This window comes from Miscanthus floridulus, chromosome 13 (assembly GCF_019320115.1).
Source record: "Miscanthus floridulus cultivar M001 chromosome 13, ASM1932011v1, whole genome shotgun sequence".
Lineage (NCBI taxonomy): Eukaryota > Viridiplantae > Streptophyta > Magnoliopsida > Poales > Poaceae > Miscanthus > Miscanthus floridulus.
Window position 1 is genome coordinate 1,498,643 of NC_089592.1, and position 52,652 is coordinate 1,551,294.

Sequence of the window (52,652 nt, forward strand, 5' to 3'; positions counted from 1 at the left end):
CCGGAGGGCCCAGCCTCTAACTGGACCACCGCCAGCTCCCGCAACAACACCGGTGGCTCCGCCATATCATCCGCCTCGTCATCAGATGAAATGTCCACCACCTCGGTTGTGCGGACTGCCACTGGGCATTCTGACTCCATCCTAGACACGCTTTCCCCCGGCGCCTTCGGCTCCGACCGCGAGGGCGAACTGTGCCCCCCTCGGCCCAGTGAGGCAGGGAGCTCAGTCTCTCTCTCCTCTTCTGCCACGGCCGGTGGAGGAAGGTCCATGAGGGTTACTTTCGGCACAACCTCCGCTAGAATCGCTGCCAATATCGAGGCTGCCACCATTACTAGAGCAGCAACAGCCCCCAAAAGGGAAGGGCTCGCCGCCGCCACCCTATTCCCCCCGCCGCTCGTCGCGACACACTGCAGGGTGGGCCTCCATGCCTCCTGCACGGGAGTTGGGGCAATGCTCAACCCCGTCATCGTCCAGCCACTAACAGAGGGTGTAGGTAAGTCACACTCCAAAAAAACTCAACATCAAAAGATTGAAAAGAAACAAAAGAGAACATACCAGGTGGTGAGCGGTACGACTCTAAATGCAAGACCCAGCGTCGACGAGCATGTAGGGCACGGGCCGCTCCCGGGCTGTGACCCATGCCCCCTCGCTTTGGCCAGGGGTGGAGTCGTCCCAACCGGCTCCTTCTCGACCTGCGGGTCACCTCGATCCAAGTCTCGGGACTCCCCGACCGGAGCAGGGGGTGGCGCATCCTCCGGCCGCGAGTCGCGTGATGTGCGGGTGCCAGTCTGCTCCTCAGACCACCCGGCTTGCTCGACCATGTGGACGATAGGCGGGGCCACCCCTGGCTGTGAGTCGCGCGGCGTCGCCGGTCCCGGCGACGCACAAGTGCCAGTCCGCTCCGCGGACCGCCCGGCATGCTCGGCCACGTCCGCCACAGGCGGCGACAGGACCGACGATGCCACCAAAGGGTGCGGTGACCACATCCGTTTTACTACCCGTTCACCGACAGTGTCTGCACTCGCCGCGTGCTTCCTCAGCGCGGAAACGGCCGCGCGCCGCGCGGCCTCCCACTCATCCTCAATGGACATCGCCGCGGGGCCGTGACGTTCCGTCGAGGTCACAGCAACCTCCCGACTTTCATCCTCCTCAGAGAAAACCATGTCGTCCACATCCGTGGGATCCTCCGACTTGAGCTCAGACTCGACATCGCTCTTTATCTCCCCGGCCTTCACACGCCGGGTATCCTCCTTCTACTTCTTGTACTTCTGGTGGGCCACCTCGGCCTTCTTCTTCTTCCTCACGTCTGCTGCCTCCTTCTGAGCAGCCTGTCGGGCCACGCCCTCTGGACCCTTGGGGAGGTGTGGCCAGGACTTGTAGTTTCCAAGCCCCTACGGAACGCATGGCTCCCAATCAAAAAATAGGAAAAGCAGAGGAAGAAGTGTGGACTAAAGAGAAGGGAGCATACCAGGCTGGACACAATCGAGGAGTTGAAAGGCAAGGGCTTCCCTTCGACCCTCTCTTTGGGCTTCAGCTGCAGCACCCAGCCAAGGTGACTCTAGACCTCGTCATCCGGCAGATCCTCCAGCGATGCATGGTCTGGGTCCGACGGGCCGCTATACAACCACATCGGTCGCGTCCTCTTCGCCAACGGCGCGACCCGGCGATGGTACAAGGTGTGGAACACCTGCACCCCATCAAGGCCGCACTTCATGAGCTTCTGGAGCTCCTCCTCGATGACCCCCACCTTATGCTTCTCCTTATGGGCATAACCCCATGACCAGCTATCCTGCTTCTCTAGCCTCCCACCGATGAACGCCGGGAAAGGCGCTGCCACTGGATTCCTAATATAAAACCACTCCCCATGCCACCCCCGGTTGGAGTCATAGGGGAGGTACGTGGGATACGAGCCTCCCACGCTCGGCTTCCTCTGCAGGGCGAAACCCCCCACCGGTGCGATCTCGGCCGGGTTCCCCACCATCAGGGCTCTCCTGGAGAAGAGCCACTGGAAGAAATCCGCGTGCAGCTCCATCCCGAGGAAAGCCTCGTAGACGGTAACGAAACCGGCAATGTGCAGCACCCCCATCGGATTAAGGTGCTGCAGCTCTAGACCCCACTCATTGAGGAGCCCACGCAGGAACCAGTGCGCGGGGTACCCTAACCCGCTCTCGTGGAAGGTGAGAAATGAAACCACCTCATCGGGCCAGGGTTGCGGGAACTCCTCCCTCCTAGGAACCCTCTAGTGCACCACCTCCTTCGGCGGCAGAAGCCCCTTCTCGACGAAGGCCTTCAACACCGACTCCCTCACGGTGGACGACATCTAGTCCAACATTTCACTCCAGGATCAAAGAAGGATCGGTGAGTTCTTCTTCTCCCTCGCTCTCTCCCCTTTCTTTCCTAGAAACCACCGTGGCTCTCAGGAACGCTCACGACAAGAAGGAAGAGGAAAGACGATGGCAGATGAGGAACAGGCAAAAGAATGGGTCGAAAACCCTTTCCCCTCTCCTACTTAAGGAAAAGGGAACAGCAGTTAGGGAAGGGCGCGCCAATCAGGAGAAGGCAAAATGGCGGAGCAAGGAACTCTCTCTCTCTCTCTCTCTCTCTCTCTCTCTTTCCCATTTAATGTAGATGAGACACACCCTGACCGATGAGACATGCCCTGCCCAACAGAATGGCTCCTAATCAGATAGGACATGGCCTGGGCATGGCCCACCACTACCGCATGACCAACCACTACCGTACGCCGAGCACAGGAACCAAAGCGCCACCGCACACGGGTGGCCCCCCGCTTCCCCAGGCTAGACCTGGAAAGACCCAAAACGAGATCTCCGCCGGGAGAGACCATCGGGCCCCCTAAGTCGATCGAATCACTTAGGATAGACACCAAGAGATAGGTAAGGAGCAAAGGGACACCCCATATAGGCCACGCCGACTCCGTCATGAACGACGAGCACGGGTCCGGTTGGACATTTCCGACTGAAGCTCTCCAAACCCTGTCACTCAAGCCATCAAGGTGAGAACAACCAACCCCCTCTATTTCCTTACAATCATTTCATACATCCATACGCGCATTCATTCCATACGCCCAAACCTCCCGGACGATTCAGGCCCTGAACCACCCGGGGGCTCGGGAACTAAGCATCGCATGTGCAGCAAAATGCATCACAACATTCCGTGTTGCGTCACGAAGCGGTGGTTGCCTCATTTGACATGAGCAACCAACAGAGCTAGGGGAGAAGAACATAGATGAGCCCCGTGCGGCCCTCACCTGGTCTGGCAGACCAGGTCATCTCAACCTTCTAGTTCGATCCTGAACCTCTTGCCAAACCCACAGAATCTCCATCGAGGGGAGGCCGTTAGGCCACCTGAGTCGGTCTCTGGAACGACCTAGGCATCTGCCGGGTTGTAGGTAAAGGAGTAGTGGAATGTCACAAGAGGGCTATGCTGACCCTGTCATGAATGACGGACCCAGATTCCACTCGATCACACTCGTTAGCGAACTCACCTAGCATGTCACTCGAGCCCGAGCGATCGGGACAAGCGACAAAACTCAGCCCCTCTGGTTGTGAGGAACCGAGGATGGGGTAACGCACACAACTCACACCGACCCCTACTAAGGCCCAACAGGGATCAGGGACTCAAGACAAAAAGCCTGGGACTGTGACCCTGAACTCGCCCCTTCTGACTATGCTCCAAAAACCTAGGTATGCGACCCCGATCTCGCCCCATCCGGCTACGCTTCCGACTGCGCTCCAAAAACCTGGGTCTGCGACCCCGATCTCACCCCATCCGGCTACGCTTCCGACTTCGCTCCAAAAACAACCGGGTCTATGACCTCGATCTCACCCCATCTGGCTACGCTTCTGACTGCGCACCAAACACCCGGGTCTACGACCCCGATCTTGTCCCACAACTCTGACTCACCCAATCCCACGGCGCGCATCGACGCCAGGATCAGTGAGCTTTGTCTCGTCCAAATCCCTTGACTAACTCCCTCGCTCGATCCCACGGCGCATCGACGCCAGGATTAGCGAGCCCTGTCTCATCCAAAACTAACTGCCTCACATGACCCCATGGCGCACATCGACGCCAGGATCAGTAAGCTCTGTCTCATCCAAAACTAACTGCCTCACCCGATCCCACGGCGTGCATCGATGCTAGGATCAGTGAGCTCTGTCTCGTCCAAAACCAACTGCCTCACCTGATCCCATGGCATGCATCAACGCCAGGATCAGTGAGCTCTGTCTCATCCAAAACTAACTGCCTCACCCAATCCCATGGCACGAATTGATGCCAGGATCAATGAGCTCTATCTCATCCAAAACCCTTGACTGACTCCCTCGCTCGATCCATGGCGTGCACCGACGCCAAGATCCACGAGCTCCCTCTCACCCAATCTCTCAAAACGACTAAAAACCGCCTCGGCTGCACAACGACGCCTTGGTCGACAAAACTCTGTCTCAAACAAAAAAACTCCCCCACTGACAACATAGGAAACCCCCTAGACGGTTCTACCCTGAACCGCCTGGGGGCTTGGGGGCTACACCTATGGGTGCACCCGCCGGCAAGACAAAAATCCCCCGGACGATTCAACCCGAATCACCCGGGGGCTCCTGTCGGGTTCATAAAACCCGAGGTCCCTCGAGGACCGGCTTCCACGCCAAGGCTTGGCCCAAGCAGATAGCACGTAACTCATGGGCTGGCCTAAGAGTCTAAACGATAGGCCAGAAGGGCGGCCCAATCACCAACCAGAAGGTCTGGCCGAAGAGGAACAGCGCCTGCTCGTCGGCTACTTCATCCCACCTCTTCGACCGGAGCGTTCGCTTCGACTCCAGCCGCCTTCGTACGGCCTCTCCGATCGGAAGGCCTGGCCCAAAACACTACTTCCGACTCCGACCCCGCGTCTCCGACCTAGGTTCGTAGGAACCCTGCTCACCGCTCTTCTCTGACCGGCGCACTTAGAGCCGACTGGAGCCATCCGACCAGGGACGCCCGCTCGGTAGGAACCAGGAGACGTGCGGAGAAAAGCAAGGCAAGGCTCATAAGTCAAAACCACTGTACCAGGGACCATACCCTGCACAAAACAGTACTCTGCAGCCACCCTGACACAAATAGTATTGTAGGCGCCGACATCTCCCTCTACAGTATTGTAGGCGCCGCTAAACTCTCATACGGTATGCCCCCCCCCCCCACGTGCCTCTGGGCATCGATAGCGTTATGGGCGCCGGGATGTACCATACCGGGTGAACGTGGTGAGACTCCTCACATGCCTCTAGGCATCAAACAGTATTTGCAGGTACCGACGTCTACCATCCCTGAAGAAGGCAGCACGACCTGCCATATGCATCTGACATTCTACAGTGACATCAACAGTGCTGTAGGCGCCTACCATTATTTTGTACCCGCCGGCGTGGGTAACAAGGCTCAGTAGGCGTGGGCAACAAGGCTCGGTAGCATACGTACCCTCACCCTCTCACTCTCACTTGTAAAGCCATCTCCTTTATCTATAAAAGGGGATGCGGCCCCTCCAACAAAACAAAGCCCTTCTTGAAGATAACAAGCACCGATCAAGTTCACTAGCTCACAACCACAGAGCCGTCGGGCTCGAACTCCAAGCACACGCTTGAACATTTACTCATAGCGCAGCTCCTGTCGCTCTCCGCCCTTCCGACCGGAGCCGACCGGACCTCTTGTACACCCCTTCTTCCTCCTTCTCGTTTGTAACCCCACTGCAAACTTCGAGCACCTGGGCTCAGGAATAAAGTCACTAACCGACTCAAACTGGACGTAGGGCACGTTGCCTGAACCAGTATAAATCATGTGTCATCGAGTGCTAGGCCACCTCCGATCACAACGTACAACAAAACTACAAATATTCATCAGTTGGTCACTTTCTGCACCGACAAGTAGGAACGTTAAACTTGATAGTAACGTTTGCCTATTTAAAACATAATTAATAAAACCAAAAATTGAAAAGAAAACTTTGAAAAAGTATATAGTTTGATCACCAACTGAGATAATTTACGATATTTCCTATGCGGAACCGATTTACTACCGACATAAATACGGTACTAAAAACTAACCATATTTTCATTTGAACTATTTACTAACGGCATAAATATGGTACTAAAAGAAATTAAAAATCAAAAGTTGAAATACGGTAATGGTCAGAAACGGCCATAAACGATATCATTATTACGGAAACGAGCGCCGGTAAATGGAATCTTCCATTCTCACTTTCATCCCTACCGATAATTTAAAGTTAGTAGCTATTGACCTATTGAATTTGTAGCTAGTTTGTTTTGTTAGATTCCTTTTGATTCTCTAGTAATAAATATGATGGCTTAGTTGGTTCCTTTAGTTTCTCGATTTTAGTTAGTGTAGCATAGAATAGAATTGTTCATAAGGTCTACTACTTTTTATGAACCCATGTGATACTGGTACTTTGAGGTTGTTATTACCTAGCAACCCATTTGATTTTGTGATAGTTTGGGTTATTCTCTAGTAAATGTGATGGTCTAATTGGATCACGCTACGTAATCATAGTATAATCTTGATGGCAGTGATATATATCAATGTGATACATTAATAATATCAAATGTAAAAATATTAGACACTAAACTCTATTTAAATGTAATAATAAAATATATCAACAAACAATGGGATGATGATGGCCAGATTGAAGCCACTAAACTGGCAGTGAGTACAATACATTCACTATCTTATATATTGGCTTCACCTAGCAGATACCCTCGTCAAATCACTGCTAGGTGGAGGCAAGACCCGATAGTGACAGGTAAGCCCCATTATTATTGATTACCCTGTCGGCTCCTATTCGTCGAGTGATGCCGGATTTAGACCCGTTAGTGATCCATGAATCTGAGGTAGCAATCGGTTTCACTACTGGATTCAGGTTCTTTGCCGAGTGCCTGAGGCACTCGGGAAAGGCCAAATTGCACTCGGCAAAGCCTTTGCCGAGTGCGGCACTCGGCAAAGAACACACGGCAAAAAATTGATCGGCATAGCCCTCTTTGCCTAGTGTCTTTTATCGAGCACTCGGCAAAGGCTTTGCCGAGAGCCCCGGGGGCACTCGGCAAAGAAAAGCGACCGTCACGGCGCCGGTCCCGTTGACGGTCGCTTTGCCGAGTGCCAACCCTGCAGACACTCGGCAAAGATTTTTTATTTTTTTTAAAAAAAATCTTTGCCGAGTGCTCTCTATCCGGCCCTTGGCAAAGATGTTTTATTTTTTTTCCTAAAAAATCTTTGCTGAGTGCCCCCTGGCCGGCGCTCGGCAAAGTTTGAATTTTTTTTAAAAAAATTCTTTGCCGAGTACCATGGTCATAGCACTCGGCAAAGCTGGAAAATGGTTTTCCGAGCTCCCATTTTTCCAGCTTTGCTGAGTGCTGTGACCATGGCACTCGGCAAAGGGGTCCTTTGCCGAGTGCAACACTCGGCAAAGTGACCCAAAACGGTAATTTTTAATTTTTTTTTACATTCCATCATGACAAATAAATTCATACAAACATATATCACATATATATCTCATCCATCACATATATATCTCATTCATCACATATATATCTCATCCATCCACACATCCATCCGCACATATCACATCCATCACAATATATATCACATATATAATAATAAGTGCTCAAGTCCATCCAATTAAATCCACAAGTCCATCAAAGTCCACAAGTGCATCACAAGTATATCACAAGTCCATCACCAAGTGAACAACAAATGAAAAAATATAACGTGCACTCATCTCGGCCACTGCGACGAGCAATGTCAAAACCTGTTAGATGAGCTGAGGCAGCCCTGAATGTGAATCAATCCATGTGAAGCTGGGCCCATGTCGACGATGCCCAGGTCTTAACGTCCTGTCAGATAAGAGGTATCATCGATCAACCACCTGTTGCCCTGGGAAAATTCAGGCAAAATAAAACAGATGCACTCACGTATGGAATATGGTGGTGAAAATTTAAATTATACTTAAATAAGGACCACATTCTAATGAAGATTATAAGAAATTGCGATCAACTGTACGTGCAGGCACACCCCCAAGTCCAGTAATCACCTTCCATGCACTACCAAAAAATTAAACTGAAATAAAGACCACATTCTAATGAAAACTGTAAATTGTGGTTAAAAGAAGCACGAGGTATTGCAGAGACAGACTGTGATACTTCACTCAGCCTCTAACCACCACAGATTATGAAGCATAAGAATTAAGACAATCAACAAACACTTATCTACATCTCACCTATTAAATACATAAGAGTAGGAGCAAATAGCAAACTCTATGGAACTGAATAATCTCTTGCGAATAGTTGTACAAGATGATGGAATTAGCAGGCCCCTTTTGCAGATGTATCAACAATTATTAGTCCCCTGAACTGTATCATTCTTTTGGCTATAATAATATTTAGGGACTGCTAATAGATTGGAAGCTAATATTAAAAGATCTGGTCGATGTACTGATCATTTATATAGGGATGTAGCAATGCAGTCCACAGGTTATTTCTACAAGAAATTTATTTTTTGTGGATATGCAAAAGTTGTAGTACCTCTGTTCTTAGTCTGGCATTCATTGTTCCTGTTTCTAATTGTGTTTCGATTTTATCTCAGAGCTCTGCTGCAGTGCACTAAAAATTCTAATAAGAAAACATACTGATATTTGTTCAGATAGACTTGCACTAAAAATTCTAAATCAAACTGGATTTTGATTTAGACTAAGGCCCCGTTTAGTTCCAAATTTTTTTGGCTTTTAGCTACTGTAGCACTTTCGTTTTTATTTGACAAAAATTATCCAATTATGCACTAATTAGGCTTAAAAGATTCGTCTCACGATTTCTCGGCTAACTGTGCAATTAGTTTTTTTTTCGTCTACATTTAGTACTCCATGCATGTGCCGCAAGATTTGATGTGACGGATACTATGCAAAAAATTTTGGTTTTTGGCTTCAACTAAACGGGGCCTAAGAAGAATGCAAAAGAGGGCTCCTGAAATTTGCACCTGAAAGAGTGATCGGATGCCCTCACAGCAGCACCTGGATTACTTTGTTATCCACATCCTTCATCCTGTCATCTCCCTGTGCATGCAAATTCATCAAACAGTAGCAGGTTAGATTGTAGTTGGAGTTCTTCAGTTGAGAAAGCAACGACGCAATGATTTTCCCCACCGTCGGCCGTCGCGGTGCCTCCTCTCCCCGATGCGCCCGCCGACCCCTCTCCACTTCTCCCTCGCGCGGGATCTAGGGACGCGGCCTCCACTGTCGACGCCCCCCGCTCCGGATGCGCGCCCGCGACGGAGTCGACGGGTTCCGAGGCTGCCGATGCTGGGGAAGAGAGGGAGGGGCCGGCGACGGCGGCGCTGGCGCGGTCTGCCTGCGTGCGTGTGTGCGTTGTGTGTGCATGTGTGCGCGGGCAACTGGGCCGGTGGGGTTAAATCCCCCTTTGCCGAGTGCCCCCGATCTGGCACTCGGCAAAGTATTTTTTTAAATTTTTTTTAATTCTCTGCCGAGTGTCACCTGGCCTGGCACTCGGCAAAGAGGGTTTTTTCAAAAAAAATAATCTTTGCCGAGTGCCCCAGATTTGGCACTCGGCAAAGTATTTTTTTAATTTTTTTAAATTCTTTGCCGAGTGCCACCCGGACTGGCACTCGGCAAAGAGGGTTTTTTAAAAAAAATCCGTTGCCGAGTGCCCCAGATCTAGCACTCGGCAAAGTATTTTTTTTTAATTTTTTTAAATTCTTTGCCGAGTGCCACCCGGCCTCGCACTCGGCAAAGAGGGGGTTTTTTAAATTTTTCTTTAAAATTCTTTGCCGAGTGGCATACGTCTTGGCACTCGGCAAAAAGGCTCCTTTGCTGAGTGTCTTCTCCTGACACTCGGCAAAGCGGATGTTTACCGAGTGTCAACAGATGACACTCGGCAAACCAATTTTTTTTGTATTTTCACCTCGAAACTTTTTCTGTAGTCCTCTTACAGTACTTGGTACTCCATGTCGAAATTTTGTATATTTCTCGAACTGTTTGCTATATTTAGTTAATTTATTTTATTTAATTGAATTTTTTCGGAAAATGCAAATTTGAACTGCACGTGCATCGAATAATGGAATTTAATGATTCAAAAAATGATATTCATGGTATTGAGTGTAGTGTGAGGCCGTATCTAGGAACAGACCCGAAGTTTCTAACATCTTGTTCACGAAACATGACCACGAACTTGCAGACGAATTGTTTTTAAATTCTATAAAATGCAAACGAAGTCCAAAAATCATAAAACTTGTCGAGATGTCATGATATCGTATGTGGAGGATGTGATAAAAATTGAGAAGGTTTAGTGCACGTTATCACGTACGATACTTACAAACCAGAACATCTCCACTTGTGATATCAGATATCACATGTAGAGATGTCTTGGTTTATAAGCATCGTACATGACAACGCGCACGAAATCATCTGAAATTTTTATCATAGCCTCCACATATGATATCACAACATCTCAACAAGTTTCATGATTTTCGGACTTCGTTTGCTTTTTATAGAATTTAAAAACACTTCGCACGCAAGTTTGCGGTCATGTTTTGTGAACAAGATGTCCGAAATTTCAGGTCCGTTCCTGGATACAGCCTCACACTACACTCAGTAACATGACTATCATTTTTTGAATCATTAAATTCCATTATTCGTACAACGTGCAGTTCAAATTTATATTTTTCGAAAAAAATTCAAGTAAACGAAATAAAGTAACTAAATATATCAAAAAGCCACAAAAAATCCTCAAATTCTAACGAGGAGTTCCTGGTACTTTAAAAGGGTTGCACAAAAAATTTGGAGGCCAAAAACAAAAAAAACTTTGCCGAGCGCCGGGGCATGGCACTCGGCAAAGGGGGTCTTTGCCGAGTGCCAAGAATAAGGCGCTCGGCAAAGAGGTTTTTTGAATTTTTTTAAAAAATTTCCTCTTTGCCGAGTGTCTTCACAAGGGCACTCGGCAAAGGTATTTCAAAAAAAATGTATTTTTTTTAATTCCTCCCTTTGCCGAGTGCCGAAGCTGTTAGGCACTCGGCAAAGATATTTCAAAAAAAATATTGAATCTTTGCCGAGCGCCGTCTCAGGGGCACTCGGCAAAGTATTTTCCAAAAAAAAATCTTTGCCGAGCGCCTAACAGCAGGAACTCGGCAAAGAAGGACGTAGCCGAACACCGTTACGCGGGGCAGCCTATGCCGAGTGCCGTGCTTTTGCCGAGAGCCTGGCACTCAGCAAAGAGGTCCTTTGCCGAGTGCCCTTTTTTGCTGAGTGCAATTCTTTGCCGAGTGCGGCACTCGGCAAAGAAGGTCTTTGCCGAGTGCGGCACTCGGCAAAGAAGGTCTTTGCCGAGTGCCCGATTTTTGACACTCGGCAAAGGACCCATTTCCCGTAGTGTTTTGGCATCACCGTCGACGAGCTTAGTGGCAATGACCTAAGTGAGCGAGGAATAGGTTTCGGCAGTCAGAGATTGTTATAAAACCACAAACGAGCAAATTGCCCTTTTTACCATACTTGCAATTGATCTCGATTCCTCGTTAAGCATGCATGGTAAATGAAAATATGTACACGTTGTCTCATTAATTTTGACAGGATATAAACTTTAAGCTTGCATGGTTACATTGTATTTGTATTTTAAAACAAATTCTATGGATTAAACTTTTGTTACTAGGAATTATATATTATAAGCAAAATTAGTTAAAGTGTGATGTTGAAGACCGAACATATCTTAAAGTTTATATTATATAAGCAAATATAAACTATGGACAAAAAAGATGCCTAATTCTTGGTGCGCTCACCAGGTTTCTGGCTATATAAAAAGCCACCTGGGCAAAGAAGCGCAGCTATATCATCATTCAGTTCAGTAAACTGAACAAGCAAGCTGGATAGCCAGGGGACTACGCTGCTGTGATGGCTCACGCTCATGGCCACCATGAGCTGCAGCTGCTGCAGCAGGCCAAGTCTCCTCCACATATGTGGCCCTATTGGTCTCTGTCCTGCTCGTGTGTCCTCTGCTCGTGTGTCCTCTTCTCGTCCTCCTCCGGGTGCGCCGCTGCTTTAGAACCACGCCGTCGACGGCCACCGCAAGAGCCAGAGGAGAGCTGCTGAACAAGCTGCCTTCGCCTCCCCGCAGGCTCCCCATCATTGGCCACCTGCACCTCGTTGGCCGCCTCCCGCACGTCTCCCTCCGTGACCTCTCCGCCAAGCATGGCCGCGAAGGCCTCTTGCTCCTCCATCTCGGTGCCATCCACTACGGGAGAGGCAAAATTCCCCGAGTGTCTCTGGCTTCCCCGAGTGCCAAAAATCGGGCACTCGGGGAAGAGAATCTTCCCCGAGTGTTGCACTCGGGGAAGAGAGGCTTTCCCGAGTGCCGCAGAGATCCTGGCACTCGGTAAAGAGCAGCACTCGGCAAAGGCCCTCTTCCCCGAGTGCAATACTCGGGGAAGATCGACACTCGGCAAAGAAACATGTTACTTGACGGTCCACCCCGCCCACGCCGTTAAAGCTTTTTAAAAAAAAAATTCTTCCCCGAGTGCCTTCCATGGCACTCGGCGAAGAGGCCCTTTCCCGAGTGCTAGAACAGGGCACTCGGGGAAGAGGCTGCCTTCCCCGAGTGTCCTGTCCTGGCACTCGGGAAAAGGGCCTCTTCCCAGAGTGCCAGGGAAGGCACTCGGGGAAGAATTTTTGTTTTTTTGTTTTTTCTGCCTCATTTATTTTGTGAGGCCTTCCCACATTATTTAAAACTCCCTGTTCAAATTTGGGACAATTTTGACTTTTTTTGTTATATTTCGTTAGTTTTTTTTCGTTTCGTTGAATTTTTTGCATACTTCGAATTTGAACTACAGGTGCATGAAATAATGGAATTTGATGATTCAAAAAATTATATTAATGATATTTGGTGTATGTTGAGGCCTTATCCAGGAACTCGCATGAAATTTCGAGCATCTTGTTGACGTAACATGACGAGCAACTTGCGGGAAAAGTGTTTTTAAATTATATAAAATCCGAACGAAGTCCGAAAATCACGAAACTTGTCTGGGCGTCGTGTTATCGCATGTAGAGGCTATGATAAAAAATCGAGAAGGTTTCGAGCAAGTTGCGACGTCATATACCTAAAACCCAGACATCTCTGCATGTGATCACTCGCAGAGGCATGCAGAGATGTCTAGGTTTTAGGCATCCGACGTCGCAACTTGCTCGAAACCTTCTCAATTTTTTATCATAGCCTCTACATGCGATAACACGACGCCCAGACAAGTTTTGTGATTTCCGGACTTCGTTCGGATTTTATATAATTTAAATACACTTTTCCCGCAAGTTGTTTGTCATGTTACGTCAACAAGATGCTCGAAATTTCATGCGAGTTCCTGGACAAGGCCTCAACATACACCAAATATCATTAATATAATTTTTTGAATCACCAAATTCCATTATTTCATGCACCCGCAGTTCAAATTCGAAGTATGAAAAAAATTCAACGAAACGAAAAAACCTAACGAAATATAACAAAAAAAGTCAAAATTGTCCCAAATTTGAACAGGGAGTTTTAAATAATGTGGGAAGGCCTCACAAAATAAATTAGGTAGAAAAAATAAAAAAAAAACAAAATTTCTTCCCCGAGTGTCTTCCCTGGCACTCGGGGAAGAGGCCCTTTCCCGAGTGCCAGGACAGGACACTCGGGGAAGACAAAAAAAAAGGCCCAGCAGGCCTTATCTAAACCTAACCGGCCACCCCACACCCGCACGCCGCCCGCTCGCCCGTACGCGCTACCCCGCCGCCGCCGCAGCAAGCCCCCCGCGCCGCGTGCCCCGGCAGCCCCCGCGCTGCGCGCCCCCGCAGGCCCCGCGCCGCGCGCCCCCGCAGGCCCTCGCCGGCGCCGCCGGCGCGACGGTCCCGACCTGTCGCTGTCACAGGTCGTCTCATTGGAGCAAAGTGTGCCAGGTTGTGGGTGCCTACTTCTGATTTATGATTCTAGATGCCCAAAAACTTTTCCTTTTATTTTGATTTAATTTTTGTTTTGACTGCACATTGATTTTGTTTCCAGGGATCTAATGGAGATGTATTGTCTATTTTTGGTGTGCCAACTAATGTGTCTTCGTGTCTTTGTGATGATGCTGGCTCCCCCTTCCTTCTCTAGAAATTGCTACACTGGTAATTGCTACTTTATCCATCTGTTCGGTGTCTTCCCTTCCTTGATTATGTCCAGAGACAGCAGAATGTAATAGTGGATTGTGGTGGAGGTACATACTGATCGCTTTTTGTAAATTGGTTGACACGGATGTATTGCTTTTGAGGAAAAAACATTAGTTTACACGTCAGCTTCAAAGGCAAGGCATGTTAGTGTTAGCATTATATATCTTTGTTATGGCTACCAAAATGATTCAGGATCAACATAGAATTAAAATTTCTTTTGGGCATAGTCCATTTTTTTCCCTAGCTGTTATTGATCATGTGTAGCATAGGTAAATAGACCTGATTATCTTCATAACTGATTACTACTCAGGTAGGCTTGGTGAGTTAGTTTTAGTTTCTCTTATTAATCTGTCGACACATATCTTAATTAGTACATGTCAGTTGTTTTTGAAGCTGTCATGTTATCAGAGTATCAGATTGGTCTTTATATATGGGTGCTCCATTGATAACATGCTAATACTATGACCATGTGACCACTTCTCTGTAGTTACGATGTCCTACAAAGTGCCCTCATGATTTTTGACGAAATGTCTACATGGATATATTGGACAAAGATCTCAGGTACTGAGGTGTAGCATCTTTGCTCTGCTTATGCTATTAGTTTTAGTGTCAGTTTCAAAGGCAAGACATATTAGTGTTAGCATTATATACTTTTTTATGGCTACAAAAAAGATTCAGGGACAACGTAGAATTAAAATTTCTTTTGGGCATACTTCATGTTTTTCCCTACCTGTTACTGATCATGTGTAGCATAGTTAAATAGAGCTTCTTATCTTCATAACTGATCAAGGTTAGACAGCTCTGCATTCAGTTTACCATATGTTCCTTCCAGTTTGACCTCTTTAGTCCTTTGTCATAATTTGTCTGCAGCAGGTTGTTCTGAGTCTTTTTTGTGTCTAATAACAAAGTTAGTTACCTGTCTAATCAACTGTCTTGGCTCCATACGTAATAAGAATGATGTTGTTTTGGTTCTCCACCAAAAATAAAAGTTTGGGTTCACTGAATAAAGATACAAATATTATTGGACTAATTAGCGCTCTTTCAGGATCCTATGTTCACTTATTGAGATGGTAGGTCTATACTGCTTGTTTTAAGTTTTTTTATGTAGATACTCTTGCCGTCATTTCTAAGTGTGATGTTATTCTTCCTGAATGCAGAGGCTACACATGCATATGCAGGTGTTGGTTTTCATAATAAAGATCTTTCTTATTTTTAGATTTAGATTAGACTTATATACTTTGTTTACGTTTTCACTGCACATTGTTTCATATAATTCCTCACACCGCATTTTTCTGTGTTGCTAACAATTGCTTTGTATTGCAAAAACTTTTTATTCACTTCTCAGCCTCCATATGTACAACGCAGCTACAGGTACTTCCTATGTTGGTAAGTTGTCATTCTTTTCTCTCTTTTTTTAAGAAAATTCTGCAAACTATATTATGCCTGTGCATTTTTCTATGCTTTGCAATGCTATGATTTGTTTTCCTTTGGAATGGAACTCAAATTTGCTTAAATGTATGATCTGGAAATGCCATGTCTATGATTACCACGCACAAAAAACTGATTATCCTCCCAAAGGTCATCTAAAACAATTATAATCTTCTTACCAGGAAGTAGCTTTGTGAGGGAACTATGTACCACATGTCTTTCATTAGCCTGATTCTCTTTTTCAGATAGTTGTGAAATAATAGGCTCGTGAATTTTATTCAAGTCAAATCTTTGTGACACATGGACCCATGCTTTAGAGTAACATTTGAACTTTGGATCATTATGAATCAATCTTGCAAAAGTTGTCTTGCCAATGCCTCCAATACCATGTATGGGAAGGATGGAAATCTTTTTTGATGAGCTCTCAAGTAAAGAAGTTATTATTTTCCCTTTTTCTTGTTCCCTCCCCACTATGAGTTCTTCTACTACATCTGTTGATGTTTCTCGTGCATCAATAAGTTCTAGCTTAGTGCAACTTGGGCTTGACAATAGATCAGTATTCTGGTGCTGAACTGTGATATCCTTTGATTCCTTTTTCATCTCTATACTGTTATTCTGCACTGTCATTTCAGAAAAACTTATGCTGCATCCTTTCTCGGCAAGCTGCAAAATTTCAATTAGTTTGAAGTTAGAGGAACAGGAATCAAATCCTAGAGTACAGCAAGCAGTGTTAAACTAGTATGCAAAGTTTAGCTTTTCTGTCTGTGCACACAAAGTAAGTGATAAACCAATTTCCATCTAACAGAAACCACTTCGTAAAAGAAATAGTGCAGTGCATTGTTTGTTCTCCCAACATGCAGAAGAGCTTCATCTTTAATGCATTGCAGAAGAGCTTTCTCCTTATCTATCAATATGGTTCAAACAATGAATATCAGTTCTAGAGGCTCAAGAAACTTTATTAGGCTCTTGAATCATGTAGTGATCAACACTTTTTGAAAGAAATTACTAATATGCTAGGAGAACAAAACAAAGTGAACTGATTACATCATTGGACATATAGTAAGACTATGTCCCTGACATAGATACCCAGTATATATGCCTTTACAAATGATATTAATTACCTTGTCAATACCAATTTCAATCTCATTAAGCTTCTCGGTGATCTTCACTATGTCAGGCCTTTTCTGACTTTCTTTGTCCAAACATTTCAATGCTATCTGAGTGCATGCCTCAACTTGGCTGTAGTATGCTTCAAGCAGGGAATCACTACTACTGCAACTTTCCTGCAACTTGTTCGTCCAGATCTCTCGGACCTGATAAATCAAATTGTCAAGCAGGTAGATACTATTTCAATGTAAATATGACGTAGATTTAGATAAAAAAAAATGGTCCTGATTTTAAGACGTATCATTTCTCACTTGATCAATGAACTCATTTGAAGACATGTCCGAACATTCAAGGTAGCCCAAATGAACTCATTTGAAGACATTTCTCACTTGATCAATGACTCATTTGAAGACATTTCTCACTTTATCGAAACCTTACATTTTTATCTTGTCACTCACGTGCAATCTCCTCTCTTTTTTGCAGCATTAATCGGGGGCGGCGTCGAACCATGTCGAAGGGTCGCTGGCATCGCACGTTGGGCCATCCCCACCTGGACCGTCGCCGGGATCGCACGCTGGGGCGTCCCACCCCTCACAGTCGCCGTGAGCCGCCTTCGGAGTCGTTTTTATGTATTGAACTTGTGAAATTGGAATAGTGTGTACTTTTGAACGTGTGGTTTGTAATATATTGTGGATTTTGGACAAATTTGGTCATTTGTGATATATAAATGTGGTTTGTGACATATTGGTGTTGATTTGTGGTTTGTGATATATATATATGCTTTGTTGTTTACATGAAAAAGCAAAAAACAAAAAAAAAATTAGAGGTGGCTTCCCCGAGTGCCTGTGCTGTGGCACTCGGGAAAGAGGGATTTTTTTTAAAAAAAATAAATTTCTTTGCCGAGTGCCTGAGCTGCGGCACTCGGCAAAGAGTATTTAAAAAAAAATCTTTCCCGAGTGTTGCACTCGGGGAAGAAAATAAAAAAAAACAAACAGCGTCGGCCGTCGGCCAACGGCATCAAGTCTTCCCCGAGTGTTAGCACGGCACTCGGCAAAGCCTTCCCCGAGTGCACGATTTTCGACACTCGGGGAAGGCGCCTTTCCCGTGAGAGGATTAGCCGGAGGCTCTTCTCCGAGTGTTGCACTCGGGGAAGGCTTCCCCGAGTGCAACTGGGCCTTCCCCGAGTGCAACTGGCACTCGGGGAAGCCAGCAGTTCCTGTAGTGATCCCCACGCTCATCGTCTCCTCACCGAGCGCCGCTCAGGCTGTGCTGTGCACGCAAGACCACATCTTCGCATCAAGGACCTACTCTCCTGTCACCGACATCCTCTTCTACGGATCCACTGACGTTGCCTTCTCGCCCTACAGCGAGCACTGGCGCCAGGTCAAGAAGATCGTCACCACGCACCTCCAAGGTTTTCATTATCGGAAATAAAAATTTATCGAAATAGGATAAGCAAGATATATCAAAAATATCGGACCAAATTCAAAAAAAATTCAAATTGTTTTGAAAAAATTCCGTAGAATTTGACTTGAAACTATTCCTAAGCTATTAAACATCACTTGTTCACAGATAAAAACAAGAATAAAACATTATAGTGTGGGATTATCGCACAGCTGAATTTGGGTTGTCTGTGTAGAAGCAGGAAAAAAGGGAAAATTTTGGCCGATGTCAAATTTTATCGGACCCTGTGGATAGAAAGGAAATTTTGAAAATTTTGGTGAATTTCGGCCGATAAAAAAAACCTACACCAACAAGAAGGTCTGGTCCTACCGCTACGCACGCGAGCATGAGGTAATAACCTTGCGTCAATTTCAACAATCACTAATATATTGTTCCATGGACCAAGATGATTGCCTGAAAATAATTCACAACAACAGGTGAGGCTGGTGGTCGCTAAGATTCACGAGGCAGCCACTGCAGGCACTGCTATCGACCTAAGCGGACTGCTCAAATCCTTCGCCAACGATGTCATGTGTCAAGCCGTATCTGGCAAGTTCTTCAGGGAGAAAGGCCATAATAAACTTTTCCAGGAACTCGTGGAGGCGAACTCGTCCCTCCTGGGGGGGGGGGGGGGGGGGGGGGGGGGGGTCAACCTAGAGGACTACTTCCCGGTGCTGGCGAAGCTGGACATCATCAAGAGGATGGTGTGTGCAAAGGCTCATAAGGTAAACAAGATGTGGGATGACTTGCTCAATACGCTCATCGATGTCTTGTTGTCTCTTCAACAAGAGTACAACCTCACGAGAGATCATATCAAGGCACAGCTGGTGGTAAATATGGATGTGGCCTCACCCACAACTTCTATATAATTATACATAATTATATATATATGCTGATTCTTATATATGTGTATCCATATGTATGTAGATCATGTTTGAAGCTGGCATAGATTCGGCATACATAGTGCTGGAATATGCGATGGCTCAGCTAATGCAAAACCCCTGCCTCATGAACAAGCTACAAACCGAGGTGAGAAGCACTATAACAAAGGGAAAAGAGATGGTTACCGAAGACGAGCTTAACAGTTTAGTGTACCTAAAGGCAGTCATCAAAGAGACACTCCGACTCCATATGCCAGCACCGCTCCTTGTGCCCCACCTCTCCTTGGCTGACTGCAACATAGAAGGATATACGATACCATCAGGAACACGTGCCATTGTCAATAGCTGGGCTCTTGCAAGGGATCCTAGCTATTGGGAGAAAGCAGAGGAGTTCATGCCTGAGCGGTTCATGGAAGGCGCTAGCACCAAAGCTATGGACAATAAGGGAAACGATTTCCAATACTTACCATTTGGAGCAGGGCGAAGGATATGCCCTGGTATAAACTTTGCAAGTTCCACTATCGAAGTCATGCTAACAAACCTTGTCTACCGCTTCAATTGGGAGCTACCTATGGAATTAATGAAGAAAGGCATAGATATGACTGAATCATTTGGGCTAACAGTGCATTGTACGAAGAAACTCCTCCTTGTCCCTATAGTTCCACAAGATTAATGCATTAGTCTATAGAGCCCTTTATGTACGCAATAGATCAAGGACTTGACTATGCAGTACCTATGGTAATTGCATCATACTTGTGGGTTTGGACTTGTTGTTAAGCACGTATACTAAATAAAAAAAACATGCATTGCACATTACTAAAGGAAGCATTTTCGGATACTGGCATTTTCTATTAATAGAGGTGAACAGTGCGTCCGCCTCAGGTAATTGGTCAAGGTTAATCGGCCACTTCCAGAGGCGGTCCACCTCTGTAAATTGATTAACAGATGTCCCGCCTCTGTTAATGTCATTTAACACCTACTACTTAGCCAAAACACATCTCTAGCACTACACACTCACTCATTTATGACTATATATAGGATGCTATATTTTTATATTAACAGTTCGTAATCTTATATTAAATATTTTGGCTACTAAATAAACTTAAATGAAAAAAGATTCAACTAGAAAGTATTAAATCTTTCCAAGCATTACAACTTGGTACAGGATTTGTCTCCATTAAAGATTGTTTGAAAAAATAAAAAATTTTGACTCTCAAAATATGTAACTTAAAATAAATATTTGAGACACTAAAAAACTTTAAATCAAAACCCTATGAACATCAAACATGTAGATCAAGTTAGCCACTACAACGCTGGTAGTCCATTCTAAAGTGTAAGCTGTTTTGCCTTTTTTAGATACATAGCTTTTCCAATGCACTTAGATATGCACTATGATGGATACAAAGTAAAAAGCAATGTATCTAAAAACAAAAACATCTTATAAGTTGAAATAGATGGAGTATTAATTGTGTGAACATTCAAGATCGTTTAGAAATTCTAAATTTTGAACTTTAAAATATGTGAATTTAAAAGATATATTTGGGACTCTAAACGACTTTAAATAAAAAAATCGTCTACAAAGTTGTAGATTATATTGAAAACTCGAACTTTGGTCTAGACCATATCAACGTCTGAGGTTGTTTAAAAATTTTAAATTTTAAAATTTGTGAACTTAAAATAATACTTTGGGACTCCAAACAATTTCAATCAAAAACTTCTCAACTATAAAGTTGTAGATCGTGTCAAAAGGGTTACAATTTTGTTACAAAACTTGGCTTTATCTAAGTTCAAATGAAAAGGTTATGAATTATTTTTGGATAAAACTATTTTAGAGACGCACATCTTAAGACGTTTACCTCAGAAATTTGACGCTGGTAATAGAGATTTTCAGAGATGGACACCTTTAGATGGTCGTCTCTGAAAATTGATTTGCAGAGACAAGCATTTGGCGACCACCTTTGTTAATCGATGATTAACAGAGGTGGTCACTTGAGGATGTCCGCCTCTATAAATGATTTTCAGAGATAGGAATTAGCCTGGAGACCACATGGCCATTTACGGAGGCGGTCTCTAAATGTGCCCGTCTCTATTAATCAGAGAGGTCGTCTTCAAAAATTGTTTTTGTGGTAGTGGCAACCTTACACCATGCATCAAATTGTTCATCGTATAAGCACTCAGGGGTGGGCCCAGCAGGTAGACCATATTGGCTGAGGACTATTCTGAAACGTACATGTCCCAAAAAACTACTCAGAGTTATCATTTTTAAGGCCTTGATTGAAAAAAGCCCAACAAATCCTATCTGGTGTCCCTCATCCATGTACGTTCTTTTGCTTGGGCAATTCTTCTGCATGTGACCAAGTCCATGGCAGCGATGGCACTGAATGGATTAAGTGCGTCCTGTGGAAGCTAAAGATGATGCACTCTTGGTTGGTTATGGCGTACGAGTTTTACCATATTTCATAGTGCATGAGCTAGACGGTGTGGGAGCTAAAGAATGCGTGCTCAGTGGTGGTGGTGGACGGGGGTGACTTCATTCCCATTATTGTCATCTTGGGCGTGAAGGAGTTGTTGAAACTGCTCCTACTCCATTGTTGGCATTCCTATAATTCTTTTTTTGCAATTACACCAAGGTGAAACAAACGATTGATAGTAGTAAATCTTTATAATCAATGATGTCCTAAATTCGCGCCTAAATCCGCCATAGAAGCAAAAAAAAAACTTGATTCTCTGCATCTTCTACTACCCCACTGCGTATCAGCCCTTTTGGTGTTCTACATAATATTCCTGGACAGGCAAATTTCGCTGGTCTAATCGCTGCAATTTCTTACATAAATCGTTTGTAGGAAGGTGGAATAAAATGATCACAGATTGTCTCTTTTATTCTTTCCCATGACTTAGGTTGTAGATGCAAATTACCTAGCTCTTGCCACCAGATTATTGTGAAATATTTAAACTCACTGGCAACTTATCTAACTTTATGATGGTTAGAAACTTGGTGGCAAGAAAATTTTTGTTCTACGGTCATCTCCCAATTAAGATATTCCTCAGCATTGTATTTACCACGGAAAGGTGGGACGGTGAATTTAATTTTAGAGTATGGATCACCATTACCACGAGCGTTAGTATTATTGCATTGATTGTTATGGTTATTACCTATCAACATATGTACGATTGTGTTGAAGATGTCGATGCAGGGTCTACTCGCCACTACGACAAAAATGATTTTAGGAGACAGGCTCCTTGATTAACGGAAGAGGGCATATTTAGGGGCCGCCTTCGTAAATGGCCGGGCGGCCTCCACAAAAACGTCCACGTCCAAAAAATCATTTACAGATGCGACCATCCTAAAGCGACTACCTCTAAAAATCATCGATTAACAGAGATGGACGTCTTGGACGCGACGCCCGTCTCTGTAAATCGATTTTTAGTGACAGGTCTCTGAAAATCACTATTTCGTTGTATCCAAATTTATTTCATAACTTTTCCATATAAGCTCGAATGAAGACAAATTTTATATCAAAATTGTACCTCTCTACTCGATCTACTACTTTGTAGTTGACAAATTTTTATTTAAAACTATTTAAGTTCATGGATTTTTTAATTTAAAAATTTTCAAACAACCTCAAATGTTGAGGTGGTCTATACCAAAGTTGTAGTTCTCAATGCAATCTACAACTTTGTAGTTTAAAATATTTTGATTTGGGATCATTTAGTCCTAAATATACTTTCTAAGTTCATAAATTTTAAAATTCAAATTTAAAAATTTTAAGCGACCTTGAATGTTTACATAGTTAATACCAAAGTTGTAGTGGCTGACCTGATTTACATGTTTGCTTTGGATAAGTTTTTTATTTGAAGTTGTTTAGTGTCTCAAATATTTATTTTTAAATTCACATATTTTGAGATTCAATTTTTTGAAATTTTTAAACAATCTCGGATGCAGACACGTCTTATATTGTAGTATTTCACAAGATTTAAAACTTTTTAGTTGAAACTTTTTCTTTTGAGTTCATTTAGTAGTCAAAATATTCAATACAAGATTATGAGTATTTGTAAAAAAAGATATAATCTCACAAGTGATTGAGTAGTGTACTGGTAAGGAGGTGTTAGTGTTGAGTGATAGGTCGCGGGTTTGACCCTTGAAAAAAGAACATAATTTTTTTTGGTTTTTTTTTTTTTTTGTTCTCTAGAAACCATTAACGAAGGCAGACACTTTAAGACGCACACCTCCGTTAATAGATTTTTGGAGGCGGACATTCTGATTGACTCTATAGATAGCAATTAATGGTGACCTTCTCGCCTCTGGGAAAAAAACATCTCTGAAAATGTTGTGTACTAGTGCACGTGTTGCCCTTTCATCAACCTCGTCGTCGTCTCTATACACGATGACTTATGAAGGAATCGTCATCTGGGATCTCGTCATCCTCCTTGTCTTTGTTATATATAACCCTTGTTTTTATCTTTGTTCGGTGGACGGTTGGCCTCCAACTGGTCAATCCTATCGGTCAATATTGATATATGCCTATCCACTCTCAATCGAATGGTTCACACTTGCCGAGGCCTCTTTCATCCTGTTCGTTTCAGCCAGGGTTTATCAGTCAGCCAATAATATTTTCCTATCACAACAAACCAGCACCAGTCGGGCTTATTAGCCCAGAAACCAACCAGCGAACAGGCTCTTTGACCATCTTAGCCATGGCCTCAAATAAGGGTACTGCAGGTGTAAATGCTATATTTTCACTAGCCGGTGACTTAATGATTTTGCTATATAGGTATATCTACATTGCCAGTTCATAGTCATGGGCCCACGGATATGTTTGTACTAGCGTCTACTCTTTATGGACCCCACGTATATGTTTGTGTTGGGCTATTTGGAGATGCCGTAATGATGTTGTTTTTAATAAAATAAAATCTAACTCTATTATGCAGGTCATTTTCAGGGGAGCGTACTGGTTACGCTTCTGGGCCCAGCTGCAGCGTGAAGAGCAAGCTAAGGACGCGCTCTCGACAATAAGCAAGAAATTAGAAGTTATTGCTCTAGAGATATCCAATAACGGATGGAAACAATTTTATTGTTTAAGTTAGCGTCTTGGTCATGTTATAAGACCTTGGCTTTCTTTTTGGTTTTATCATTATCTGTAATTTTGGGCTGTGTACATCTACGGATGTAGAGGCCCGGATGTTTATCCATTATCTAAAAAAAACGTATATGTTTGTATTAGCGTCTACTCTTTGTGAACCGCCTGTGAAAAAAAAAAACTCAGGTGTCAGCAAAAACCATTTGCCCGTAGGTGTAAAGTGTGTATGTGCGTTCGCAGAGGATAGGAATGAGTGTGGTCGTTTACAGTGTGATTAATTAGAAAGAGAGAGAAAAATAGACCACCACCTTTTTTTATCCGAAGCACTAGCGTGCAAGCGCGATGCGATTAGATTCTAAGCGCCAGCAGCTAGCAAACAGCATGCCCCGATGTGATTGATGAGTAACTCACTGAATTACGGCCGTCATTTCAATTTGTGCAAAGACGCACGTTCTATACAACAATATAGGTCCCGTTCGCTGATCTAAAATTCGGCTAAAACTAGCTGAAAAACATTGTTCTGACTGAATTGTTGTGAGAGAAAAACACTGTTCCAACTGGAAAAAAACCGAACAACCGAATATGGGGTAAGCCGAACAGGGCCATAAACTTACTGCTCCCTCAGTCTCAAAATATCTATCACTTTCGCTTCCCGAGAAACAACTTTGATAAAATATATATTAAAAATACTAATATTTATGGTACATAATTAGTATCATTGGAAAGATCTTTGATTCTAGTTTTTTAATAAATTTATTTGGAGATACAAATATTACACGTATTTTCTACAAATCGAGTTAAACTTGCGGCACGAAAACCAAAAGCGACAGTTAATTTGGGACAGATGGAGTACTCTCTTGGTCCCCTAATAAGTGACGTTTTAGCTCTAGGCACGGAGATTAAGAAAAATTGTAAAAGGTGTAGTTCACAGGAAATGAGAAGGACAGAAGAAAAAAATATTTTGAAAAGTGAGAATGACATTTATTTTGGGATAAGTATAAAAGGCTAGAGTAACACTTATTTTTTAGATAGAGATATAGGTCCGGCTGCTTCAACTTTCTCCATCGGTCCAATTAATCGCAATGTCGTTTGATTGCTGCTTTTTCGTCGTCACTGATATGACGAAGTTCCAGGTACAAGCATGCATGCGCATATATGGTACATGCATTATACTGATCGGTCGATATATATGATGATACATTTTTGTCTATATTTGTGAAACGATAGGGATCGGTCGATATGATGATACCTTCTTAATTATCCATTTGCGAAATGATATGGGTGGATGGATGACAACGAGTATACAAAGTCAAGAGAGAACACTGGCGCTTTGGAAAACTTAATAGTAACATCAATTATTACCTTAGTAAACGTCAATATCATCCTTTTGTCAGAGAAGAATGATATGCTGCCTTTGTAATATATATACCTATGGTTAATAATTCTTGGCTACTGCTCCCTCCATCCCAAATTATAAGTCATTCTAACTTTCTTCGAGAGTCAAATCATCTCAAGTTTGATCAAATTTATAATTTTTAATACAGAGTCTTGCATTTCCTTAAACTTTGACCGCAGGTATTATAATTTGGGTCCATGAACTTTCGGAGTGCATATTTGGATCTCTTAACTTTATTTCAAGTGGTTTGTTCAAAGTGTGAATTCAGGTCCATGATTGGACCAAGCTAAGAGTGAACTTAGAATGAACCACTTTTAAAGTTGAAGAAGCCATATGATTACTTCGAGAGTTCATGGACTCAGATAAGAATATGGCAAAAGATTAGCACTTAACTCTACAAAAAACCATTAGCAAGTTCCCTCTATCTATTACTGCTTATAAAAAGTTTAGATAATTCAAACAGAATCTAACATTATTCAACCTTCTTCTCACCCCCCCCCCCCCCCCCCCCCCCCACCCACCAAAAAAAAAGAAAAAGAAAGAAATAGCAATAATTTCTCTTTTTTGTTGAATTGAGAAAAATGTACAATTGATCACACAAGGCCATCATGGGCCCACATGAAGAGGGCTTGGGTTCATTGGCGGTAGCGCAGTGGGGTTGAAAAGTGCATGGTGAAGGCCGTGGGTGACTCAGCATGCTGACCTTACGATAATCTTCGACCTGAAGATCTTCTCAAATTCCTCCTTTTTTGAGCGTTTTCCTAAATCCGAGAAATTCATGGTGAAGGATTAATCCTTTTGAGGATATTATTGTGAACACACTCACCATGTATGTTCCGAGAAATTCCTCCTTTTGTCCATTACAAATATGTTAAACAGTTTGATGCATGGTGAAAGGATGCAACGCATGCTTTCTTTATTTAGTATATATGCGTGCTTGACAACAAGTCCAAAACCCACATGTATGATGCAATTACAATAGGTAGTGCACATCCGAGTCCTTGATCTATTGCATACATAAGGACTCCATATCTATAGACTAATAATGCATTAATCTTGTGGAACTATAGGGACAAGGATGAGTTTCTCTGCACGATGCACTGTCACCCCGAACGATTCAGTCATATCGATGCCTTTCTTTGCTAATTCCACAGGTAGCTCCCAATTGAAGTGGTAAACAAGGTTTGCGAGCATGACTTCGATAGTTGAACTTGCAAAGTTTATACCTGGGCATATCCTTCGCCCTGCCCCAAATGGCAAGTATTGGAAATCGTTTCCCTTATTGTCCATAGCTGCGGCGCTACCTCCTTCCATGAACCGCTCAGGCATGAACTCATCTGCTTTCTCCCAATAGCTAGGATCCCTCGCTAGAGCCCAGCTATTAACAATGGCACGTGTTCCTGATGGTATTGTATATCCTTCTATGTTGCAATCGGCCATGGAGAGGTGGGGCACGAGGAGCGGCCCCGGCATATGGAGTCGGAGTGTCTCTTTGATGACTGCCTTTAGGTAGGCTAAACTGTTAAGCTCGTCTTCGGTAACGATCTCTTTTCCCTTGGCTATAGTGCTTCTCACCTCGGTTTGTAGCTTGTTCATGAGGCAGGGGTTTTGCATGAGCTGAGCCATCGCATATTCTAGCACAATGAATGATGTATCTGTGCCAGCTTGAAACATTACCTACATACATATGGATACAAATATATAAGAATCAACAACATATATATAATATAATGTATGTAATAGTTGGGTTATGTCATATCCATATATACCACTAGCTGCGCCTTAATATGATCTCTTGTGAGGTTGTACTCTTGTTGAAGGGAGAGTAAGACATCAATGAAGTCACTCTCCTCCCCGTCACGTTCTGACGCTGGCTTACTTGCATGGTCATCAATGAGCATATCGAGCAAGATGTCCCACATCTTGTTCACCTTTTGTGCCTTTGCACACACCATCCTCTTGATGATGTCTAGCTTCACCAGCACCGGGAAGTAGTCCTCTACGTTGAAACCCCCAATGAGTGACGAGTTCGCCTCAAGGAGCTCCCGAAAAAGTGTATTCCGGCCTTCCTCCCTGAAGAACTTGCCAGACACGGCGTGACACACGATGTCGTTGGCGAAGGAGTTGAGCAGTTCGCTCAGGTCGATAGCGGTGCCTGCGGTGGCCGCCTCGTGGATCTTACCCACCACCAACCTCACCTGTTGTGAATTATTTTAAGGCAATCATCTTCGTTCATGGAACGATATACCAGTGATTGTTCAAACAGACGCATGGTTATTACCTCATGTTCACGTGCATGGCGGTAGGACCGGACCTTCTTGTTGGTGAGGAGGTGCGTGGTGACGATCTTCTTGACCTGGCGCCAATGCTCGCCGTAGGGCGAGAAGGCGATGCCCGTGGAGCCATAGAAGAGGATGTCAATGGCGGGGGAGTAGGCCCTGGACGCGAAGATGTGGTCTTGCGTGCGGAGCACGGCCTGCGCGGCGCTCGGTGAGGAGACGATGAGCGTTGGTACGGCGCCGAGGTGGAGGAGCATGAGGCCATCGCGGCCATGCCTGGCGGCGAGGTCACGGAGGGAGACGTGCGGGAGGGAGCCGATGAGGTGCAGGTGGCCGATGATGGGGAGCCTGCTGGGAGGCGAAGGCAGCTTGCTTAGCAGCTGTTCTCTGGCTCTTGCGCTGGCGGTCGACAGCGTTGTTCCAAAGCGACGGCGCACTAGAAGGAGGACGAGAAGAGGACAGACGACGAGCAATACAGAGACCACTAGGGCCGCGTGTGGAGGAGACTTGGCCTGCAGCAGAGGCTCATGGTGGCCATGAACGTGAGCCATCACTGCAGCGCAGCGCTTCCTACAGCTGGCTGGGTAAGGTTGTTCAGTTTACTGAATGATGATAGCTGGGTTTCTTTGCCCAGGTGGCTTTTTATAGAGCCGAAACCTGGTGATTGCACCAGGAACGAGGCATCTTTTTAGTCCATATAGTTTTCATTCAGAACAAGCTGCCGACAGACGTAGAGAGCCACGACCATAAAATGCTATTGTACAAATATAAACAGCACGGTGGCCTCCTTCGCAGATACCATGGTTAACTAGCTTTTTTAATTAGTGAAATTTTACGGTGCTCAAAAAAAATTAGAGCCATCTGTTTGAATAAATCACGTGGCTATAAAATTTGAAGAACCAATATAGAGCAACTTAAGTTTTGGGATTGAACCAGAAGTGTGTGGGCTCGGAACGGAGTAAAGAATTATTTTCAAAATAAATTTAAAGGATAGAATAGTACTTCGCGTAGCTGCCCTTTATCTCCCAGGCGAGCTCATTTCACTCCTTTAGGGGCATGTTTGGAACCTTTGCCACAGCTCTCCTGGGCGGGCAAGATTTTTCTCGCGCGCCTCTCCTTTGCGCCGGAGTCATCGGACCAGGCGGCTGCCTGCCGCTGGTGGTGTTCCTGCCCCGTTCGTGACGCCATCGTCGGGACGACGGACTCAAAGTGGTGCGTGGGCGAGCCGTCGATGCCTATCATGAGACTACGCTTGCAGCCTGGAGGCGGACTGCGACTCAATCCAGCCGTGGAGCCGTGCTTCCGGCCGGATGTGAGCCCGTTCGGTTGGCTGGTTCGTATCGTTGCTGGTTCGTGAAGAAGTATTGCTGGTCGGTTTGTGTGAGAGAAAAATACTGTTCCGGCTAAAAATTTACGATCGTTTACGAGAAGCCACAGCCAAACGAACAGGCTGACAATATGCCGGCGCACGCCCCTTCGCCTTCAACAGCTACTGGTGTGTGGTGTGTGTGGATGCCCGACGATGTGAGTGAAGACCTTGCAAACTGAATCGATGGCGCAAGTGAGTTGAATCGATGGCATGCAGGTGATGTGGATCAGTGCCATCAGGCGCAAATAGATCTCTATCACCCTATGGTAATTAAAGATTGTGTACCGGAGAGGAAAAATACTAAACTACCCTTAAGCACAATTAATTAACTTTTTAATTAATAGCTGCGGCAAATAATTTCATGGGATGACCCTAAGCACCGTAACAAACCTCTTTTAATCCTATCATACTTAGGTTTTTGTTTATTTATTTGTTCTATAGTTATTATTCTCTCTTCATGCATCCCCGTTGTATCTACTGGCATGAATTGTTCTATATTAATCATCATCTATCAATTCCTTGGTTTAGCGTCGTCCTCTTGTTTTCACCCCTATATTTTTTAATAAGGAAACAAAGTTTCAACCTTTATCATCCGGGAATGGTATATATAAGTGATATCTAATTAGTTTATTTTCAAGCCTCTCACAAATCTTAGGCTTTGTACTCACGGTACTCTATAACACTGTAGCACAGACTCCTACTCACCTCCCGCATAGTCCGTGGCCGCACGCCACCGCCGCCGCTGTTGCTCGTGCGCGCCCCAGCCGCTCACGCCTCGCATCCGCAACAGCTACACCGCGCCACCGGCCCCCGCGTCCTGGCCGCCGCCCGGCTGCATCCTCCTCTGGTTTTCTGAACTGGAGCAGAGTTTTGGGAGAGCAGGAGATCCGACTCCCATTCCAGCGTACCGAGGCAGCGGCGCCGGACCGTTGACACTCCGGCGAGCCGGCGGCGGCGGATCCGCGCTACTCCGGGGCTGTGGGCTGCGGGTGGTGTCCATTGCCTTCTTCTATCGCCGACTTCGTCAGATCTGCGGCCGGTGACACACCACCGGGAGCAAGCAAAAGAAGCAGATCTTGGGGCCCTTGAAGGGCACCTCGGGCCGCCGGCCAACACAACAATCGTCATTGCTGGCCCCATCGTCTTCTTGATGTGAGGAGCCTCGATTCAAGCGCCGCCGTCGCTACCTCCGACAAGTCAACGCCACCTTCGCCCTTGTTCCCGGTTACGCTACGCTTCACGACCGAGGAGCTCCTCCTTCGTCAACAGCTCTTCAATCGACTACATCTCTTCTCGGCGGACCTGACCTGAAGCTTGTTGAGACCGTGAGGTGCCATCTTCACTTCATCACCAGCCACCATTTTCTCATTGTGCGTCGCTATCAGAGTTCATCTGCTGCGTCAGTCAGACACTTGGACGGAATAAATTATTTGCCGAGTGCCAAACGGGGGGCACTCGGCAAAGAGGACGCCGCTGGATGCCGTTAAACCCTATCAATCTTTGCCGAGTGTTTGCCTTTGCCGAGTGCAGAGTGCGGCGCTCAGCAAAGCAGGTCTTTGCCGAGTGCCCGAAATTTGGCACTCGGCAAAGATTTTTGCACTCGGCAAATCACGTGTTTCCCGTAGTGACTGTAGCGTGAAGCCGTTTTGTAAGCCAGGGTTAAAATGAACTAGAAGTCGGGAAAAACCAGTTTTTCTGGCTTCACCGGTGAAGCCGTTTTGGATGAGCCGTGCCAAAGGGGGCCTAATACACGCGCAAGAACGCTGCCGCCGCCGCCTAGCTCGCTCCGCTAGCACGAGTTGGCTGCGCTGCCGACGCTCCCTGAGTGGACGGTTCCTGATCTGTCGAGCTATGTGAGCGAGGACTGCACAGAAAGGTCACCAAGGGGCGTCGCAAGGTGCTACAGCTGGTCCTGCGTCGTGGCCGCTGCCACCGCCATCGCCGCCGCTCCTTGTACCGCCGGTTGCCAATTTCTGTGATGCAAAAGAGATCCATCTGTAATGCATTTTGGAATGACAGATTATCGGTATTTTTTTTCTTGAAAATACATAAGGATGCTTCTTGCTTGACCATATCCCATCTCGTCGCTTTCCACATAAATAGTTCTTGCATACTATCCAACTTATGTGCCTGTTTGGGCCGAATTCCTGTGTCATCATCTATCTCAATTTCAAAACCTTGTAACTCCAAAATTTTCCCTTGAGACACCAACAGGTGCAAAGTTAGTGGCAACTGAATGGTGTGATTAGTATTCCAAAACTAGATCAGACACTTTATAATGTCCCTTCTCTTATGACAACACCCATGCGAACTTGACAATCGGTTCTAGTTTCAGCACTTGGATACTTTGTTAGATAATCCCTTTTCTGAAAGATCTATTACCGGCTTTCATCGATAAGAGGAGAGCAATTTTATGTACAAGGCCACCAAACGTGGCGTCAAGCACCACGAAAGGCGAAGCCCACCCATGCAAACACGACAGAGTACACACTACCGTGAGTCATTGTTGCTGAGCATGGCTACAAAGCAGCCAGTAGCTTCGACTTCCCATGGCAGCTCACAGATGACCCAACTAAGATGTGAGACCGACGACCCGAAGCAGGAGGTCGTGGTTGGTCATCGTGGAAGAGCTCAAGCGCGCCGCGAAGAGCAGCTCCGACTTCCATCCTCGACCTCACGCCCCGCCCGCGGCGATTGTCGTGCATCCGAAGCAAACCCAGCCATCGAAGAAGGGGTGGACCGGGCGCCGAGAAGCAAAGGGCATCCGCCACAGGAGGCATCGTGGCCGAGTAGAAATTCCACAGCGACGCCTTCAGGAAGGGTACGACGTCGAATGCGCCGCCGTCGCTCATCCAGGAATGGACCGGGTTTTCACCCGCGGAAGATTGCTATGGGGACACGACGCCCCCAATAGGGAAAGCGACGCCCACAGGCATCGCCGTCGCTAGGCTTTCGCTCGAGGTGCCCTCCCAGCATAGACGCCGGCTAAGATACCGGACCCCAGCCTATCAGCACCGTCGTCACTGCCAGCCATCCTGCAGAAGCCTCGCCAGAGGGGCATCAACGCGTCGGTTGCACGCAGCAGCCGCACAGCTGCGTCGGCCACCCCTACCGACCAGACAACATGCCGAAACCCGGTCTCACTCTACCGCGCATCCCCCTGCCCCTGCAGCATGTTGAAGCCATTGCCGGCTGCCGCCGCCGGCTGAAGCACCCTCCGTGGACGCTGTCGACCTTCGCCAGGCATCGTTAGGCGCATGCTCCACCACGGGCGCCGCCCCTGCCCTGGGGGAGCCGGATCTTGCCAACAAGGCACCAGACCCGGGTTCCCTTGCCGCCGCCGCCACCACCACCATAGATCCATGGTCGAGTGCGCGCCCCGCCGGCCCACTGCTACGCACGTCGCCACCACCACCGAGCGTGGGGAAGAGGAAGAGGCCCGCCCCTGGTGCCCCAGGCAGGCACAGCCGCACCGCGCGTGTCCCGGCCGCCGAACCGGCGTCTAGGGCTGCAGCCGCCGCCGCCGTTGCCCAACCACCCGAGCTCGGCACGGATCTGACCCAAGGCTCACCGAATGCGGACGCCTAGGAGAGCAAGCAGTCGCGAACCGGCGGCGCCGCCGGCGCCGCTGCACGCTCCATGCCGCGCCTCAGGACGCCACACATGAGCTCTTCCTTGACCACCACACCCACCACCGCGAAGAAGGGCTCCACTGCCGCCCTCACGGCAAGCCGCACGGCCATGCCAGCGGCCTACTCCGGCGGCGGCACGGTGGGAGGGAGGGAGGAAGGGGAGTGGCGGCGAGGGTTCAAGTCGCCTCCTGTATCGCTCACGTGGGAGCGACGTGGGGGCCTCCCGTAGCCACCACAATGCAGATAGATAATCCCTTTTACCTTGCACTCTATGACCTTTACTTGAACAAATGTATCTGCAAAATCTAACCTTCCCATCAGACTTTCTTTTTTTTTACCTTTTTGTAACCTCAAAACCCTTTTGACTTCCAAAGGTTAACCAAAACATCCAAGCCTTTTCTATTGTACTGAATTCCATGTCAAATTGAGGTAACAAACTAAGAAGCGAACCCTCCCTACAAGAAAAAAAATGGTTTGGTGCTAAACTGAACAACTATAAAATGGAGCATCTGTGCTCAACTGAACAACATCCGGTATGCCGGCGTGTGCGATGCATCATGCATGGGACGCAGAATCTGTAGGCCTTTGTATTTTCAAAGCATTCGCTGCCGTGGATGGGGATCGAATTGGACAAGAAGGCATGCAGGCATTGTCCATAATATATCAAAAGGATCGGAGAAGACGACGAAGCTTATGTTGCTGCAGCAGCAAGGGGCTGTCGGGTGGGGCCATGCACGTCACGGCTGGTGGAAATAAAGGCAAGCAGCACTCGCTGTCACTAGCGCCCTTGCCTGCTTTCTTCGAGCATTATTTTTTCGAGAACATATTTAGCACATGTTTCATGAAGAAGTTGTCATACACACCTATCATCACATCACAGCGAAATACTATTAGTGATGGGGTTGAACACAAACAAAAGGCACCACTAGACGGTGGAACGCTCGCTGGTTTGACTAACTAAGAAACTGATTGTGCGACCTAATAGAGCAGTGATCCTAGTCGAAGATGGACCGAGCCACCCCCCTGCGCTCTTTCCTGGCGGGGAAGAGATCCCACATTGCCTCATGAATGGTACAATGCGGCGGGACTTTTCCATGACCTGTGGGACGTTTTTTGTGGAGACAACAATGACATGAAAGTGGAGCCTAACCTTTTTAATACAGAGTCTTGCATTTCCTTAAACTTTGACCGCAGGTATTATAATTTGGGTCCATGAACTTTCGGAGTGCATATTTGGATCTCTTAACTTTATTTCTAGTGGTTTGTTCAAAGTGTGAATTCAGGTCCATGATTGGACCAAGCTAAGAGTGAACTTAGAATGAACCACTTTTAAAGTTGAAGAAGCCATATGATTACTTCGAGAGTTCACGGACTCAGATAAGAATATGGCAAAAGATTAGCACTTAACTCTATAAAAAGCTATTAGCAAATTCCCTCTAGCTATTACTGCTTATAAAAAGTTTAGATAATCCAAACAGGATCTAACATTATTCAACCTTCTCCACCCCCCCCCCCCCCCCCCCCCCCCCCCACCCCCAAAAAAAATGAAATAGCAATAATTTGTCTTTTTTTGTTGAATTGAGAAAAAATGTACAATTGATCACACAATATATTAAAAATACTAATATTTATGGTACATAATTAGTATCATTGGAAAGATCTTTAAATCTAGTTTTTTTAATAAATTTATTTAGAGATACAAATGTTGCACGCATTTTCTACAAATCGAGTCAAACTTGTGGCACGGAAACAAAAAAACGACAGTTAATTTGGGACAGAGGGAGTACTCTCTTGGTCCCCTAATAAGTGACGTTTTAGCTGTAGGCACGGAGATTAAGAAAAAATGTAAAAGGTGTAGTTCATAGGAAATGAGAAGGAGAAGAAAAAATTGATTTGAAAAGTGAGAATGACATTTATTTTGGGATAAGTATAAAAGGCTAGATAACACTTATTTTTTAGATAGAGGTATAGGTCCGGCTGCTTCAACTTTCTCCATCGGTCCAATTAATCGCAATGTCGTTTGATTGCTGCTTTTTCGTCGTCACTGATACGACGAAGTTCCAGGTACAAGCATGCATGCGCATATATGGTACATGCATTATACTGATCGGTCGATATATATGATGATACATTTTTGTCTATATTTGTGAAACGATAGGGATCGGTCGATATGATGATACCTTCTTATCCATTTGCGAAATGATATGGGTGGATGGATGACAACGAGTATACAAAGTCAAGAGAGAACACTGGCGCTTTGGAAAACTTAATAGTAACATCAATTATTACCTTAGTAAACGTCAATCACCTTGTTCGCTTATTGGTTTCAGCCAGCCCAAACCAGCCAACCAACAGTGTTTTCTTCTCACAACAAACCAGCACCAGCCAGCTCAAACCAGTCCAGAAACCAACCAGCGATCAGGCCGAATATCATCCTTTTGTCAGAGAAGAATGATATGCTGCCTTTGTAATATATATGCCTATTTACTATCATTAAGCCGGCGAGCTTTGGCCGCCACCCAGGCTGTCCACGTCGCCTGAAATCCTTCAGCCGTCCGATTCTGCTATCGACGATCGGTATTGACTTCACCGAACGCTACAGTGCAGAACGCCTCCACCAAAACATTCCCGATAGCTATTTCTCCTTCTCGACCGCGACGCCCTCCCACACCGTGCCACCTCCACCGCTCCCGCCGCCGCCGCCCCTTCCTCCCTCCTTCTCCCTCTCCCTCTCCCTCTCCCTCTCTCCCAGCGTCGCTGCGTGCCTCCCAGGTCTCGGCGCCGCCGCCTCACCGCGCGATGCGCTGCCTAGGCGACGGCGCCGCCGGTTTGGTGCGCAGCGGCACGCGTGCGCCCCAGTGGCAGACCTCCACCGCAACGGCGTGGTGCCAGCAACCACCGGCGGTGCCCTCCTTCGTGCCTGCCCACAGCGCTGGCTGCTCCCGCGGGTTCGCGTGTGCTCCACAAAACCCTAACTCCATGGGCTTGACGCCCGCCACTGCACCACGAACTGCTCCCTCTCTTCTGAGCTGCGCTAGAGTTTGATGGATTCGTTCCATTCGTACAAGAAGAGACAAGAAGACAGGTGCTTCCTCCTGATCTCCGTCCCCATCTCTCTATCTATCATGCACTGATGAACATATCAATACATTCGTTCCTTTTGTTGCAAGGGGAACACGTGTGGTGCTCTGTTCAGGTGTGTGCGTAGGGTTTGGGAAGCGGACATTGTGGGAATTTCCCCCTTTTTTGATATCTTTTTTAGATTGGCACTAATCTGGGTTTGGCACTGATCTAGGTGTTCGCCAGGTATTGACTCGGATGTTTTAAGTTACAAATGTTTACAAATGTAAAAAAGCATTGTGTCGGGTACCATAAAACGGGGTACCCCGGGCGTACACCAAAAGAGTCACTTAAGTCCCATCAACAACGAGGCCAGAAGGTAAACCATGGGTTCATCACCGGCCCCGTCCGAGCCCACCGGCTCTCTGCCTCGCCCGAGGCCACGCACGGGAGGTCTCGACGCCCTGACGAAATCTCTGCCTCGCGCGAGGCCTCTCGCGGGAGGCCTCGGCAAGGAGCCCAATCTCTGTCTCGCCCGAGGCCCCGTGCGTACAACCTCGAATGAGATAGCTATTCTCCATACCGCTCGAGGCTGGCTTGTCAATAACCCGTCGCTCCCGCCTCGACCAGTCTTCCTGACAGCATGTCACGTCCTATTAATGCGTCAACCACTCCCGCAATCTCAGTCGGACGACGGCTCGACACCACGGAGTGGCCGACGGGACAAGAAGTCGCATCAGCGCCATACCGGCTGAGACAGGGCGTGGCGGGGATTACCGGCCACTGTATTCTGGCGCTGTGCCCACGACCAGCGCCCGCACTACACTATGCCCCGCAATCCCCGCCCCGAAGACAACGCGACATGGGAAGTCTAGCCCGGGTCATCATCGCCTCTGAACCAGCGTACCAGAACGACCGCTCCCTCCGAGCGTCGGCACCCTACGTCAGGGCCTCGGCCATCTCGAGATTCACGTCTACCGAGACCCCCAACATGGTTTGGCCTCGGCGCCAATCGAGCCCCGGCCTCGCGCGCAGTCAACCCACAGCGACCGCACGCTGACCGCCGCGCCCGCTTCGAGGCAGCCCTGGAGCTCCCATGACGCACAGGATCGGATGTGACCAGCATGTCACCCTAGCGCTTCAAAGACAGACCACTCCGACAACCACGCCGCTACAGGAACAGGCTACAGGGCTCGGACATGCCGCCTCCGTTCGCACGACGCCGTATAGTTAGCACACGTACTACCCTTGTCTTCCCTTCAACTATAAAAGGAAAGGACTTGGGCCATTTCTAGGGAGGAGGAGACACGCACTCACAAAAACAACACCATGTAACACGCATACTCCCCTGCCGCCTGAGAGCGACGTCTCAAGCAGCCTGCACCACTCCACACCGAGACCTGGGACTAGCTCCCTCTCTCACCCAGCTTGTAACCCCCTACTACAAGCACTTCGGTGTAAAGAATACAAGATCGATCTCTCAGACTGGATGTAGGGCACTGATTGCCTGAACCAGTATAAGCTTTGTGTCTCTTTGCATCACCATCCGGGATTGGGAACACGCAGTACAAATTCACTAGTGGGTTGAGGATCCACCGGTCCAAAACACCGACAGTTGGCGCGCCAGGTAGGGGCCTCTGCGTGTCAGCTTCGTCATCCCAACAAGTTCTGGATGGCAGACCCCATACGACCACTGCGTCTCGGCATGGTGGTCTGGTTTGGGAGCCTAGAGTTCATGTCTCTAGGGCACGAGTATGACATGGTACTCCTCACACCCCGAGCCCCGCCTGCCGACGACGACGTCATGCACCGGCAACCCAGGCGTAGGCGGCACCTGGGTGGCCGCTCTCGCCACGCTCGCCGGGCACGACGCGAGCAGGATCACCCCGATGCTACGCGAACACAGGACGACACGCCGCACTCTGCTAATATCCTGTGCCCAGCTATTGGCATAGGGCCCCTGGTTGGGGACCTGTCTGGCCTAAGCCTGGACAAGGGAGAGACGCCGGTGGCATGCGACAGCGCCCTGTTACCGAGCCCTACTCTGCCACCCCCTGAGGCGTCGGCTCTGGCAAAGCGGAATCCGGCGATAGCACTATCTCCGTACCCCTTCGGGTTGAGAAATGCCGCCGCCTCCTACGCTTATGCCTATGCTTCCATTCACGTGAAGCCCTCAGGACACCACCAACGCTTCGCCCTCGACTTCGATACCGTGACTTCAACTCACTCTCACGCCGACTCCTCAGAGGAGAACGAGGCGTGGGCCGGAGCGGATTTCTCTGGACTTCGTGACCTCGAAGCCATGCGTCGCTTCCTGGCCACGAGTGACTATTGCTTTGGCTATTCCGACTCTGACGACAAAGGTACTTACGATCCCGCTCGTGAGTGCTTCCACATCGGACTTGGGATGCCAAGCACAGGCGATGAGGATGAGGGGGCAGGCAACCGTACTCCGCTTCATCAGGGAACGGGCGATGCCACGCCCTTGCGCATTGTCCCACCGGCAGCACGGAGCGAGAACCTTGCCCTCGGACAATTTCGACGACCAGACCTGGAGCAGCTCCGCGAACTTTAGGCCAAGGTCGAGCAAGATCGACTCCTTCTGCAACAGCTTCGAAACACTCTCGAGCAGGAGCAGCAGGGCCGTGGTGATGGCGGAGGAGCCCAGCGACGGGCTCGCGACATGCACCACCGCATCAACGACGACGAAGGGGACGATCGTCCCCCAATCTTCAATCATGCTAGCCAGAATGTCATGGCTGTGGCGATGCTAGTGCGCGCGATGCCCGAGCCCTCCACCACGGAAGGGCGACGGGTTCACGGCAAGCTCTAGGATCTCCTCGACACCGCCACGGTGCAGCAGGCCGAGAGTTCCGCCTCCCAGCGGCGTGGTACCGTCTCGGACCTCCCCTCAGCACCGCATCGGCAGGATAGGGAGGCCTCGGTTCGTCCCGAGCCCGCTCAAGCACCGACGATCAATAGGGTCCCCTCGGTCCACGACCACCTCGACAACCGACGCGAGGCGTAGGGCGACCACGAAGTGGTCGGCCGACGACGGCGCCACGACAGTGAGGGGCCCGCTCGAGGCTACCATCCGCATCGGGGCAGCCGTTATGACAGTGAGGAAGACCATAGTCCTTCTCCTAAACCACCTGGCCCTCGGGTCTTCAGCAGAGCCATCCGCAACGCTCAGTTTCTAGCCCAGTTCCGCCAGCCAGCCAACCTCACAAAGTATAGCGGCGAGACCAACCCCGAGCTCTGGCTTGCCGATTACCGTCTGGCTTGTCAGCTAGGTGGCGCAGACGATGACCAACTCATCATCCGCAACCTCCCCTTACTCTTGTCAGACTCGACGTGAGCCTGGCTCGAGCACCTTCCTCCCTCTTAGATCCACGACTGGCGCGACTTGGTTAGGATCTTCATCGGGAATTTCCAGGGCACATACGTGCGCCCTAGAAACTCCTGGGACCTTAAGAGCTGTCGCCAGAAATCAGATGAGTCTCTCCGAGACTTCATCCGGCGCTTCTCTAAACAGTGCACCGAGTTGCCTAGCGTCGGCGACTCAGAGATCGTCCAGGTTTTCCTCTCCGGCACCACCTGTCGAGACTTGGTCCGAGAGTTAGGCCGGAATGTGCCGCGCTCAGCTGCCGTGCTCCTCGACATCGCCACCAACTTTGCCTCGAGCGAAGAGGCTGTAGGGGCCATCTTCCCCGACAACGACGCCAAGGGGAAGCGGAGGGATGAGGCCCCCGAGGCCTCGGTTCCCCACCTCCCCAAAAGAAAGAAAAAGGGTCGCCAAGGGAAGCAGGCCATCCTCGAGGCCGATCTGGTCGCGGTCGCAGAACGCATGAATCCCCGAGGCCCCAGGGGCCCCAGGCCCTTCGACGACATGCTTAAGAAACCCTGCCCTTACCACCAAGGCTCGGTAAAGCACGCCCTCGAGGATTGCTCCATGCTGCGGCATTACTATGCCAGGCTCGGACTCCCCAACGACGACGCCAAGCAGAAGGGCATCGGCGACTGGGACGATGACAAGGACAATGGGTTCCCCGAGGTGCACAACGCCTTCATGATCTTTGGCGGACCCTCGGCGTGCCTTACGGCATGGTAGCGAAAGAGGGAACGCCGAGAGGTCTTCTCGGTCAAGGTGGCCACTCCCTGGTACCTCGACTGGTCTTGGGAGGCGATCACCTTTGATCGAGATGACCACCCGAACCATGTCCCGAATCCTGAGCAGTACCCGCTCGTCGTTGACCCATTTGTGGGCAACACCCGGCTCACTAAGGTGTTGATGGACGGAGGCAGCGGCCTCAACATCCTCTACACCAGCACCCTAGAGCTCTTGGAGATCGACCGGTCGAGGCTCCGAGGCGACGCCGCACCTTTCCACGGCATCGTGCCAGGGAAACGCACGCGACCCCTCAGGCGCATCGACCTTCCCGTTTGCTTCGGCACCCCCTCCAACTACCGCAATGAGGTCCTTACCTTCGAGGTGGTCGGGTTCAGGGGAACCTACCACGTCATCCTGGGGCGACCGTGCTACGCCAAGTTCATGGCAGTCCCCAACTATACCTACCTCAAGCTCAAGTTGCCGGGTCCCAACGGTGTCATCACGATTGAGTCCACGTACGAACATGCATACGACTGCGACGTCGAGTGCATCGAGTACGTCGAGGCTCTCGTGGAGGCCGAGACCCTCATCGCCAACCTCGACCAACTCGGTGGTGAGGCGCCTGACTCCAAGCGTCGTGCAGGGGCGTTCGAGCCCGCGGAGGCCATCAAGCTCGTCCCGGCCGACCCCGCCTACCTCGACGACCGGGCGCTAAGGATCAGCACCACCCTCGACATCAAATAGGAGGCCGTGCTCGTCGACTTCCTCCGTGCAAATGCTGACATGTTCACATGGAGTCCCTCGGACATGCCGGGCATACCAAGGGAGGTCGCCGAGCACGCCTTGGACATCCAGGCCGGCTCTAGACCGGTGAAGCAACGCCTACGCCGATTCGACGAGGAAAAGCGTAGGGCCATCGGCGAGGAGGTGCAGAAACTCTTGGCGGCCAGGTTCATCAAGGAAGTGTCCCACCCGAAGTGGTTGGCTAACCCCATGTTAGTCAAGAAGAAAAATGGGAAATGGAGGATGTGTGTAGACTACATCGGTTTGAATAAAGTCTATCCAAAAGTCCCCTTCCCATTACCTCAAATCGATCAGATCGTTGACTCCACTGCGGGGTGGGAGACCCTGTCTTTCCTTGATACATATTCTGATTACCATCAAATCAAGATGAAAAAGTCCGACCAGCTTGCGACTTCTTTCATCACCCCCATTCGGCATGTACTGCTACGTGACTATGCCTTTTGGCCTCATAAACGCAGGGGCCACGTACCAGCGGTGCATGACCCAGGTCTTTGGCGACCACATTAGGCGAACCATTGAGGCCTATGTGGACGACATCGTGGTCAAGACCAGAAAGGCCGAGGATCTCGTCGACGACTTAAAGATAGCCTTCAAATGCCTTAGAGAGAAGGGCATCAAGCTCAATCACGAGAAGTGTGTTCGGGGTCCCCCGAGGCATGCTCTTGGGATTCATAGTCTCGGAACATGGCATCGAAGCCAACCCAGAGAAGGTCTTGGCCGTAACTAGCATGGGACCAATCAAAGACCTCAAGGGAGTGCAGAGGGTCATGGGATGCCTTGCGGCCTTGAGTCGCTTCATCTCGCGCCTCGGCGAAAAAGGCTTGCCTCTGTACCGCCTCTTGAGAAAATCCGAACGCTTTTCCTGGACCCCCAAGGCCAAAGAAGCCCTCGCCAAGCTCAAAGCACTGCTCACCAATCCTCCTGTCCTAGTACCACTGGCCAGAGACAAGGCCCTCTTACTCTACGGCACCGCAACGACCCAAGTGGCCAGCGCTGCTGTAGTAGTAGAGAGGCAGGAAGAGGGGCATGCTCTACCCATCCAACGACCTGTCTACTTCATCAGCGAAGTACTCTTCGAGACCAAAACATGATACCCCCACATCCAGAAGTTGATCTACGCCATAGTCTTGGCTCGACGCAAGCTGCGTCACTACTTCGAGTCTCACCCAGTAATTGTGGTGTCATCTTTCCCCCTAGGAGAGATAATCCATAATCGGGAGGCTTCGGGTAGGATAGCCAAGTGGGCCGTCGAACTCATGGGGGAAGCCCTGACCTTTGCGCCTCGAAAAGCAATAAAGTTTCAGGTCTTGGCTGATTTTGTGGCTGAGTGGACCGACACCCAATTGCCACCTGCTCAAGTCCAGACAGAATGCTGGACCATGTACTTCGATGGGTCTCTGACCAAGACCGAGGCAGGCGTGGGTCTGCTCTTCATCTCACCCCTCAGAGTACACATGCGCTACATGGTTCGGCTCCATTTTGCCACCTCCAACAACGCAGCTGAATATGAGGCCCTCGTCAATGGCCTACTGATCGCCATCGAACTTGGAGTATGGCGTCTCGACATCCGGGGCGACTCGCAGCTCGTCGTCGATCAAGTCATGAAGGAGTCAAACTGCCTCGACCCCAAAATGGAGGCGTACTGCAAGCTGGTACGCCGCCTGGAAGACAAGTTCGACAGTCTCGAGCTCAACCACATCACACAGAAATACAACGAGGCCGCGGACGAACTGGCAAAGATGGCCTTGGCACGGGCTCCGGTCCCCCCGAACGTCTTTGCCAGGGACTTTTGATGAGCTCTCAAGTAAAGAAGTTATTATTTTCCCTTTTTCTTGTTCCCTCCCCACTATGAGTTCTTCTACTACATCTGTTGATGTTTCTCGTGCATCAATAAGTTCTAGCTTAGTGCAACTTGGGCTTGACAATAGATCAGTATTCTGGTGCTGAACTGTGATATCCTTTGATTCCTTTTTCATCTCTATACTGTTATTCTGCACTGTCATTTCAGAAAAACTTATGCTGCATCCTTTCTCGGCAAGCTGCAAAATTTCAATTAGTTTGAAGTTAGAGGAACAGGAATCAAATCCTAGAGTACAGCAAGCAGTGTTAAACTAGTATGCAAAGTTTAGCTTTTCTGTCTGTGCACACAAAGTAAGTGATAAACCAATTTCCATCTAACAGAAACCACTTCGTAAAAGAAATAGTGCAGTGCATTGTTTGTTCTCCCAACATGCAGAAGAGCTTCATCTTTAATGCATTGCAGAAGAGCTTTCTCCTTATCTATCAATATGGTTCAAACAATGAATATCAGTTCTAGAGGCTCAAGAAACTTTATTAGGCTCTTGAATCATGTAGTGATCAACACTTTTTGAAAGAAATTACTAATATGCTAGGAGAACAAAACAAAGTGAACTGATTACATCATTGGACATATAGTAAGACTATGTCCCTGACATAGATACCCAGTATATATGCCTTTACAAATGATATTAATTACCTTGTCAATACCAATTTCAATCTCATTAAGCTTCTCGGTGATCTTCACTATGTCAGGCCTTTTCTGACTTTCTTTGTCCAAACATTTCAATGCTATCTGAGTGCATGCCTCAACTTGGCTGTAGTATGCTTCAAGCAGGGAATCACTACTACTGCAACTTTCCTGCAACTTGTTCGTCCAGATCTCTCGGACCTGATAAATCAAATTGTCAAGCAGGTAGATACTATTTCAATGTAAATATGACGTAGATTTAGATAAAAAAAAATGGTCCTGATTTTAAGACGTATCATTTCTCACTTGATCAATGAACTCATTTGAAGACATGTCCGAACATTCAAGGTAGCCCAAATGAACTCATTTGAAGACATTTCTCACTTGATCAATGACTCATTTGAAGACATTTCTCACTTTATCGAAACCTTACATTTTTATCTTGTCACTCACGTGCAATCTCCTCTCTTTTTTGCAGCATTAATCGGGGGCGGCGTCGAACCATGTCGAAGGGTCGCTGGCATCGCACGTTGGGCCATCCCCACCTGGACCGTCGCCGGGATCGCACGCTGGGGCGTCCCACCCCTCACAGTCGCCGTGAGCCGCCTTCGGAGTCGTTTTTATGTATTGAACTTGTGAAATTGGAATAGTGTGTACTTTTGAACGTGTGGTTTGTAATATATTGTGGATTTTGGACAAATTTGGTCATTTGTGATATATAAATGTGGTTTGTGACATATTGGTGTTGATTTGTGGTTTGTGATATATATATATGCTTTGTTGTTTACATGAAAAAGCAAAAAACAAAAAAAAAATTAGAGGTGGCTTCCCCGAGTGCCTGTGCTGTGGCACTCGGGAAAGAGGGATTTTTTTTAAAAAAAATAAATTTCTTTGCCGAGTGCCTGAGCTGCGGCACTCGGCAAAGAGTATTTAAAAAAAAATCTTTCCCGAGTGTTGCACTCGGGGAAGAAAATAAAAAAAAACAAACAGCGTCGGCCGTCGGCCAACGGCATCAAGTCTTCCCCGAGTGTTAGCACGGCACTCGGCAAAGCCTTCCCCGAGTGCACGATTTTCGACACTCGGGGAAGGCGCCTTTCCCGTGAGAGGATTAGCCGGAGGCTCTTCTCCGAGTGTTGCACTCGGGGAAGGCTTCCCCGAGTGCAACTGGGCCTTCCCCGAGTGCAACTGGCACTCGGGGAAGCCAGCAGTTCCTGTAGTGATCCCCACGCTCATCGTCTCCTCACCGAGCGCCGCTCAGGCTGTGCTGTGCACGCAAGACCACATCTTCGCATCAAGGACCTACTCTCCTGTCACCGACATCCTCTTCTACGGATCCACTGACGTTGCCTTCTCGCCCTACAGCGAGCACTGGCGCCAGGTCAAGAAGATCGTCACCACGCACCTCCAAGGTTTTCATTATCGGAAATAAAAATTTATCGAAATAGGATAAGCAAGATATATCAAAAATATCGGACCAAATTCAAAAAAAATTCAAATTGTTTTGAAAAAATTCCGTAGAATTTGACTTGAAACTATTCCTAAGCTATTAAACATCACTTGTTCACAGATAAAAACAAGAATAAAACATTATAGTGTGGGATTATCGCACAGCTGAATTTGGGTTGTCTGTGTAGAAGCAGGAAAAAAGGGAAAATTTTGGCCGATGTCAAATTTTATCGGACCCTGTGGATAGAAAGGAAATTTTGAAAATTTTGGTGAATTTCGGCCGATAAAAAAAACCTACACCAACAAGAAGGTCTGGTCCTACCGCTACGCACGCGAGCATGAGGTAATAACCTTGCGTCAATTTCAACAATCACTAATATATTGTTCCATGGACCAAGATGATTGCCTGAAAATAATTCACAACAACAGGTGAGGCTGGTGGTCGCTAAGATTCACGAGGCAGCCACTGCAGGCACTGCTATCGACCTAAGCGGACTGCTCAAATCCTTCGCCAACGATGTCATGTGTCAAGCCGTATCTGGCAAGTTCTTCAGGGAGAAAGGCCATAATAAACTTTTCCAGGAACTCGTGGAGGCGAACTCGTCCCTCCTGGGGGGGGGGGGGGGGGGGGGGGGGGGGGTCAACCTAGAGGACTACTTCCCGGTGCTGGCGAAGCTGGACATCATCAAGAGGATGGTGTGTGCAAAGGCTCATAAGGTAAACAAGATGTGGGATGACTTGCTCAATACGCTCATCGATGTCTTGTTGTCTCTTCAACAAGAGTACAACCTCACGAGAGATCATATCAAGGCACAGCTGGTGGTAAATATGGATGTGGCCTCACCCACAACTTCTATATAATTATACATAATTATATATATATGCTGATTCTTATATATGTGTATCCATATGTATGTAGATCATGTTTGAAGCTGGCATAGATTCGGCATACATAGTGCTGGAATATGCGATGGCTCAGCTAATGCAAAACCCCTGCCTCATGAACAAGCTACAAACCGAGGTGAGAAGCACTATAACAAAGGGAAAAGAGATGGTTACCGAAGACGAGCTTAACAGTTTAGTGTACCTAAAGGCAGTCATCAAAGAGACACTCCGACTCCATATGCCAGCACCGCTCCTTGTGCCCCACCTCTCCTTGGCTGACTGCAACATAGAAGGATATACGATACCATCAGGAACACGTGCCATTGTCAATAGCTGGGCTCTTGCAAGGGATCCTAGCTATTGGGAGAAAGCAGAGGAGTTCATGCCTGAGCGGTTCATGGAAGGCGCTAGCACCAAAGCTATGGACAATAAGGGAAACGATTTCCAATACTTACCATTTGGAGCAGGGCGAAGGATATGCCCTGGTATAAACTTTGCAAGTTCCACTATCGAAGTCATGCTAACAAACCTTGTCTACCGCTTCAATTGGGAGCTACCTATGGAATTAATGAAGAAAGGCATAGATATGACTGAATCATTTGGGCTAACAGTGCATTGTACGAAGAAACTCCTCCTTGTCCCTATAGTTCCACAAGATTAATGCATTAGTCTATAGAGCCCTTTATGTACGCAATAGATCAAGGACTTGACTATGCAGTACCTATGGTAATTGCATCATACTTGTGGGTTTGGACTTGTTGTTAAGCACGTATACTAAATAAAAAAAACATGCATTGCACATTACTAAAGGAAGCATTTTCGGATACTGGCATTTTCTATTAATAGAGGTGAACAGTGCGTCCGCCTCAGGTAATTGGTCAAGGTTAATCGGCCACTTCCAGAGGCGGTCCACCTCTGTAAATTGATTAACAGATGTCCCGCCTCTGTTAATGTCATTTAACACCTACTACTTAGCCAAAACACATCTCTAGCACTACACACTCACTCATTTATGACTATATATAGGATGCTATATTTTTATATTAACAGTTCGTAATCTTATATTAAATATTTTGGCTACTAAATAAACTTAAATGAAAAAAGATTCAACTAGAAAGTATTAAATCTTTCCAAGCATTACAACTTGGTACAGGATTTGTCTCCATTAAAGATTGTTTGAAAAAATAAAAAATTTTGACTCTCAAAATATGTAACTTAAAATAAATATTTGAGACACTAAAAAACTTTAAATCAAAACCCTATGAACATCAAACATGTAGATCAAGTTAGCCACTACAACGCTGGTAGTCCATTCTAAAGTGTAAGCTGTTTTGCCTTTTTTAGATACATAGCTTTTCCAATGCACTTAGATATGCACTATGATGGATACAAAGTAAAAAGCAATGTATCTAAAAACAAAAACATCTTATAAGTTGAAATAGATGGAGTATTAATTGTGTGAACATTCAAGATCGTTTAGAAATTCTAAATTTTGAACTTTAAAATATGTGAATTTAAAAGATATATTTGGGACTCTAAACGACTTTAAATAAAAAAATCGTCTACAAAGTTGTAGATTATATTGAAAACTCGAACTTTGGTCTAGACCATATCAACGTCTGAGGTTGTTTAAAAATTTTAAATTTTAAAATTTGTGAACTTAAAATAATACTTTGGGACTCCAAACAATTTCAATCAAAAACTTCTCAACTATAAAGTTGTAGATCGTGTCAAAAGGGTTACAATTTTGTTACAAAACTTGGCTTTATCTAAGTTCAAATGAAAAGGTTATGAATTATTTTTGGATAAAACTATTTTAGAGACGCACATCTTAAGACGTTTACCTCAGAAATTTGACGCTGGTAATAGAGATTTTCAGAGATGGACACCTTTAGATGGTCGTCTCTGAAAATTGATTTGCAGAGACAAGCATTTGGCGACCACCTTTGTTAATCGATGATTAACAGAGGTGGTCACTTGAGGATGTCCGCCTCTATAAATGATTTTCAGAGATAGGAATTAGCCTGGAGACCACATGGCCATTTACGGAGGCGGTCTCTAAATGTGCCCGTCTCTATTAATCAGAGAGGTCGTCTTCAAAAATTGTTTTTGTGGTAGTGGCAACCTTACACCATGCATCAAATTGTTCATCGTATAAGCACTCAGGGGTGGGCCCAGCAGGTAGACCATATTGGCTGAGGACTATTCTGAAACGTACATGTCCCAAAAAACTACTCAGAGTTATCATTTTTAAGGCCTTGATTGAAAAAAGCCCAACAAATCCTATCTGGTGTCCCTCATCCATGTACGTTCTTTTGCTTGGGCAATTCTTCTGCATGTGACCAAGTCCATGGCAGCGATGGCACTGAATGGATTAAGTGCGTCCTGTGGAAGCTAAAGATGATGCACTCTTGGTTGGTTATGGCGTACGAGTTTTACCATATTTCATAGTGCATGAGCTAGACGGTGTGGGAGCTAAAGAATGCGTGCTCAGTGGTGGTGGTGGACGGGGGTGACTTCATTCCCATTATTGTCATCTTGGGCGTGAAGGAGTTGTTGAAACTGCTCCTACTCCATTGTTGGCATTCCTATAATTCTTTTTTTGCAATTACACCAAGGTGAAACAAACGATTGATAGTAGTAAATCTTTATAATCAATGATGTCCTAAATTCGCGCCTAAATCCGCCATAGAAGCAAAAAAAAAACTTGATTCTCTGCATCTTCTACTACCCCACTGCGTATCAGCCCTTTTGGTGTTCTACATAATATTCCTGGACAGGCAAATTTCGCTGGTCTAATCGCTGCAATTTCTTACATAAATCGTTTGTAGGAAGGTGGAATAAAATGATCACAGATTGTCTCTTTTATTCTTTCCCATGACTTAGGTTGTAGATGCAAATTACCTAGCTCTTGCCACCAGATTATTGTGAAATATTTAAACTCACTGGCAACTTATCTAACTTTATGATGGTTAGAAACTTGGTGGCAAGAAAATTTTTGTTCTACGGTCATCTCCCAATTAAGATATTCCTCAGCATTGTATTTACCACGGAAAGGTGGGACGGTGAATTTAATTTTAGAGTATGGATCACCATTACCACGAGCGTTAGTATTATTGCATTGATTGTTATGGTTATTACCTATCAACATATGTACGATTGTGTTGAAGATGTCGATGCAGGGTCTACTCGCCACTACGACAAAAATGATTTTAGGAGACAGGCTCCTTGATTAACGGAAGAGGGCATATTTAGGGGCCGCCTTCGTAAATGGCCGGGCGGCCTCCACAAAAACGTCCACGTCCAAAAAATCATTTACAGATGCGACCATCCTAAAGCGACTACCTCTAAAAATCATCGATTAACAGAGATGGACGTCTTGGACGCGACGCCCGTCTCTGTAAATCGATTTTTAGTGACAGGTCTCTGAAAATCACTATTTCGTTGTATCCAAATTTATTTCATAACTTTTCCATATAAGCTCGAATGAAGACAAATTTTATATCAAAATTGTACCTCTCTACTCGATCTACTACTTTGTAGTTGACAAATTTTTATTTAAAACTATTTAAGTTCATGGATTTTTTAATTTAAAAATTTTCAAACAACCTCAAATGTTGAGGTGGTCTATACCAAAGTTGTAGTTCTCAATGCAATCTACAACTTTGTAGTTTAAAATATTTTGATTTGGGATCATTTAGTCCTAAATATACTTTCTAAGTTCATAAATTTTAAAATTCAAATTTAAAAATTTTAAGCGACCTTGAATGTTTACATAGTTAATACCAAAGTTGTAGTGGCTGACCTGATTTACATGTTTGCTTTGGATAAGTTTTTTATTTGAAGTTGTTTAGTGTCTCAAATATTTATTTTTAAATTCACATATTTTGAGATTCAATTTTTTGAAATTTTTAAACAATCTCGGATGCAGACACGTCTTATATTGTAGTATTTCACAAGATTTAAAACTTTTTAGTTGAAACTTTTTCTTTTGAGTTCATTTAGTAGTCAAAATATTCAATACAAGATTATGAGTATTTGTAAAAAAAGATATAATCTCACAAGTGATTGAGTAGTGTACTGGTAAGGAGGTGTTAGTGTTGAGTGATAGGTCGCGGGTTTGACCCTTGAAAAAAGAACATAATTTTTTTTGGTTTTTTTTTTTTTTTGTTCTCTAGAAACCATTAACGAAGGCAGACACTTTAAGACGCACACCTCCGTTAATAGATTTTTGGAGGCGGACATTCTGATTGACTCTATAGATAGCAATTAATGGTGACCTTCTCGCCTCTGGGAAAAAAACATCTCTGAAAATGTTGTGTACTAGTGCACGTGTTGCCCTTTCATCAACCTCGTCGTCGTCTCTATACACGATGACTTATGAAGGAATCGTCATCTGGGATCTCGTCATCCTCCTTGTCTTTGTTATATATAACCCTTGTTTTTATCTTTGTTCGGTGGACGGTTGGCCTCCAACTGGTCAATCCTATCGGTCAATATTGATATATGCCTATCCACTCTCAATCGAATGGTTCACACTTGCCGAGGCCTCTTTCATCCTGTTCGTTTCAGCCAGGGTTTATCAGTCAGCCAATAATATTTTCCTATCACAACAAACCAGCACCAGTCGGGCTTATTAGCCCAGAAACCAACCAGCGAACAGGCTCTTTGACCATCTTAGCCATGGCCTCAAATAAGGGTACTGCAGGTGTAAATGCTATATTTTCACTAGCCGGTGACTTAATGATTTTGCTATATAGGTATATCTACATTGCCAGTTCATAGTCATGGGCCCACGGATATGTTTGTACTAGCGTCTACTCTTTATGGACCCCACGTATATGTTTGTGTTGGGCTATTTGGAGATGCCGTAATGATGTTGTTTTTAATAAAATAAAATCTAACTCTATTATGCAGGTCATTTTCAGGGGAGCGTACTGGTTACGCTTCTGGGCCCAGCTGCAGCGTGAAGAGCAAGCTAAGGACGCGCTCTCGACAATAAGCAAGAAATTAGAAGTTATTGCTCTAGAGATATCCAATAACGGATGGAAACAATTTTATTGTTTAAGTTAGCGTCTTGGTCATGTTATAAGACCTTGGCTTTCTTTTTGGTTTTATCATTATCTGTAATTTTGGGCTGTGTACATCTACGGATGTAGAGGCCCGGATGTTTATCCATTATCTAAAAAAAACGTATATGTTTGTATTAGCGTCTACTCTTTGTGAACCGCCTGTGAAAAAAAAAAACTCAGGTGTCAGCAAAAACCATTTGCCCGTAGGTGTAAAGTGTGTATGTGCGTTCGCAGAGGATAGGAATGAGTGTGGTCGTTTACAGTGTGATTAATTAGAAAGAGAGAGAAAAATAGACCACCACCTTTTTTTATCCGAAGCACTAGCGTGCAAGCGCGATGCGATTAGATTCTAAGCGCCAGCAGCTAGCAAACAGCATGCCCCGATGTGATTGATGAGTAACTCACTGAATTACGGCCGTCATTTCAATTTGTGCAAAGACGCACGTTCTATACAACAATATAGGTCCCGTTCGCTGATCTAAAATTCGGCTAAAACTAGCTGAAAAACATTGTTCTGACTGAATTGTTGTGAGAGAAAAACACTGTTCCAACTGGAAAAAAACCGAACAACCGAATATGGGGTAAGCCGAACAGGGCCATAAACTTACTGCTCCCTCAGTCTCAAAATATCTATCACTTTCGCTTCCCGAGAAACAACTTTGATAAAATATATATTAAAAATACTAATATTTATGGTACATAATTAGTATCATTGGAAAGATCTTTGATTCTAGTTTTTTAATAAATTTATTTGGAGATACAAATATTACACGTATTTTCTACAAATCGAGTTAAACTTGCGGCACGAAAACCAAAAGCGACAGTTAATTTGGGACAGATGGAGTACTCTCTTGGTCCCCTAATAAGTGACGTTTTAGCTCTAGGCACGGAGATTAAGAAAAATTGTAAAAGGTGTAGTTCACAGGAAATGAGAAGGACAGAAGAAAAAAATATTTTGAAAAGTGAGAATGACATTTATTTTGGGATAAGTATAAAAGGCTAGAGTAACACTTATTTTTTAGATAGAGATATAGGTCCGGCTGCTTCAACTTTCTCCATCGGTCCAATTAATCGCAATGTCGTTTGATTGCTGCTTTTTCGTCGTCACTGATATGACGAAGTTCCAGGTACAAGCATGCATGCGCATATATGGTACATGCATTATACTGATCGGTCGATATATATGATGATACATTTTTGTCTATATTTGTGAAACGATAGGGATCGGTCGATATGATGATACCTTCTTAATTATCCATTTGCGAAATGATATGGGTGGATGGATGACAACGAGTATACAAAGTCAAGAGAGAACACTGGCGCTTTGGAAAACTTAATAGTAACATCAATTATTACCTTAGTAAACGTCAATATCATCCTTTTGTCAGAGAAGAATGATATGCTGCCTTTGTAATATATATACCTATGGTTAATAATTCTTGGCTACTGCTCCCTCCATCCCAAATTATAAGTCATTCTAACTTTCTTCGAGAGTCAAATCATCTCAAGTTTGATCAAATTTATAATTTTTAATACAGAGTCTTGCATTTCCTTAAACTTTGACCGCAGGTATTATAATTTGGGTCCATGAACTTTCGGAGTGCATATTTGGATCTCTTAACTTTATTTCAAGTGGTTTGTTCAAAGTGTGAATTCAGGTCCATGATTGGACCAAGCTAAGAGTGAACTTAGAATGAACCACTTTTAAAGTTGAAGAAGCCATATGATTACTTCGAGAGTTCATGGACTCAGATAAGAATATGGCAAAAGATTAGCACTTAACTCTACAAAAAACCATTAGCAAGTTCCCTCTATCTATTACTGCTTATAAAAAGTTTAGATAATTCAAACAGAATCTAACATTATTCAACCTTCTTCTCACCCCCCCCCCCCCCCCCCCCCCCCACCCACCAAAAAAAAAGAAAAAGAAAGAAATAGCAATAATTTCTCTT

The 52,652-nt window shown here is 46.2% G+C and overlaps 3 protein-coding genes and 1 pseudogene across 4 annotated transcripts; 3 read left to right on the forward strand and 1 right to left on the reverse strand.

Annotated features, from left to right (window-relative positions):
* Positions 1 to 11,938: 11,938 nt before the first annotated feature.
* LOC136501512 (indole-2-monooxygenase-like) lies at positions 11,939 to 19,765 on the forward strand (annotated as a pseudogene).
* Positions 13,837 to 17,450, forward strand: LOC136501513 (uncharacterized). Of its 2 annotated transcripts, none has more exons than XR_010770303.1 (6): positions 13,837 to 13,969; positions 14,073 to 14,179; positions 14,709 to 14,782; positions 15,567 to 15,607; positions 16,895 to 16,986; positions 17,240 to 17,450. XR_010770303.1 is itself a non-coding variant. In XM_066497038.1 (6 exons), exons 3-6 carry the CDS (start codon positions 14,757 to 14,759, stop codon positions 17,398 to 17,400), a joined length of 306 nt encoding a protein of 101 aa, XP_066353135.1. In that variant the 5' UTR covers positions 13,837 to 13,969; positions 14,073 to 14,179; positions 14,709 to 14,756; the 3' UTR covers positions 17,401 to 17,450. The 2 variants fall into 2 exon arrangements, 1 of the variants encoding a protein (XP_066353135.1); XM_066497038.1 differs by having other exon boundaries at positions 16,909 to 16,986.
* A 6,677-nt stretch (positions 19,766 to 26,442) lies between the features above and the next one.
* On the reverse strand, positions 26,443 to 28,454 carry LOC136500358 (indole-2-monooxygenase-like). Its single transcript, XM_066495698.1, has 3 exons — positions 27,836 to 28,454; positions 27,324 to 27,752; positions 26,443 to 27,231 (listed from the first exon to the last, which is right to left on the reverse strand). The coding sequence occupies exons 1-3, from the start codon at positions 28,382 to 28,384 to the stop codon at positions 26,605 to 26,607; spliced, it is 1,605 nt and encodes a 534-aa protein (XP_066351795.1). The 5' UTR covers positions 28,385 to 28,454; the 3' UTR covers positions 26,443 to 26,604.
* A 9,244-nt stretch (positions 28,455 to 37,698) lies between these two features.
* On the forward strand, positions 37,699 to 46,301 carry LOC136501958 (indole-2-monooxygenase-like). Its single transcript, XM_066497462.1, has 5 exons — positions 37,699 to 38,257; positions 44,446 to 44,706; positions 45,043 to 45,086; positions 45,173 to 45,565; positions 45,663 to 46,301. Exons 1-5 carry the CDS (start codon positions 37,699 to 37,701, stop codon positions 46,287 to 46,289), a joined length of 1,884 nt encoding a protein of 627 aa, XP_066353559.1. The 3' UTR covers positions 46,290 to 46,301.
* The last annotated feature ends 6,351 nt before the right edge of the window (positions 46,302 to 52,652 follow it).

Coding starts and splice junctions, on each gene's coding strand:
- LOC136501958 (XM_066497462.1), top strand. CDS start 37,699: ATGCACCGGCAACCCAGGCGTAGGCGGCACCTGGGTGGCCGCTCTCGC. Junction 38,258..44,445: donor TTCCGACTCTGACGACAAAG/GTACTTACGATC, acceptor CACTCGGGGAAG/GCTTCCCCGAGTGCAACTGG. Junction 44,707..45,042: donor CGTCACCACGCACCTCCAAG/GTTTTCATTATC, acceptor AAAAAACCTACA/CCAACAAGAAGGTCTGGTCC.
- LOC136501513 (XM_066497038.1), top strand. CDS start 14,757: ATGGATATATTGGACAAAGATCTCAG. Junction 14,783..15,566: donor ATATTGGACAAAGATCTCAG/GTACTGAGGTGT, acceptor TTCACTTCTCAG/CCTCCATATGTACAACGCAG. Junction 16,987..17,239: donor TAAATCAAATTGTCAAGCAG/GTAGATACTATT, acceptor TCTTTTTTGCAG/CATTAATCGGGGGCGGCGTC.
- LOC136500358 (XM_066495698.1), bottom strand. CDS start 28,384: ATGGCTCACGTTCATGGCCACCATGAGCCTCTGCTGCAGGCCAAGTCT. Junction 27,753..27,835: donor GCCATGCACGTGAACATGAG/GTAATAACCATG, acceptor AATTCACAACAG/GTGAGGTTGGTGGTGGGTAA. Junction 27,232..27,323: donor ATATTAAGGCGCAGCTAGTG/GTATATATGGAT, acceptor ATATGTATGTAG/GTAATGTTTCAAGCTGGCAC.